Source organism: Saccopteryx leptura, chromosome 5 (genome assembly GCF_036850995.1).
Source record: "Saccopteryx leptura isolate mSacLep1 chromosome 5, mSacLep1_pri_phased_curated, whole genome shotgun sequence".
NCBI classification, from domain to species: domain Eukaryota; kingdom Metazoa; phylum Chordata; class Mammalia; order Chiroptera; family Emballonuridae; genus Saccopteryx; species Saccopteryx leptura.
The window spans coordinates 210,096,987-210,163,657 of record NC_089507.1 but is presented as its reverse complement, the minus strand read 5'-3'; the positions used below and the strand labels follow the sequence as shown (position 1 = coordinate 210,163,657).

The 66,671-nt window shown below is 51.7% G+C and overlaps 1 protein-coding gene across 1 annotated transcript; it reads right to left on the bottom strand.

Moving 5' to 3' along the window:
* Positions 1-11,742: 11,742 nt before the first annotated feature.
* On the bottom strand, positions 11,743-42,467 carry LOC136407159 (protein-glutamine gamma-glutamyltransferase 2-like). Its single transcript, XM_066387837.1, has 13 exons — positions 42,381-42,467; positions 39,365-39,544; positions 34,374-34,616; positions 30,870-30,988; positions 29,257-29,385; positions 28,066-28,243; positions 24,246-24,381; positions 23,436-23,539; positions 21,697-21,939; positions 19,694-19,981; positions 15,418-15,578; positions 14,227-14,363; positions 11,743-13,497 (listed from the first exon to the last, which is right to left on the bottom strand). Exons 1-13 carry the CDS (start codon positions 42,388-42,390, stop codon positions 13,335-13,337), a joined length of 2,091 nt encoding a protein of 696 aa, XP_066243934.1. The 5' UTR covers positions 42,391-42,467; the 3' UTR covers positions 11,743-13,334.
* Positions 42,468-66,671: the final 24,204 nt, after the last annotated feature.

The following is a 66,671-nucleotide window of genomic DNA, read 5'->3' as shown; positions in this document are numbered from 1 at the left end:
ACCTGGACAGAAAAATACATGCAGATACAAACATACAGTCAGAGACAGACAGATGTGACTACACAGAAAGACACACTCCCACAGGTACACAGACAAACCTGGACATACAGCGACATGGAAACAAAATCCGACGAGGGCGCCCACAGACAAGCAGAGATGCGGACACCCGGAGATAGCGCGCATGCGCACACACCCATGCCGCCATGCAGACGTGCCTACAAAGACAGGCACACCACACCTCTTCCTGGAGCTAACCCAGATCATCTGCCCGTCTCATCCAACCTTCAGTCCATCTATGATCTCTCTATCCCTGCACCCATTTATCTATCTATCATCTATCTATCATCTATCTATCTATCTATCTATCATCTATCTATCTATCTATCTATCTATCTATCATCTATCTATCTATCCACCCACCTACCCACTCATCCACTCACCCCTTCCATTACTCACCCTCCCTGCTCCCCATCTTGCCTCCCTTCCCTTTCCCTCTCTTCCTTGCAGACCCACTGTGTGCCAGTCAGGAACAAAGCCAACTTTCCAGGGACTCAACCTCTGACCCCTCCCTCCCACCATCCTGGCAGCGTGGTCCGCCAGACGCCTATGCTTCTTCCCTACTGTTCGGTCACCAAAGGAGGAATGTACAAGACCGGATGAGTCTTAGAAGAAGTTTATTCGTGCATCTGCACACAGACGGGCTGGGACCCTAGCGGCTTCAGCAGCGAGGGGAGGAGAAGCCTCATCCTATATAGGACTGACTCTGGCTGTATTTCTTGCAACCCGGAGTTGGGGGACTTCTGTTACCTGTAGTGGTGAAACCATGGAGCACGTAGTGACTAATGACCAAGCAACGGAATATCTAGATAAGTGAAAATGGTATGTGTGTGTGTGGGAGGGGCATAACTAACTGGCAGGATGTCCGACGGTCAGGCCAGGTTAGATATTAATCAGGATTGCTCAGGTGGAGAGTTACGGGAACTGCCCTCTGCTGGGTCACATCAAGTTCCACCTGGCTAGCTGAGGCTTTTGTTAGGGGGTCCTTTACGTGACCCTAACACCCACCATGAGTCCTGAGCAAGGAGGGTCCCCCGAGAGACAGGGGCTTGCGGGCCTCCCCCAGTCCCTTTTATGGAATAAGTTCCATAGATATTGATGGGCTTGGGCTCCAGAACTGGCCCTAGTTTCCATTCCTGGGTGACACAGTGCAGGGAACAGACCTGGCGAGAGCTCAGAGGAAAGAGCAGGGTGATGAACACAGTCAGGAAGCCTGGGTTTGAATTCCCACTCTGCCCCTGATCAGCTGTGCGGCCACGGGCAGGCATTTTGGTTCTCCAGGCCTCAGTTTCCCCCTCTGCCAAATGGGGGAAAGAATTTGTTCCTTACAGGTATGGGGTAAGAATCAATCAAAATGACTGAGGCTAGGGCCTGACCTCTAGTGGTGTAGTGGATAAAGCGTCAACGTGGAAGGAATGCTGAGGTCAGAGGTTCGAAATCCTTCACTTGTCTGGTCAAGACACATATGGAAGTTGATGCTTCTTGCTCCTCCTCCCTTTCTCTCTCTCTCTCTCTCTCTCTCTCTCTCTCTCTCTCTCTCTCTCTCCCTTGTCTAAACAATGAATAAATAAATAAATAAAAATTAAAAAATTTTAAAAAATGACTGAGGCTGGGCACCTAGTATAGAGTGAGCACTTGATAACTGGGGGTCCTTGAGTTTTGGAGCAAAAAATGCCCAGTGTCCCAGAATGTGGCCCCAAGGGACAAGGAACTCAAGGAGAAACAAGAGGCCTGGTGTCCATGAGGTTTTGCAGACTGTATGGTCTCCAAGGGTCAGCCCAGCCCTAAATGAAAGGATGGATTTTGCATTTGTTCATTCTTTTCCTTTGAAAATCACATGTTCTTCTCCACTGGGTGCTGATTTTCCTTTAATACGCCCCCCTCCCCGGAGCTCCCTGGGGGACAGGAATACAGTCAGCAGGTTGTTTCTGGTGCAGGCATGGGGTTTGACACGGAGCCCCGGCCTGTCCCTGACTCAGCTGCTGCCTTCTCTTCCTTCCTCCCCCCTTTCCAGAGAACCATGACAACCTGAGTGATGCAGTGTCTTGAGCAACCCCAGGACAGGACCTGCCGGGGTCAGGACTGGCTTCTGAGAAGTGGCAGGCAGAAGCCAGAGCCCAGGCTAGGCCCAAAGACCTGGATTTCAGGCTCGGTGACCCGGGGACCCTTGTCCCACTCTGTGTAAGGGAAGAGGGTTGCAATGGTTAGAGCAGGCAGTACCTGAGGTCATTCTTGGCTGTGTGACCCTGGGCAAATTATGAGACCTCTCTGAGCCTCAGTTTCCTCCACTATAAAGTGGGTATAATAAGATTCCTCGCCTCTGGGACTGAGAGATAATATCTGTTTTCAATGCTGAGCACATGATAAATGCTCAATAAATGGTACCTAACACTTTCTAACAAGGGTGTTAAATGTCAAGACTCCCTGCAAAAGGGAGGCTTCTATGTGTAGGTGAAGCAGGTTGCGAAAAATGTAAAATATTTGAGGAGTGCTCGGAAGAACTCTCTGCCTCCCAAATAAGGCTTCTACCCAGGGACAGGGAGGCCTGGACCCTGTCATTAGAGATATCAGTCCTTCACTTTTGTAAGGATTTCCAGGCCTCAAGGTAGAGACAAAGGTGAAATTTTTTCAGGTTACCCCATTACCAGGCAGATGTCCCATTGAAATCTCACAGTGTAATCTTTGTCATTTGTTAAATAAGGGAACGGGGCTCAGAGGGGGTAAAGTGACTGGCCCAAGGTCACGCAGTCGGGAAGTGGGGCATAGAGTCTAGCCTTGGTTCAAAAGCTTGCACGGACTCTTCCACGCTTCAGGGGTCAGTCTACACTCTGCCACACACACCCCTTCACCCCCCAGAGGTGCCGTTTCAGAGGCCTTCATCATGAGTCCTCCAGCCCTTGGCAAGGGAGGCTCCAGAGACAACGATCTATGTTTCTGACCCACGGTGTCTGGTTCCAGTGGACATTCCATAAATGTTTGTGACATGAGAGAGATACAGGGAGGGAGATGAGTCGGAGAGAGCTGAAGGGAGAATAGAAGGAAGGGAAGGAAAAATGATTAAGGTTCAGAGAGGTTGGGAAAACTGCCTGAGGTCACACAGCATAATTGGGCTCCCAGGCCCTGGCTCAGCTGAGCAGTTCCCCAAGGATGAGGGGCCTGTAGGCAAGAGATGGCTGAGCTGAGGGGAGAGAGAGGTCAGAACATCAGTGGGTGGGACTGTGATAGGGCATCTGAAGATTTTCTACCCACTGGTGACTAACGGCCGATGAGCAGTGTCTGGCATGAGCGTGTCTGAGGGAAGGACCCGGCTCCCCTGAGGTAGGATGGGCTGAGGTAGGCGTGAGAACAGGGGAGTGGAGAGAAGGTCAGGAAGTAGGTGTGACTTTGCACGTCCCTTGAGAGGGAGTGTGGCTGGTGGCCTGTAGGAAGCGGGATCTATGACCTCCAGGTTGTGGGGAGCAGAGAACGGTGCCCTTGATCAGGGTGGCCCTCCCAGTGTGTCCATTCTGCAGGTGGAAAAACTGACTTGCTCATGGTGCCCTCAGCTCCATCGTCAGAAATGCATCTCCCTCCCCAGTGTTTCTGTCCCCTGCACAGGCTCTCAGCTGCCACTCTGCACTGAAGCTCTGTAAGCTGTGAGCTCTGCAGTTCACCCCACTGAGGCGTCAGTTTCTTTTTTTGCAGAAGCCCAATCACAGCCCAGGCTGGTGGAAAGAGGAGGAGCCTTCGGACACATGGTCTGAGCTTGCCCCGCCCCTACTGAGACCCTGCAGAGAAAGTTAGGGCTCCTGGGCGTGGCTTCCGAGGTGCTGCAGGTCTGGCCCAACTCACCTCCTATCGCACCTCCCACGTTTGTCCCCTGTGGTCTGCAGACACTCTCCTAGCCCCCAAATGCAGGCTGCAATTTTATCCACCTTCAGGAGTTTCCTCAAGCTGTGGCCCCTACCTGGGATGTCCACCCCTCTTCACCCAGCAGAATTTCACTGGGGCTTTAAGCCCCACCCAAAAGGCACCTCCTCCTGGAGCCCACCTAGGGCAAGCACCATGGGACACTGTCAAAATCTGCTTGTCTGAGAACCAGGGTGTGTGCTTCAGTGGCTGCTCAATAAATGTTTGTTGAGTGAATAATAGAAAAAGAGAGAGGAGAGAGAGGTCTAATCCTGAGCCAACCTCTGGGGATTAGCCCGGCTAATTGAGAGCCTTGGCTATCAATTTGTGGTGCCATTGGCCTGGGGCAGGACCAGGAGCCAAGGTGTGGTGCTGGGGCCTCTCACAAGCCTTGTTTCCTCCATCAACAAGGTCTGAGGCGGCTTACTCTCCAGTCACACCTTTGACAACCCCAGGAGTAGGAAGACCCTCTGCTGAGCCTCAGAGACCTGGGCAAACAGTTTTCCCTAGGCCGCTCAGCAAGTCAGGGCAGAGCTGGGTGCTCCAAACTCTCTAGAAAAGTAAATACTGGCCCTATATATACGGCTGTCCTCCATTTCTAAATGTAGAAGGCTGCTCTTATTTAATTTGCAAATGGGAATTGCATTGTACCGGGCAGTGGGATGGAACACGAGGCTTGCGTGGTGTCCTCGGCGGTGAGTTGGTGGTGTATGGGCTGCCACGGAGTCCAATGGCTCGAGGTTCCAACTCTGGATCCCCTCTTATTGGCTGTGTGGACTCAAAGTCTCCAAAAGGAAGCTCCTTGCAAAGAGAATAAGTTGATTCCATTATTGTTGTCACTATTAAGTGCTTCCATTTCTTTTTTTATTTTTTTGTATTTTTCTGAATTTGGAAATGGGGAGGTAGTCAGACAAACTCCCTCACGCGCCCGACCGGGATCCACCCAGGATCCGACCGGGCACACCAGGGAGCGATGCTCTGCCCATCTGGGGCATTGCTCTGCCACAATGAGTGCCATTCTAGCACCTGAGGCAGAGGCCACAGAGCCATCCTCAGCACCCGGGCAAACTTGCTCCAATGGAGCCTCGGCTACGGGAGGGGAAGAGAGAGACAGAGAGGAAGGGGGGGGGGGTGGAGAAGCAGATGGGCGCTTCTCCTGTGTGCCCTGGCCAGGAATCGAACCCAGGACTCCTGCATGCTAGGCCGACACTCTACCACTGAGCCAATCGGCCAGGGCCAAGTGCTTCCATTTCTTAAGTGTCCAGACTTAACTCCCCAGGGAATGGGTAGTTTAGGATTTTTGGAGAGCAGAGTTCTGACTGTTTCAGGCAGTGAAATTTGCTTTACTCATAGATAAAGCTGCTTCAGACCCTTACTCACAACCAATTGTTACTAACTTGGCGTACAATATTAATCAAGATGTAACATCCTAACCTCTCGAGAGACGGCAGACACCGTTGCCTCCATTCTCGTTGAAAACATCATCCCGCGGTTTGGACTGTGGACTACCATCCAGTCAGACAACGGCCCGGCCTTCACTGCCCAAATAGCCCAGCAGGTTGCCACCTCTCTTAACATTACCCGGAGACTCCACATACCCTATCACCCTCAATCGTTGGGTGAGGTGGAGAGGGCCCATGGCATCCTGAAGAGTCAGCTAAATAAACTTTCCATCGAGACCAGACTCTCCTGGCCAAACCTCCTCCCCCTGGCACTCACCAGAATCAGAGCAACTTCTCCCGCCCGGGGGTGGGGGGTGGAAGGGTGGGGGTGGGTTGATATGTCATGGTAAAATTTCATTGGTTGACAGATTTTTTCAAAATGCTCCTGGGCCCTTTCTTTTGGCGGTCATGGGTGTGGGTAATTTCGGCCAAAAGTCCCTGGACCCGGTTCCTCCTGTGACCTCCCCCCATTGCCACCGACCTCACAGTCACCACTGTCAGACTTCTAACATCAGAGATGAGTTTGGCCTGGCGTTCAACTTCAGATGAATAAAACCATTCAGTGTGTACCTGTGTCTGGCATCTTTTGCTTAATGTGTTTGTGAGATTGAAGTAATTGTTGCACTTTTATTAAACTATGTGCTTTCCCCTTCTGATATTTCTTCTTCTGATACTGTTACTTCGAATGATTATACCTGTACCGCAATGTAAACATCCATCCTGCTCCTGTCTGACTTTTGGGCCTTGTTCAACTCTGGGGCACTATGAAAAAAAGCTGCTATAAACATTCTTGCACATGTCACAGGGGGACCCACCGACGGGGCATTTCTGTTGGGTGAACATCCACCAGAAGAATTTGCTGCCTCGTGGGAATCAATGAATGTTCTGCCTTGGAAGATACTAAGGATGGTTTTCCACGTCCGCGCCTCTCTCCACCGCACAGGAAAGTCTTCTTGTCTCGTGTCCTCAGTGTACTGTCAGTGTGTGTGTGTGTGTGTGTGTGTGTGTGTGTGTGTGTTGGGGGTGGAGGGGGCTTCTCAGTTTATTCGATCTGGTGAGCAGCCGTGTTAAAACACCATGGTTTTTATTTTCCTTTGGGGGCACCATCTTTAAGAAAAAGAATATGGCCCTGGCCGGTTGGCTCAGCGGTAGAGCATCGGCCTGGCGTGCGGGGGACCCCGGTTCGATTCCCGGCCAGGGCACATAAGAGAAGCGCCCATTTGCTTCTCCACCCCCCACCCCCTCCTTCCTCTCTGTCTCTCTCTTCCCCTCCCACAGCCAAGGCTCCATTGGAGCAAAGATGGCCTGGGCGCTGGGGATGGCTCCTTGGCCTCTGCCCCAGGCGCTAGAGTGGCTCTGGTCTCAACACAGCGACGCCCCGGAGGGGCAGAGCGTCGCCCCCTGGTGGGCGTGCCGGGTGGATCCCGGTCGGGCGCATGCGGGAGTCTGTCTGACTGTCTCTCCCCGTTTGCAGCTTCAGAAAAATACAAAAAAAAAAAAAAAAGAAAGAAAGAAAAAGGAAAAGAATATAAAATTGTGACTATGCAATCGGGTCCGAATCGCTGGAGATCCTCACACTTCGGATTCCTTTCTCCTGAGGTTTCTCAGAAACGCTTCCGTGGAAATGCTTGGCGATAGCAACCTGGCTCTCCCTGCTGGGAACAGTCAGCAGCTGGCTCTGTGCACAGGGGCCCATGGGAGGAGGGGCCCGGCTCCTCAGCTTCCTAGGAAACACCCCTGCCTGGTCCTTACCACCTCTGGCCCCATCCCCCGGCCTTCCCTGGCGGACTCCCCGTCCTTAGGCGCTCCCACATCAGCTTGCTGAAGGGGCTCCTTCGCTGACTTCCTTGTCCAAGCAGACCCTCCAAGTTCATAAATCCACGTCGGGGGACAGTCAACCACAGAGCAGGAGGCTAGGGGCAAATGCTGTGGGCCCAGCCCGCCGGCTTGGTGTCCTGGCTCCACTATTTTCTAGCTGTGGGACCTGGGAGCTGTCATGGAGCCTCTCTGGGCCTCAGTTTCCTCACCAAGGGCGTGGAGAAGGGAATGCCAGCTCCGGCCCCAGCACGAGGTGAGGGCCCAGCAAGGTAAGGCAGGTGAGGCGTCCAGAGGATGCCGGGCGCCCTGGCTCTCAGGACGGTCGTGTTGGCCGCACTGTCCGGCGCCCCAGGCCCTCCTGGCACGTGTCCCTTTGCACCGGCGACCTCCTGTCTCCATATATTTGCCTATTCTGGACATTTCGTATGAATGGAGGTATACAAGATGCGGTCTTTGGTGACTGGCTTCTCTCACGGAGTGTGATGTTTCCAGGTTCGTCCATGTTGTAGCCTGTGTTGGTACTCCACTCACTTTCATTGCTGGATAATATTTCATGTTATAGATATAACTACATTTTATTTAAACATTCATCAGTTGATGGACTTTGGGGTTGTTTCCACTTTTTGGCTGTTATGAGCAATGCTGCTATGAACATTCATGTACAACTTTTTTGCATGGTCACATGGTCATCTTCTCCTGGGTGTAATACTTGTAAGACCGGTGGCGGAGGCCAGGCAGGTTCACATTGGATTTGGGCGGACGGCAGAGGAACTGTGGAGCCAGAAAGCGTAGGGATAGGGAACACCGCCCCTCAAGGTGGTGGTGGTGGCGGTGGCTGAGGGAGTCAGGGAACCGCACCCCCGTGGTGGGGGGCGGGGAGGCGATCGGGGACAATCGCTACAGAGGGAGAGAGAAAACACCCCTAGCTTTCCTTTTTTTTTTTTTTTTTTACAGAGACAGAGAGAGTCAGAGAGAGGGACAGACAGAAATGGAGAGAGATGAGATGCAGTCATCAGTTTTTCATTGCAACACTTCAGTTCAGGGGTCCCCAAACTACGGCCCGCGGGCCACATGCAGCCCCCTAAGGCCATTTATCCGGCCCCTGCCGCACTTCTGGAAGGGGCACCTCTTTCATTGGTGGTCAGTGAGAGGAGCATAGTTCCCATTTAAATCAACAAACTGTATTTGTTCCTGTTTTGAATTTTTTTTTTTTTTTTTTTTGCATTTTTCTGAAGCTGGAAACAGGGAGAGACAGTCAGACAGACTCCCGCATGCGCCCGACCAGGATCCACCCGGCACGCCCACCATGGGGTGACGCTCTGCCCACCAGGGGGCGATGCTCTGCCCATCCTGGGCGTCGCCATGTTGCGACCAGAGCCACTCTAGCGCCTGAGGCAGAGGCCACAGAGCCATCCCCAGCGCCCGGGCCATCTTTGCTCCAATGGAGCCTTGGCTGCGGGAGGGGAAGAGAGAGACAGGGAGGAAGGCGCGGCGGAGGGGTGGAGAAGCAAATGGGCGCTTCTCCTGTGTGCCCTGGCCGGGAATTGAACCCGGGTCCTCCGCACGCTAGGCCGACGCTCTACCGCTGAGCCAACCGGCCAGGGCCCGTTTTGGTTTTTTTACTTTAAAATAAGATATGTGCGGTGTGCATAGGGATTTGTTCATAGTTTTTTTAATAGTCTGGCCCTCCAATGGTCTGAGGGACAGTGAACTGGCCCCCTGTGTAAAAAGTTTGGAGACCCCTGCTTTAGTTGTTCATTGATTGCTTTCTCATATGTGCCTTGACCATGGGGCTACAGCAGATGAAGTAACCCCTTGCTCGAGCCGGCGACCTTGGGTCTAAGCTGGTGAGCTTTTTGCTCAAACCAGATGAGCCCTCACTCAAGCTGGTGACCTCGGGGTCTTGAAAAAGGGTCCTCCACATCCCAGTCAGACGCTCTATCCACTGCACCACCGCCTGGTCAGGCACCCCTAGCTTTTCCTAGAGACACACTCGTGTCTTTCTTTCACGTGCTCACACACTAATCATGCAAAGTGCTTGCAGCCAGGAAACCAGTGAGTAAGCCTAACACAGCTGTGTATCCTTAAGAGTGGAATTGCTGGGTCACGTGATAACTATGTTAATGAGCCCAGCCTTCCAGCTCTGGCTTTCCCAGACCCCTGCAGTACTGACGCTGACAGGGAAACACTTGCCATTTCCATTGTCCAGGGTCCGAGGTCCAAGTCCTTCCTTCCGCTTTCCAGGCCTTTCTGTGGGACGCCATGGGAGAGAGCCAACTGGATTCTAATTCCTGCTCTGCCATCAACTTGCTGGGTGACGTCGAGTGAGCCGTGCAACATCTCTGAACTTCGGTTTCCCCTTTGGAAAGCGAGACGATCATCCCTACGGCCTGTTCTGAGGATCAGCTGGGAGCACGAAACCCAGCTTTACGTTCATCTGTTCAGCATATTCACTGCTGACTGATGCGCCACGCACTGTTCACAGCCAGTGAGACCCGAGTCTGGCCCTTACAGCCTTGTGTTTACATGCGCAGCGTCCTGTTTAGACTTCACCCATCCCTGGAGGCATAACCCCACTGGTGTCCCCTCTCGTGGAAGGAGAAATGGAGAGAACTCTGGAGCTGAGTCCACCTTCTTTGTGGCCCCTTTGGACTTAATTTTAGAAGCTTCGGGTACAGAATTTTATTGAAACTTTATTGAAGTAGAATATTCATACAAAAATAAGACATATATATATTGCAAATTTTTATAGGCTGAATGTGCCAGTCTACCCAGCATCCAGAGGAAGAAAATTAAAACCATTCCAGTCCGATCTATCCCGCCCTCCAGGGAAAAGTCCTGACTTCTGACACACAGATGAGATATGCCTGTTCGTGAACTTCGGGTGAGTAGCACTGTGTTGACAACAGTCTTTTGTGTCACCTCCCTTTGCTTAATTTTCAATCTGTGAGATGCATCGTGTTGCTTGTCTTTATAGATCCTGTGTTCTCAAGGCTGGGCGCACCACTTTTTGGGGGGTTTCTTTTTTTTCCATTGCTTGTGCTTTTAAAGGGACCCTTTGGACTTCGGCTCCTGAAAGAGAACATGGTTTCCCCGGTGTGTGTTTTGGTGTCTGTGCCCAGGCCTATGGCGGAGGGCACCGGGGAGGCCAGGAGAGTGAGCTGACCCGGCTTGGCCTCACGTTGCACGTGCTTCCCTGCCTGGCCCTCCCCCCTCAGCTCCTCCTCCTTAGATCCTATCAACATTCTGTTCTTCTGGGCTTAGCTGGAGGCCGAGGGATGAGCTGACCGGCATCCTAGGCAAGCAAGAGCAGCTGCAGCGCAGAGGAACCTGAAGGGTGGGGAGCTGGCCCCAATCAAACCTCCCCACTCCACGGCGGTCGTCAGGGCTTGTGTGGAGGCCTTTGCCCCGTGCATCCTGGGACAGATTGGGTGGAAATCGGGCCTCCTCTGGGCTAGGCTGTGCTCTGATGCAGGCAGGCAGGCAGGCGGGCTGCCTGGATTCAAGTCCCAGCTCTGCAGTGATCCCTGTAAAATGAGGGAAACAAGCTGAGAAGGTTGAGGAGTAAATAACAAAGCACATAAAGGTTTCTGACCTGGAGTGAAGTCGGCTATTAGGGTTGCAGTGTGCCAGGAGCAACTCAGTATTTTATATGCACTGTTTTCACTGAACTTACACATTGGTCCTGAGAGTAGACATTGTATCATCTGTTAGGAAAACAGCTGTGTTAGGCTTGCTGGCTGGTTTCCCGGCTGCAAGCAGGTTGCAGAATCAGTGTGTGTGCACGTGACACAAAGCCACATGGTGTCTCTGTGAAAAGCAATGGGTGCTTTCCCTCCGTGGCAGTTCTCCCAGATTGCTCCCCCACCACTGCGAGGTGTGGATCCCTGATTCCCTTAGCCACCACCAGTCACCACGACACCAGGGGCGGTGTTCCTGATCCCAGCCCTCCCCTGCGGAAAGTGTTTTTCTTTGCTTATTTGCTCATCTGACTCTGTGAGCCTCTGATAAATGGGGATGGCCCAGCGCTTTCTGGCTCCACTGTTCCTCTACCATCTGCCTGAATCCACTGTGAATCTGCCTGAATCCACTGTGAATCTGCCTGACCGTGGCCACAAGCATTACATCATCCTCACTCAACAGATAAGGATGTGGAGGCACAGAGAGGTTGAGAAACAGCCTGAAGCCACACTGTGAATCCGTGGCAGAGCCAGGCTTTGATCCTGGGTCAGTGTGACTCCATAGCCCGGGCCCCTGACAGCAGAGCTGAGAGCCGAGGGTGAACAGGGAGCCAGACTGTGTAAAGCCTTGAACGCCGGACAAGTTTAGACCTGGCAGGTCCTGGTAAGAATGAGGTCACCCACCCACCCACCCTCCTCAAAAGCCTGACAAGAAAACCAGACTAGACCTTGTTTGAATGTGAAAAATAAACTTTTATTTCAGTGTTTGCTCCCTGTAGTTCAAAAGTGTATCTACTGCCTGCTTGGAACCCAAAAGCATCTATAAAACTGTAGAGACATAGCAGTATTTATATAGAACATACATCCATTGGCTCATTTTGTGATGCTTTTCTGTGCAATGCAGCAAGTTCTAAGTGCATCAGCGTGACTGTCCCCAGGGTCCCCTCTGGGCTTTGGGGGGCCCTGGAGGCTATGACTGCACTGCAGTCAGGGAGTGCTCCCTTCCTCCCTCACCCAGCCTCAGGGAAGCCAGGTCGCAGGAGAGTGTGGGTGGTGAAGTCCGAGATGACAACCGCGGGCTCCCCGCGCTGTCTTTCAGAGCCCTGGTCCTGCAAAGAGGGGCCGGCCGAGCGGCTGCATCAGCAGCTGAGGCTCTTGCGAAGCCCAGGCATTGCAGGGGGAAGGCTCATGGGTAGGACAGGGGCCTCCGGGCCCTTTTCCCATAGAATTTGGGTCTGACGGGAGGTGCCTGGTGTAGGTGTGAGACCTGGGTAGGGCTGGGTGCAGAACGGCGGTCCTGGTCATGGTTCCACTCATAGAAACGCCCTGTGCAGGTGGCCTAAGGCTCTGTGCAGCCCAGGGTAGGACTTGCTGTCATTGGCAAGGCTGGGTCAGGGCATCGGAGTGCAGAGCTCAGAGGGTCTTGGAGATCAGTTGGTTCAGTCATTCCACTGACCGGTGGGGACGCCCGGCCCAGGGAGGAGAAGCCAGCGGCTGGCCGGGTTTGGATTGACCCTCTCTCATCCTTTCCCACTTTCTCACCCCAATGGGCTCCTCTTGGATCAGGTCCCCAATGGCCCCACCTGGCATTCTCAGGTCAGGGCTGGTGTCACAGACCGAGCACCGGACTCGGAGTCAGAGGCCTGGACTCTGTTCCCATGCCTTCACAGTGCCCAAGCTTTCAAATAGCCACAGGCCCTCCTGTGCAGAATTGGCCACCCCTGTGTCTGAGGCTCAGTCTCCTCACTGAGAAAGCAGCTCCCACTCTGCAATTTCCTGTGGCAATTATATGGGTTGGCAGCTCTGTGAGCACCAGCAAGGAGAGGAAGCACCTGGCACATAGTAGGTGCTTCACATTAGTGAGGAGGGTGGGACTGTGGGCCAGAGCTATTGGGATGTGGGAGGAGCTTAAGCCTAAGAACCCAACTGGGACCCTACGCCTGGGACCCCCCCCCCCAGCCCCACCAGTGCTGGCTATCCCGAGGGCTCCTGGGGCAGGACATAGTCCAGGAGGGGACAGGACACACAAGGATATTGAGTTCCTTGATCGGGCCAATGGGCAAACTTTTTTCTGTTCCAAGGGCTATGAATAGATCAGACAATACGGTGGGTGATCGGTGATCGGTTGCTTTCCAAGTGGCATCTGGGCTGGAGAGGGAGACCTGAGTCCCTTCTCCCCCATCCCCAGCCCAGTGCACCGGGGTCAGGGCGCCCCCTGCCGAGGCACGGGACATTGCTCACAAGTAGGGGGGTGGAGGACCAGGCTCAGGGGACAAGATGGGCCAGAAGTACATTCTATTCTAAACAGCACCCCCCCCCCCCCCGCGCCCAGGCAGCGCACACCTGCCCTGGGGTTTGAGGTCACGAAGGGGCTACTTTTCCTCATTAGCTTGGGATAAATATTGGGGGACAAGGTGAGGGCTCTTGGCTGGCTGAGGAGGGGCATGGCTCAGGAGCCCCTTAGGGGGGGGCCGATGATGATGTTCCGGTAACCCTTCACGGCCTTGAGCTTGTTACTCTCGAAGTTGACCACCAGCTGGTGGCGGCCCACGTGCAGAGGCAGCAGGTCTACCCTGACTGTGGCCTTCTTCCCCGCCTCCACAGGGTCCGGGCTGTGGAGAGAGAGGAGGGGTTAAGGACACACCCAGGCCTGGTCCCCATAATGTGGTCAGGCCAGGATGACACCCGACTACTCAGAACTTGGCACAGAGCCTCTGAACCCATGAATGTACCGCTTAATGCGGAAAATCACGACAGTAATAACTGGACCCACTCACTGCTCTCTGAGGGCCTGGGCAATCTTTCCTGCTTATATGGCAGGGCCTGTGTGTGTGTGTGTGTGTGTGTGTGTGTGTGTGTATACACTCAATGCACACATGGGAGTGGACGGTGTGCCTGGGGTAAGAGGTCAGAGTGTGTGTGATCGGGTGACATCGGTGAAAATGCATTGAACCGTACATGCGTGATTTGTGTTTTTTAGTGTATGTTGGTTACATTACAAGAATAAAGTAGAAAAGAAGAAGTGTACATAGATTTGTTCCTAGGACCCACGTAGGGACATTCAGGGTGTAGATGCTTGTGTTAGGTCAGGGCCTGTGCGTTGGGGGACAGGTGCTGCGTGGTGGAATGTGTAATTGTTCAGGTTTGTAAAGACACCAGGTGGTGTGGGTGTTAGAGGGGGAGCAGGTGGGAACTCGGCCCTGAGGTATTTAGGAGGGGACACGGGTGTATTAGCAGCCATGTGGGAGATGAGAGGACAGGTTATGGGCCAGAGTTTGGTGGCCTCCATCAGCCTCTGCTCTCTGCTCCCAGGTCCCCAGGCTGGAGCGACCCACACTTACAGCTCCACGGTCTTCTGACCCTTGGTCAGGCCAGCGCCCTCCACAGTGAAGGTGCAGGCTTCGAGGGCCACAGCGAGTGGGTTCCGCAGGGACACCTCGGCCACCAGCTTGCGGTTCTGCTTGGGCTCTCCCAGCACCTGGGACAGGGCACAGCACAGATGTAAGGGGCGGCACTGAGGGAGGGCGCCCAGAGCCCCTCGAGGGCAGGTGTGGTCCCAGCTGGGCCACCGCTGTATTTGCTACAGTTTGGTCCAATATTTGCTGAGCAAAGCTATGGCCACTCTCACTTCCTGCCTCTGTGCCTCAGTTTCCTCATCTGCAAAACACGGGTGATGATACCGGCCCAGGCCTCCTTCATGGACCTGCAGGGAGGCTCCATGCTACCCAGAGGGGGCATAGCAGCTCCTCTGTTCTAGGGTCTGAAGCCAGCTGATCTCTGCCTCTTCCTCACTGTGTGATGGCCGCAGACGTCACTACCCTCTCTGAGCCTTGGTTTCTTCATGGCAGGGAAATGCCTGGCTGCAGGGTTCTCATAAGCATTACTGAGCTAATAACGTGCACACTCCTAGCTACTCGGACACAGTGCTCCCTCCCTCCCCCCCCAACCTTTATCTGTTGCTGCTGCGCTTGGGGGTTTAGGGCTGTGGCTCCTTGAAGGGAATCACCATGATGCCCATGTGGACGGTGACAATGGTCAGCTTTTATTGAACCCTTATAATGCGATGGATGCAGTTCTACATGTTTGTGGATGCACATTTAACCCTTATGACACCGTCTTACATATGATTAAACTGAGGCAAAGAGGGGCAAAGTCACATGCTTAGGGCCACCCAGCCAGAGCCAGGCAGTCAGATGCCAAGGTCTGTGCCCTCAACTCCTCCGCCCTCCGGTCCCACTGGGGCCCCAGGCACTGGGGATCTAGTTTTAGGAGTTTAGCTCTGAAGAATCCGTGATTCTGAGATCCCTAAGTTCCGTGACCTTCCCACTCTGAGCTCTAGGAGTCATTTCTAGAAGCTACAGAGTTCCAAATCTTGTGACTTCACAAAGCTTTTATTTGATGAAGCCGGAATTTGAGGATCCCTGAGGTGTCAAAGATTTGAGGGTGCAGGGACACAGGTGCAGGAGGCCAGCCCACTCCCGCCCTGGGCAAGCCCTGTGCCCTGCCCCACCCATGCCCAGCGCGTCCCTTACCCGGATCTTGATTTCTGGATTCTCCAGATAGATGTCCCTCTCGGCCAGCAGGTAGCTGTTGGCAGCGGGCTCGATGAGGAGGCCCCGCACCTTGATGAGGTTCGACTCGGTCAGGTTGTCACAGTACTTCTCATAGAGGATGTTGAAGGGGACGCTCTTCTCTGCGGGGTGGGGGGGGCACGTTCAGGGACTGAGACCCAGCCCCCGCCTCTCCCCTTGCATTCCAGAGGGGCGAGGAATGTGTCCACGCTCACCTGGTTGGTGAATGGCAGGGCGCATTCCGGGCCTTTCCCCCACCTGCCCTGGCGCTGGGCTGCCAGGGAGGAGCTGGGCAGGGGAAAGCCCGACAGGCCTGGGTTCAAATCCTGTCTCCACCCTTTGTTCATGCTGATGCTGGGCAAGTCACTCCACCGTTCAGGACCTCACTTTCCCCCCACGAGGTTGGCAAGAGTGTGTGCCTTTTATAGATGAGGAAATACTTCTCAGATCAGGAGACCCAGCCCTGCTTGGCCACTGACTGGCTGCATGAGCCTGAGAGTATGACCACCCAGCCCTGTTCTTCCTGTTTCCCCAGACAACCAGCACCCTTAGCTCTGGCAGAGGTAAGACCAGAGGTCATTGCAGAGCAGAAGCCTCACAGTGGTGGGGGGAGGGGTAAGAAAAAAGGCAGCAGGATCAGCCCCTCCCACTGCAGAGAAAGGAAGTGTGAGTTTAGTGCATTTTTCTGACAAGAACACTGAGGCCTGGAGGCACCAGGGGGTCTGCCTGTAGGAGGCAGGAAGGAGCAATGAAAAGAACACAGGACTGAGACTCTGCTGGCCTGAGCCAGGCCCAGCTTGTCCCCTCGGTCACAGAGAAACTTGGCAGATCCTTGTGTCCCTCAGACTCCACTGTCAAACTGGAGGGTGGAGGGACAGTCCTTGGGCCCCCTACAGCCCTATCAACCTCTCGTCATGTCCCAGGGCCACGACAGAGGACGCTGTTGCCTCTTTTCTGCCATCTGCCCCCCCCCCAGTGACCAGCCATTCACATGATTTTTCACACATCTGAGTGTATCCTAATTATTCACTCTTATTCACTCATTATTTTTCTTTCAAATCCACTCACTTTGTATTTTCTAAACCAAGGAAAAATTTCATCATTATTTGCAACAAACCAGCTTCGTCTGCCATAAATAGATGGTAACTATTAAAGATAAACACAAGCTAAGTCATGCTTATTCAAATCCTGTGAGATGCGGAAGGTTTGCAGTTTGGGACCTGAGCTGACAGTTCACAGGGAAGGTTACTGAGAGCTGGGATGCTGAGACCCTGATCGCCGGCTGGGGGACGCCCCCCGGGAGGTCAGCTGAATGACTGTGAGGCCCGACAGAGCCACTCTGTCACCATGAGTCAAGGTCCGGGCTTGGCAGGCCCCCTGATGCCCCACCTACCACCCTTTGGGAAATGCTGCCTTGGGGTGCCCGGCCCTCTAGCCATTCACTCCCAGGATGGATCTGCCCGGCCTCTGATTGGATGATTACGTGGGCTGGGGGGGGGGGGCAAACCAAAGTCCTTCCAAATAGGACAAAAAGGAGTGAGAATTCCTGTGGAGCGAGTGGAAAGTCTGACCAGCTCACAGGAAAGAAAGAAAATATTGTCCCCCAGGAGCACGGAGGACATGGCTCCAACTATTGACTTTTCCGGAGGCTGAACCAGGGTGGGGCAGGACTTTTGAGAATTGCTTTCTGGTGGGACCACGGCCTGGCCTTGGGCCAGGTGCTAGCCGGGGGGAGGAGACGTGTGAGCTCATCTCGGTAATTCCTTAGATGATGTGCCCTGTTCTGGAAGGTGCCGTGGGCAGATGTGATCAGCAAGGCCACACTGGCTGCATTCCCGGTGACCCACCTGGAGGGGGGAGGGAGGGGAGGGAGAAGGGTGAGCAGGAAGGCGGGGAGAGAAGCAGCAGGGCAAGGAGGCAGGGATGGGGTGGGGCGGTGACTGGATTCGGTCCTACTGCCCGCGCCTTGGCTTCCTGGTCGTTCATTAGCACACGGAAACCCCCGTCTCATCATCTCAGAATAACGCGCGACTCGGCCAAAGTGTGAGGTCTTCCAGGGTGAAGTCTGTCGCAGGTTGAGCTTGGCTTTAGGGCACCCTGCCTAGCCCAGCCTTGCAGCCTGAGGTTCACACACAGGACCGCCACCCTCTTTGGCCCTGTCCCTGCAGCCTGTGCCTTTCCTGGGTCAGTGATGTTGCCAGAGGGACCCCTTGTGCGAACACATCGCCAGGATGGGAAGAAACAAGGACAGGCTTGGCTGAGGCTCGGAGGAACAAAGCCCCAGGGGCCCGGTGCTGTCTGGGAGGCAGTGAACACGGCAGAGGCCCAGGAGAAATCAGTGTGGCATCACCGGCCCAGGCTAAAGTTCACTTCATGCCACACATTCCAGGAAGGACACTTCCTCCCTTTGAGGTGGTTCTGAGCCCAAGAAGGAAATGACATGCATGCATTCTAACAAAGGGGTTAGAAGGGCTTTTCAAAGAGGAACCAGCCTGACCAGGCAGTGGCGCAGTGGATAGAGCGTCGGACTGGGATGTGGAGGACCCAGGTTCAAGACCGTGAGGTCGCCAGCTTGAACGTGGGCTCATCTGGTTTGAGCAAGGCTCACCAGCTTGGACCCAAGGTCGCTGGCTCAAGCAAAGGGTTACTCAGTCTGCTGTAGCCCCACGGTCAAGGCACATATGAGTAAGCAATCAATGAACAACTAAAGTGCCATAACAAGAAACTGATGATTGATGCTTCTCATCTCTCTCAATTCCTGTCTGTCTGTCCCTATCTATCCCTCTCTCTGACTCTTTCGCTGTCTCTAAAAAAATAAAAAGAGTAACGCGAGTTTGTACAAATGAGGAACCGGAGGCCTGGGATGGAGATGAGAAATACCCAGCAGCCCACAGCCCGTCTGCAGAATTGCTGGAACCAGAACTGAGATGTCCTGACCACCCCGCACACCTGACGCTTATGGCCTGGATGCCCAGGTCCTTCTCGGCCATCAAGGTTAGCAGGGACTCAGGCACTACTGAGCCCAGCGCTGAGACCACCATCTGGCACAGAAGGTGGTCAGGAAAGGTCCCTGGGACTTGGGGGAGGCACGCCTGTTTGCACTTCTGCTCAGCGAGGAGAGAAAGCCCCTCCATGTCCAGGCGTGGCCACAATCCTCTCAGGGTCTCGGGATGATTTTAAGGAGGATAACCAGGCACGGTGACAGAGATGGGCACCAAAACGGACCAACCGGGTCATCTACTGACCTCATTTCACCCCCAAGCAGGGCAGACCCGGAGCTAAGGAGCGAGGGGAAGGGGCTCTGCCTCACAGGGGGGCCGGCCCAGGCTCTGGGACATTTACAGGGAGACGACCAAGGCTCGGAGGAAACCCATCTCTCCACACAGGAGTAGACAGTCTCCCCTGTCACTGTGACGGCTACACTGTCCAGGATGGCGGATTCTGGCCACATTTCAAGTGCGCAGTAGCCACATGGAGCTAGCCACCACCGCTCTGCCAGCACAGTCACAACAACCCCAGGGTCTCGGAGAGTTCTGTGGGCAGCATTGGTCTAGCCAGGGGTCGGCAAACTCATTAGTCAACAGAGCCAAACGTCAACAGTACAATGATTGAAATGTCTTTTGAGAGCCAAATTTTTTAAACTTAAACTATATAGGTAGGTACATTGTTATTAACTTAATTAGGGTACTCCTAAGCTGGCCTTTGCTAAACAATCAAGGGGCCAAAGAGCCACATGCAGCTTACAAGCCACAGTTTGCCGACCCAGGGTATAGACCCTTTTCTCTTGGAGGCAAAGAACCACCAGAGGGGAGAGGCTCCCACGCTGGGCGTGAGATGGCCAGAGAGAGAGGAATTCGCTGGGAGAGCACTAGGGAATCTGGGGAAGCGGTCAGGAGTCTCAAGAGCATGAGATGGAAGAAAACAGCATATAGTTGCTGAGAGTGCAGGTTTGAGTCTCAGTCCTGTCACATCCTGACTGTGTGGCCTTGGGAAAGTTACTTAACCTCTCTGTGCTCAGTCTTCTCACCTGGAAAATGGGCGAGGCAATAAAAGACTCCAGCTCCCACTTCTGTTATAAGAATTAAATGGGTTGATATCTATAAAGTGCCTAGGACAGGGCCTATGAATAAGGGCGATGCAAGTGTCGCGGAGGTAAATTGTACACACTACGCACTCAGGGAGCGACCTGGCACGTCGATCTGTGATCAATAACTGGTCCAGGAACACAGGGCCTTACCGGAAAAGGGCTCCAGGGAGAGATCGAGCAGCTCCTGGGAGGCACACACGGGTCCTCGGAGCCCGGTGTAGCTGACAGTGCGGGCGCAGAGCAGGAGGCGGCAGGCGTGGTCCTCGGCAGTGTTGTTGGTGATGTGGGCAAAGACTTCAAAGTCACTGCCCATTTTCACGTTCTGGGCCACACGGATCCGCATGGCCACCCCTGTCTGCTCCTTTTGGGTCTGCTCCTTTTGGGTCAGCTTGTTCAGGTGGTTGGCCCTCTGGAAAGCCGCCCTCTCCTGTGGGGACCCTGTGGGAGGAGGCAAGAGAGCTTCATGGCTGGAACCTGTTCCAATGGGGAGGAGGCTGAGTTTGAGCATCCTGGCCTCTCGGAGTCCTGGTGACTCAGAGCAGCCCCAAAGGAACTCCTTCTCTGCATTTCTGTGCCAGGAAGAGACAAGAAGGTGTTCTTCATTTTCCAAAGTGAACTCCTATGCATCCCTCAAGTCCCAGCCCAAGAGGACCCCTTCTCCAGGAAGCCTTCTTAATCACTCCTTCCCCAGGATGAATCTGTCTTCTGGAGTCTCACAGCCACCTATGGCCAGTTACGGTGTTTTAGATCACCAAGTTGTTTCCTGTGTATGTGATTACCCTCTTGAGCTGCTTGAGGACTAAAGCTGTGTTTATGTATCTTTATGTCATACCGAATGCCTCCAATAGCATCTACACAGGGGTTACTTCTCCCAGAATTCCTTTCCCTCCCCCCTCCCTGAGGAGTGCTCCAGCAGGAATGACTGCCCTTCCTTTCTGATCAGTTACCTCTCTCCTATGCTCCTTTTATTTATCCCCCCCCCCCAAGTGTTGTGAAGTACATATCTCTTTCGTCTATCAAACTATCAGCTCTAGACCTTTGAGAGGCCTGGAGAAGCATCTTGTTCTTGTTTTATCCTTTCCACCGAGAGCACGGCCACTTAATAGCCCAACCCCCAGTCAGCCCTGGAAAGTCGGTGGGGGTCAGATTGGGCAGGGGCTGTGGTTTCTTCATCATCTCTGTGAGCCCCACTGTGCTCCAGCACACAGTAGGTGCTTAGAAAATACCTATTGTATTGGATTGGCGGCCAGTGGGCTCAAATCTGATTTTAAAAATAAGCCCCATCCCTTTGCCCCTACTGATTTAACATTAGTGGCAGAAAGAATCCTCGTCTTTGTATCTGGTTGAACCCATCTTATCTTCACATTTCTCTGGTCCATTTCCCTTTCTGGTATCCCCTAACTCGTATCCTTCATGCCCACTTCCTCAGCTGTACAGGAAATCCTGCAAAAATACATGTCACTACGTTCCAGGAACCTGTCTTCCGTGGCCGTTCTGGATTTCCAAGCCTCTCCCGTACACATACGTTGCAATGAGAAAGTGACATTGTCAGTGTACAGGTGTAGGTCCCCTATTGATAAGTGCTATTAATACACAACATGGGCATAACTGATGTTCTGTTCTGATGCAGGCTTCTCCTATATAGCAGTCATCTCCAAAAAAGCAAGGCTTAACGACCAACTGGAATCTTGTTGTGGAACATAGAATTCTTTTCCTAAACCAATAATCTTCCAGCACTGTCTTCCAGTGTGTTTGGTAAGATGCACTTGGAATTTTTTGGAACGAAAAGTCACCCACAGGTCATTTATGGTGGTATGCAGGCTGCCAGGTAACACAGACACACAGACACACACACACACACACAGACACACACAGACACACACACACACACACACAGGGCTGGTAAGACAGGCGGCTGCTCTGCAGGGCAGTGTGGAAGGCTCTGGACACACACACACACACACACACACACACACAGGGCTGGTAAGACAGGCGGCTGCTCTGCAGGGCAGTGTGGAAGGCTCTGGACACACACACACACACACACACACACACACAGACACACACACACACACACACACACACAGACACACACAGGGCTGGTAAGACAGGCGGCGGCTCTGCAGGGCAGTGTGGAAGGCTCGGGCACCTACCCTCCGGGTACTTGTAGGTGTGGGTGATGTCCTCCCGCTCGTCACGGCCCACACTCTTAGTGCTGATGTTGAGCCCCACGATCAGGGAGTGGTTGATGGACTTGTGCATAGAACCATCCTCCTGCCGGATCCAGTCCACCACGTCGGCGTTGACCTCAGCAAAGACAAAAGGTGCGTCGTACTTGGTGTTCAGGTCGCCCTCCTTGATGGCACGGACGGGAACCGGGCCACAGCAGTATGTCCCTGGTTGGGGGGAGGGAGGAGGAAGGACAGATGCGTCCGGGATGAGAATAAATGGTACCTTCCAAAACCTTCCACAGTTCAGCCTCACATGGTAAAAAGCTTTGAGACCATAAAGCCCTTTGAGGAATCCGCTGCTAGAAAAGCAGCGTAGGGTAGGAATTAAGCCTGGATGGAGACTCTGGAGCCGGGCTTTACGGGTCACATCCCAGCTCTCATTAGCTGTGTGATGTTGTGGTAGTTACTTAACTTCTCTGAGCCTTGGTTTCACGTGGGGAAGATATTTATACCTACTTGATGAGCATTTGCATACACTAGATACTAAGTAAGTGCTAAACAAAATAGAAGGCTATCGCAAAGCTCCCTAAGGAACTGAGGGAGCCAAGCAGCTGGCCTGTATTGGAGAAGGCAGGGCTTCTGTCTGGTGTTAACAACGTGTTTATCTCAGTGTGGTTCACAACTGCCTCCAACCGGCCACGTATTTGCAAGTTGAGGACTAGAGACTGGGTAACTCTATTACAGTGTCTCCATTTGCTGGAACTATGGTAACATGAAATTAAAATTCAATCACAGAACACTACCTGATGGAGAAATGCCATTGATGTACAGAGACGTGACCAAGCCAGCATAAAAGGCTACATACAGCCAGAGTTCTCAACCCCGGGGTCCACGGACCCCCTCAAGGCACAACAAATAGAATTCAGGGCTCTGTGAACTTGGATGGGAAAAAAATGACAACTTTATTTCGCATTGTACTTTGATAGCCCTTCCTTCCATTGTGAAAGTGGACACACCATAGTCTTCAGTGCCCTATGACTCACCGCCCATAAAAACCACAGATATTTTCATATCGTTCTGGCATTGTCACCAATCCCAGGAGTTAATTGTTTAGGCTCACCTCTGCCACGAAGTTATCAAGTTCATTAATTCTATCGTGAAATCTTGTTATGTGAAGTCTGTACTATTATTATATTACAAATTTATTTTTCAATTTTTTTTTGATAACTGTATTTGAATGTCATTGCTTAACTTTGTAAATGCTGGGTATTCTATGAGTTTAAAAATATTATGTTGAGAAAGGATTTATTCCCCAACTTTGCTTTGGTGCGCGCGCTCTCTCTCTCTCTCTGTCTCTCTCTCTCTCACCGACGCACACATATACAAACAAGTGTATAGTTGGAAACTACTGGAAGCTGCACAGGAATGTTAGTGATGCTTCTTTGAAGGGAGAAGACAGCGCTGCTATTTGATATTTTCTTTATGTTTGTCCTTATTTTCTGCTTTTCACAATGGACGAAAGTGACTTTTCAAATGGTAAAGGAGCGTATTGTAAAATATCAGTGAATTCCCCCCCCCCTCGGGTGGACCAGTCTGTGATTTTTGGAGTCAGCCAGACCGGGCTAGAAAGCCAGCCCCGTGCTTTCCAGCTGAGGGACGCACAGTGAGTGCTTTCTGAGCCTCAGTTTCTTCATCTGGGAAATGGGGACACACCGACCCACCTTCGCTCTTCTCCTGGGGCGTGGGGTCGAGGGCCTGCCACCCGTCATACCCCTGCTTCAGGTCCGGCCTGGTCATCCACGACTCCACCCAGCAGTGGAAGTTCCTGTTGGGAAACAAAGCCAGACGTTGGCCGGGACTCACACTCAGACTGTCAGTCTCTTCCCAGCCCCATAGTCCACACTCGCCGTGTCCTCCGTGGAGCCCAGCACGGCCCCTGACACTCTTCTGCGCTCTTCCCTCCTGGGCCTTCGCCAGGTGCTCACTCCTGCACTGAGAGTCATTCTAATGCCTCTCCCACTCCCTCCCCTCGCAGTGGCTCCTCAAGTTCAGCTGAGGGGACCTCCTAATCTCTTGACTTCACCCCTTCTTTTCCAGCCTCTGGAAACAGGTTCCACCTTGGTTCTGGACTCATCACTGGCCGCCTGGACCCCACCCCAGCTCCCACCTCCCATCTCTCCCTCCAGACCTTCTGCTCCCAGGTCATCATCATGTCCCTCTCCCAGTCTGAAGCCTTCGGTGTGGTGACAGCCACTGTCCTTGAAAGCCCAGCGCCCCACCCTGGTGTGCCACACTCCCTCTGACATTCTCCCCAACGCCCTTCACACATCAGTGTACGTCACCTTCCCTCCTCCTGGCCCTTGCTCATGCTGTCCCCTCAGCCTGCAGAGCCCTCCCCACCTGTTTCCCCCTGTCCAAATCCTGTTCAACCTTTACACCCAGCTCAAATGTGACCTCCTCTGAGAAGTCTTCCCAGGTTTCCTCTCCAGAAGACCTCTAAGCCCTACCTCCAACCCTGGGCCCCACCTCACCAGATGTCCTCATTCTCGTCACACTGGATCTCCCCAAACTCATTGTGGAAGCACTCAATGAGCAGGTTGCTGTTCTGGTCGTGGGCTGAGTTAAAGTTGGTCACGACTCGGGAGGGGATGCCCAGGCAGCGCAGCACTGAGGGGGAGGGAGGGGGACACAATGCAGAGAGGGATTAGGGACTGGGCTGAGGATCTGGAGACATCTTCCCTGCTTTGGGACTCCACATGCCTGTCTGTACCCCAGTGTACAACGTACCCACTGTCTAGGTGGTGAGGGTATGTGCCATCACCTTACCTGGACAATGGTACCCACCCTGCTAGTCGCCCCCTGTCCGCTCTGTCCCCTTCATATCACAGCTAACAGAAGACTAAAATGCAAATCTGACATCAACACTCCTCTGCTAAACCTTCAGTGGCTGCCCATGGACCTCAAGGTCAAAGGCAGACCTCAAGCTGGGTCCCTTGGCCTTGCAGGGTCTGGCCCCTGATTGTGCTCCAGCACATTTGCTCTAGCTACACCAGCCTCCTCACTGCTCCCCCAGCACGCCACGCTCCCACCAGCCACAGGGCATTGGCATATGCTGTTTCCTCCTCCAGAAACACTACCTTGCCAGATTTAAATTGCCCCATCATTTGCATTCATGCTAAGACTGGGGATTCATCATCATTCCCAGTGTATGAACCTGTGAGGGGTTCTTTAATTAGTCCTCCGAGGGTAGTGAGGGGTCTGTCCTATTTTGTATCCCTAGAGCCCAGCATGGGCCCGGCACAGACTATTTTGTCAAACAGGATGAAGGTGTGGATGAAGTGGAGAGAGGAGGAGGAAGGGGGAAGGGAAGGAATGACAGAGATTCAGAGCAGGCAGCAGTGAAACAGGCAGAAGAGCGAACAGCAGCCAGGAGACCTTCCATTTAAGCCCCAGCTGTTTCCAGTTGTGTGGCCTAGGGACAGTCCCTTCACCTCTCTGGGCCTTGTTTCCTCTTCTATAAAATGGGGCCAGCGTATAGGTGCTGTGTGGGAGGGTGTTGGGACACCACCGCGGTTGAGGAGGCCGTGCATTTATGCCAAAGCACAGAGAGAGGCCGTAGCAATGCATCCACAGGCCGAGGAGGAAACCCTGGGCATGAGTCTTGCCCCCCGGCGGTGCTGGGTGCTCCTGACAGATGGCATTATGGGAACTTCTACTCCGTCATTTTATATGGGCTTTTTAATGTATATTGTAAAAGTAACATATTCTCAGGGTAGGATAAACAAAGCAAATATCTAAAAAAAGAAACAAAACTGCTCTACTAAATGAAACCTATAGGATTTTTGTTTCACTTTTAGTTTTTATTTTTTCCCCCGAAAGAGACAGAGACAGAGAGAGAGAGAAGAGAGAGACAGGAAGGGAGAGAGATGAGAAGCATCAACTCATAGTTCTGGCACCTTCGTTGTTCACTGACTACTTTCTCAAATGTGCCTTGATTTGGGGCTCCAGCCGAGCCAGTGACCCCTTGCTCAAACCAGTGACCATGGGGTCACGTCTGTAATCCCATGCTCAAGCCGGTGACCGTGACCTCAGGGTTTTGAACCTGGGTCCTCAGGATCCCAGGCCGATGCTCTATTCTCTGCGCCACCGCCTGGTCAGGATCACTTTTAGTTTTGGTTGTGGTTGAGTCGCTGAGTCAGGGGGAACGGGCAGGGGTGTGACCTCTGCCCGCCATGAACCAGGGCAGCAGCCTCCCAGATGGCCCAGATTCTGGCCCGGAGTGTGGGAGCTGGGAGGAGGGCAAGGAGCAGTTTCGAATCTCCACCTCTTGCTTGGTTCCTGTGCCCTGAGGCTTGGGCAGAGGCCAGACTCACTGCTGCCCTTAGCGAAGGCTGGTAACCAACCCCAGGCCTAGCTCAGCCATGCCAGCAGACTCCTGTCCCCACTGCTCAAGGAGCAGGACATCACTCCTATCCCCAGGGACGGTGTCCCGGGAAGCCTCATCAGCACGGTCTAAGGCCAGGAGGCTGCCCCAGAGTCAAGCACACCTGCTTCCAAGCCTAGCTGTGTGACCTTGGGCAAGCCACTTCCCCTCTCTGAGCCTCCACTTCCTCCTCTTAAGAGGAGCTAATAATAGCAACTTGTCAGGATGTTGTGGTGATTCAGACAGGCGCTGGGTGTGGGCGGTCTCGTCTGCCCAGTGTCCAGGGTGGACAAGCAAAATGTGTCACAGCACCCATTACTGCCATCGTCTGTCGAGTCAGTGTTGGCCAACTCGCAGACATTGAGAAAATGCCCCAGAATTCGGCTGAAGGATCACAGCTTCCCCTGAAAACCTCTAACCCAAACCTGACCTGAGCCAGATGCTCAGGGACATCTTCAGGTCCCACAAGCTTCCCGTGAATTAGTCAGTCACCATTGTCTCCATTCTACAGGTGAGGAAACTGAGGCCTGAAGACAACAATTCTCTTCTCCAAGGCCACCCAGGGATTGGAGATAGAGCTGGGATCAAAGCAGGCAGTCAGACTCAGTGCCCATGGAATTAGGGTTCCCAAAGAAACCCTGGGATGATGGGAATAAGACAGCCCCCATCTGCCCAGCTTCTGGCTTTATCACATACCTCTCCTGGGAGGAGGCTGCAAGGACCCTGACTCAGCCTTGGCCATGGGGAGAGGATAGCCAAGGGCAAGGTCAGCAGCTAACCCTGCAGGCAAGGCTCCATTGGAGCAAAGATGGCCCAGACGCTGGGGATGGCTCCTTGGCCTCTGCCCCAGGCGCTAGAGTGGCTCTGGTCGCGGCAGAGCGAAGCCCTGGAGTGGCAGAGCATCGCCCCCTGGTGGGCAGAGCGTCGCCCCTGGTGGGTGTGCCGGATGGATCCCGGTCGGGCACATGCAGGAGTCTGTCTGACTGTCTCTCCCCATTTCCAGCTTCAGAAAAATACAAAAGAAAGAAAGAAAGAAAGGAGGGAGGGAGGGAGGGAGAGAGAGAGAGAGAGAGAGAGAGAGAGAGAGAGAAAGAAAGAAAGAAAAAAGAAAGAAAGAAAGGAAGAAGGGAAGGAAGGAGGGAAGGAAGGAAGGAAGGAAGGAAGGAAGGAAGGAGGGAAGGAAGGAGGGAGGGAGGGAGGGAAGGAAGGAGGGAGGGAGGGAGGGAAGGAAGGAAGGAAGGAAGGAAGGAAGGAAGGAAGGAAGAAAGAAAGAAAGAAAGAAAGAAAGAGAAAGAAAGAAAGAAAGAAAGAAAGAAAGAAAGAAAGAAGAAAGGAAAGAAAGAAAGAAAGAAAGAAAGAAAGAAAGAAAGAAAGAAAGAAAGAAAGAAAGAAAGAGAAAGAAAGAAAGAAAGAAAGAAAGAAAGAAAGGAAAGAAAAGAAAGAAAGAAAGAAAGAAAGAAAGAAAGAAAGAAAGAAAGAAAGGAAAGAAAGAAAGAAAGAAAGAAAGAAAGAAGAAAGAAAGAAAGAAAGAAAGAAAGAAAGAAAGAAAGAAAGAAAGAGAGAGAGAGAGAAAGAAAGAAAGAAAGAAAGAAAGAAGAAAGAAAAGAAAGAGTCCTTTCCTCAAGGTCTTGGAGCAGGGGAATGGAAAAGTAGGGATTTTCAACTCAGGCGTATCTGGCTCTAAAGTCAGTATTCTCAACCTGAGCCTGGGCTGCCTCCCAGATGATATTCCTTATTGTTGGAAAAAGGAACAGAGAGACACAGCCACTCGCTCCGGGCCACACAGTACATTGATAGCTTTGGTGGAAGAGGTAGGACAAGACCAGGGTCTCTTGATTCCCATTCCAGGGCTCTCTGTGCTCCCTTGTAAGGTTCACGGAGCCGAGGGAAGGTTCCAGGCCCTCCCCAGACCCCGGTGTGCAGCTCACCCGTGCAGGCCACAGCAGCGAAGACCCAGCACTGGCCGTACTTGACCTTCTGGCAGCCACTTCTCTTCCAGCGCCGCAGGATGTCCACACTGCCGGTCCAGGACTTGGGGCTGATGCCATCCACGTAGCTGCCTTTCCAGCGTCCCTGCAGCACACCCTGGTCGTCGTTGCAGTTGACCTGCAACAAGCAGGGAATCAGAGGGACCACGTCTGCGGAGAGGGCAGTGGCTGCGACAGGTTGTGCACAAGTTCAGCATTTAGTAAAAGGCAGGGAAGGGAGTGTCAGGCTGAGGGAACAGCAGGTACAGAGGGACCAAGGTGTGACAGACTGTGGTACATCGGGATAGTTGGGGCTGGAGCCTGGGATACAGGAAAAAGAAGGGGGAGGGAGGAGGTAGAGAGAGGTCAAGGTCATGAAGGCGATGCTGGAGATGTGAATTTGTCTACGGGCGGGCGACAGGAATGACACAGCGTGATCTGAGTTGTACAAAGACCAGTTCTGGCCCCTGCCCTGACTGTGTCATTCCCCCAACTCCCATTCCTTCAAGAACAAATCCAGGCTTCTGACCACCCCACAAAGCCTGTGTGGCCTGGCCCCCGCCCAGCTCTGAGGTCCTGCTTGCACCCCGCCCCTCCTACCCCACCCCTGCTCACTCTGTTCTGCCACACTGGCCTCCTTTCTGCTCCTCAAACCTGCCAAAGCTGGACCCTCCTCAGGGCCTTTGCACAGGCATACCCACTGTCTGAATACTCTCCCCCTAGTCATTATATCAACTCAGGGATCGTCACTTAGGGAGGTTCCCCTGACCCCTCACTGAGGTTAGGCCCTGCGGTCAGACACTCTCACATCTGGGTCCCTTCAGCGTCTACATCATTATTTATGACTACGCACTAATTCACATGACACGCTGTTTAATGTCCTTCTCCGCCCATCCTCCCACTAGAATATAAACTCTATAAAGTTACAGACCACACATGTCTTATACCCGGCTGTTTCCCCAGTGCTTAGGACATAGTGGCACTTGATAAATATTTATTGAATGAATTGCTTTGAGGAATCACATGGCATTACCGTCATGTGAGTAAATTTTGTCTTTTAAATATAAGGTCTCTTAGCTGAGACTCACCCATCTCCTGGGTACCCCCACAGCACCCTGTCATGGCCCGGGGTGGGCCATGCTGCTGACTCACCATGGCGCTCACCACCCGGCCCACATAGATGGGCCTGCTGCGGCGGGAGCAGTCACGCCCGCTGTTCTTCTGGAACTTGGGGTTGACATCCAGGAGCAATAGGCATATGTCTAGAATCTCATCTTCAAACTGTGTGAAAGGAAACAAAAGAGGGATGGGGGAAAAGGTGAGAAGTCACCTCCTCCAGGAAGTCTGCCTTGAAGCCTAGCAGCTGTAGGAGCTCTGTCTCACAGAGACTGGGAAGCTTGGGTGTGATCTGCCCCATCTCTGTGATGCCCTCTTCTGCTGGACCAGGAGGGAGGTGGCAGGTAGAACAAACATCGAGTTGTGAGAATGGGAAAGGGGGTGCCTGCATTTATGGCTTGATTGGAAGGTCCTGGGAATTTGGAGTAAGGACGACAGAGTGGGGAGCTTAGCATCCGCGGACTTCCGTACCCTCAAGGTCACCTCAGGCCCTAGTTCCCACTTTCACTAAAGCCTGACTCACCCTGCAGAGCAGATGAGTGTCCCCTCCTCCCCCACCATATCCCCTCATAGTGCTCTGATTGGAACTGATGTAGATTATACAGATATACATCTAATCTCATCACCCCTCTGTTTCTGCGACACTCAGAGTAAAATCTAGACTTTTCCTGTGGCCTGCAAGTCCTTTTGTGATCTCTGTCTGGGGAATCCCCCCACTTTGATCTCATCTCTCCCCACTCTCACCCTGACCTCAGGGCCTTTGCACTTGCTATTTCCTTTGCTTACAATGCTTGTCCATCCACTCTGTATGGCTCACACCTATACATCCTTACAAACACAAATGTTATCTTTATTAAGAGTAGGACGCCCTCCTTGTCACCTCCATTGGACCACCCATCTGTCATGTTCAAAGGATCTTTTGTCTGTTTCCTGTTCCCCATCTTTGTTGTCTTGTCCAGAACCAGGCCTCACCACAGGTTTCCCTCCATGGCTTCAGTCCTTCTGTGGCTCCCTATTGCCATCAGCCTGACAGGACAGCCAGTTTGTAGCCTGAACACGGCTGACTTCTCCCACTTCGCCTCCTGTGGCCCCTTCATAAATATGGTGCTGCCGTAGCTACAGCATCTCCAAGCTTTTGCTCGTGCGCTTCCCTTTGCCTAGTGGACTATGCGCCCAGGTCCGCCCAAGCCCCGCCCAAGTGGAGCCTATTTCAGGAACTGCTGCCCTGAGCCCCGTGGACAGTTATTCCCTCCCTTCACACCAGGACGTTGAGGGGACAGGGGTGAGGTGATTCCTGCTCATGACTCTTCTCAGCAGTATTTCAAGAATTTTTGTGGGAGGCTGGATGGTCGAGGCACAAAGCACTGGTTCGGAGAACCAGCCCAGGCTGGCCTGCTGGGGGGATGGGCAACCACATGGAACAGGAAGGAGCCGTCCAGCTGAGGTCAGACAAGACCAGCCTAGACAGCCATGCCCGGGCTGACCCAGAGGTTTATGAGAAAGAGTGAATGAGACCTTGAATCCTGACAGCATGGGGGCGGACGACTCTGAGACCCAGCCAATCACACCTTTGCAGTTTGACGGCCTCAGACCCACAGCCCAGCACCAGTGGGTCTGAGATGATTCGTGGGGACAGGGTATGGCCCTACCTGCCCAAAGTTCCAAGGTATACCATTGATGAACTTGGCAGAACCCTGGTAGATGAAGCCCTGTTGGGTGAGGACGTATTCCTGCCGCTTCTCCTCTGAGTCCAGGTACACAGCGTCCGCTGTGGGAGCGAAAGAAGGGGCCTCAGATTTGGTTTGGTGACCCCAGGGTCCCCACAGACATGGCAGCCGTGGCGCCAACTCTCCAGGGCCAGGTTGGCGTCTCAGAGACCTCTCTATCTTTTAATCTGAAAAACTAGTCATTAACGGATAATCCCACGTCAATAATATAAGGTGTTATCAATTAGTAACAACAGTAGCTGGCTGTCTTTTATCCAACATTTGTCAAGTGCCAGGAGTTGTGATAAGCATGTAGCATATATTAACTTGCTTATTCTCCACAAGAGCCCTCTGCAGAAGGGATCCATGAAAACCCCACTTTACAGATGGAAAAACTGAGGCTCACGACTATTTTACCAATGAGAGAACTGAGGCCAAAATAAGAGGACCAGGGACAGCAAAGTAGCGGCTCCTGGAAAAGGCGGAGCACTGAGCTCCCTGTGACGGGTGAGGACAGAAGAGGGGGCCGAGGGGGCCAGGGCTGATGGCAGGAGGTCTAATGTCAGGCTGGCCTTTGCCATCTTTAATTCACAGATGAGGAAACTGAGGCTGGCAAGAGCCACATTATGCCTTTAGTGGGTCAAAAGATATTTTATGACTGCCTTGGATTAATGATAAACATATTCATATTCTATATTAAGGCATATTCTCTGGCCTAAACATTGACTATTTTTTCTAATTGCAATGTTTAGAAAAGCAATGGACATATTTTTACAGGTCCCTGAAAGTATGGTGGCCCCAGGCCCTGTGCGTACCAAAGTCTGAAAAATCACATTCACACTCCGGCCAAGGCTGGGCCTCCAGTGCTGCTGCCCGGATCCCTCGAACCCCCAACCCCTCGGACCCCTGGGCTCCATTGACCACGTGCAGTGACCAGCACCCCACTCCTACTGCATGGAGGACGGCCAATGTAGAAATGGCTGAGTCTTATGTATCCTGCTCTTTGATTCCAGAAATGGGGCAATAAAAATTAGCCTTATGATAAGCCAACTATGTGGTTATAATCAGTTGGCAGTCTGAGAAAAGGAAAGAAAGAACTACCCACAGTGTGTTCCCATCCGAGTCAGGTTTCCATCTCATAAGGGAGGGGGCACTGGGGACAGAAGCCTCACATAGAATTGGCATGTGATCCTCTCCATGATGGAACGCGGGGACAGGAGGGTCCTATTTCATAGGCAGACCCTGCCCTTTGCCCCCAGAGGGAGCGCAGTGTCCTTGCCTATGGCCCCTCCCCCACAGAGCCCAACTTCCTGCCTCCCAATCACCAGCTCCACCACTTCCTTGAGGATCCCGCCCTGGGATGTGGGTCAGTATAGTCACTGTTCTGCTTGGCTGACCGCCATGCCAACCCGTTGGGCAGGGAGGGGACAGTTCAAGGGGAAGGAGGACATCCCTGGACTCTGAAATCCCACAGTATTGGGAAGGGGGGAGGGGGGGGAGACACCGCCTGTTCCTGCTCTGCGGGCTGGGCTGCCCACCAGCTGTAAGCGCTGTAGATGGTCCAAACTCAAAACCAGCATCCGGGGGCGTCCAGCAAGGTCGAGTCTGTCCTGAGAAGCCATTTCACGTGGTCATGGGAGCAAGGGTGCTCTTTGCAACACCCTCCCTGTAATGAGCCACTGGGAAGGGGAACCAACTGCATGGGCAAGATCCAAGCACTGCGGTCGCTTAAAAAGAATGAGCCGCTCCTGGCCGGTTGGCTCAGCGGTAGAGCGCCGGCCTGGCGTGCGGGGAACTCAGGTTTGATTCCCGGCCAGGGCACATAGGAGAAGCGCCCATTTGCTTCTCCACCCCCCCCCCCTCCTTCCTCTCTGTCTCTCTCTTCCCCTCCCGCAGCTAAGGCTCCACTGGAGCAAAGATGGCCCGGGCGCTGGGGATGGCTCCTTGGCCTCTGCTCCAGGCGCTAGAGTGGCTCTGGTCGCGGCAGAGCGATGCCCCGGAGGGGCAGAGCATCGCCCCCTGGAGGGGCAGAGCATCGCCCCATGGTGGGCGTGCCGGGTGGATCCTAGTCGGGCGCATGCGGTAGTCTGTCTGACTGTCTCTCCCTGTTTCCAGCTTCAGAAAAATACAAAAAAAAAAAAAAAAAAAAAAAAAAAAAAGAATGAGCCGCTGACTACGCAGATGAGTGTAGAAAGGTCCTTAAGACGGGTTGTAGAGCAAACACAGCCCAGCAGGCTGTTGTATACATGGGGTCCTTCTATGTGTAAGAGAGGCAGAGCCCCTCAGGAAGGCGGTGACGTGTCCAGGCACGTGCACCCTAATCTGAGGGGATGAGCCCTCCACCATGGCTAATAATGGGGCTCCCCGGGGAGGGCAGTCCAGGGCTTGCTGTTTCTCTGTAGTGCTTGAGGCTTTTATAGTGGGGACGTTCTCCTGTCTCACGGTTATAATAAGAAATAAAAGCCCAAGTATGTAAAGGAGAAAATTAAAAAAAAATCTTTCTGCTCAAATAGGTGACAAAAATGCCCCAAAATGGAGAAGAAAATAAAATGAAGCAGTGTCCCTGTGAGAAGCTGGCTCTCTGGTGCTGCAGAGGCCAGACTGTCTGCCCTGGGCCCTGGCTTTGAGGGGGACACCCAATGCCTAGGCGGAGGCCCGCCCGCAGGCATCTCCCTCTGCCTTGCTGTGTAGGAGCAGGAAGGAGACAGCTCTGGCTGCCTCGTTAGTCAGATGGGGAAACTGAGGCCCAGGAAGTGCCGTGGCGGCCCCGTGCCTTCTCCCATCTGCTCGAGTCGGCCCCAGTCCTTCCCCTCTCTTCCCTCTGACTCTAGTTCTGTCCAGTGTGGTCCTCGTGCTTACTCAAGGAGCTGCCAAAAAAGCCACTCAACTTCCCTGAGCTTCGTGTCCTGTCCGTGACACGAGGACGCCGACCTGTCCCCTCGGGATGGAGGGGGGAATGATGGCGAGCGTGGGATGAGGAGACACTCAGATAACACAACTGCTCCCACCCACCTCTCCTGGCTACCCCACCCCTCCACCTGCCTCAGTTTCCCCCTCCCCAAGCCAGCCTGGTGAGATGTAAAACAGAGCCCCGTGGCGGGGAGCCGTGGCCCTGGGCACCCCATTCCTGAACCGGGATTCTGAGCCCAGGCCTCCTCCATGCTCAGCTCAGAGTGCCATGGGAACATATGGGCCTAGACGTGGGGTGAGGTCACATGGTAGCCCTGAGGCTGTGGGCAAGTCATTTTGCTTCTGCAAGTCCGTCTCCTTTGTAAATGGTAAAAAGTGTCGTAATCTAGGGTTTGGGAGGCTGTGCATGGTGCTGCACAGAGTGGGCCTCACTCATCCACACTCATGTCTCTTCTGCTCCGTTCCCCCACCCGTGGCCCCCATGGGTGGGTCTAGCCCTGCCCATCCCCACCCTCCCATGGGCACAGTGCGACTCACCTGGGCACCAGGTGTTGAAGAGCAGGGTGAAGTGGCCCAGCATGTAGCTAGAGCCCTGGTAGCCGGTGGAGGCCTCCAGGCTGAGGCGGTAGAGGCCGATGGGGGCGTGGGCCGGGGCCCTGAGCAGCAGCGACAGGACACAGTCCTGCTGGTCCACCACAGAGGCCGTCCAGGTGCCCTCGTCCACAGCGTCGGAGAGCGGGAAGCGGGCCTTGGTCCCAGCCTCCTCGCTGGGGGCTGGGCCTGCAGAAGGAGAAAGCAGGGACCATGAGCCAGGGGTGGGCAGGCAGGGAGGGAGGGAGCCGCGGGTCCTTGGGCCTGGATTCAAGGCCTAGTTCTGCCACTAACCATTGAGAGAACTGCGGCGAGAGATTTCATCTCCCTGAGCCTCCGTGTGCCCATCTGTAAAGTGGGGATCGAACCCCAACCTTGCAGGGTGGTTTTGTGGCAATGCATGGAAACCTGCAGGTCCTCAAGCAGGGCCATCCCTCCCGGGAGGGGCTCAGAGCTGCCGGGGGCAGGGTCTCCGTCACACTGCTCTGGGCTGGCATGACACTGGACACGCCCACTGTTGGGCAGATAAAATGTATTATGCTCACTTTGTTAAAGAGGCCGTTGCCCAGGTGATATTAATGTGTGTTGGGGTGGGCTAAAGGCAGGCAGAATCCTTGTAGCCTGGGGCTTGGTTTTGGGATTAAGCCTTTCCTACCCTTTTTGGTGTAAGGTGGTACAATCCTATCATGCCTCAGAGAAGTGACTTTGTATTAAGAGACTTCCCTATTATGTATATTGGATTAAGGGTTTGGATTTCTACACTATAAAATGGGAACGGAGCGGGAGTTTGGCTCTTGGTTCCTGAGATTAGCATGAGAGAGCAGAGAAAGTAGAGCCAGCAGCGGAAGGCGGCCACGTGGAGGAGGCCAGGAAAAGCAGCCAAGATGGTGGAGTGCTGAGTGAGATGCCAGTTTGTACAGAGTTTGTATCTGGGATAAGGCAGGAGATGGGGAACTGAGGAGAAGAAGGCTGGTGAGCTAGAAACCTTTGATTCTAGGAAACCCGGATAAGTCAGTGGCTTTGTGAGCACTGAGTATGACTGGGTTTTGGAGCCCAGTGTATGTTTTTACTTGCCCGCCGGGTGCAAGGTAGGATTAAAGACTATGGCCCACCAGTTTTTGGCTCCATTGTTTCTTTACCGACTGTCCGAATCCAATGCGAACCTGCATGGGCCAGGCTGCTGTGATAGTAGTAGTGGCCGTGGCTTCTGGCTTTACATTTGGTGTAGTCTGTGGCAGGATTCGATACAGATCGGCAAGGAGCCTTTGAGTGGTGGAGTAGAGGACTGGCTAGTGTTAGGGTTCCCCATGGCTGTCCTTTTGGGGATCGTAGGCTGGCTGACTTTTACAGCCATGCGTGAGGAAACCGAGAGCTCTGTGGGAGAGGCTGCCTGGGACCTGCAAACCGAGCAGCGGAAGGAGATGGAGCAAACGCAGGAGAAACCAATGCTGACCCTGGAGCTGGAGGAAATGCTGGAGGAGGAGGCCGACCAGGTGTTCGAGATTCGCCTGGAAATGGAGCAAACACTGGAGGAGGATTCAGAGGTTCGTGAGTTGCAGCTTGCCCTGGATGTTGCGGAGAGCCAGCAGTGGCAGGAGGCCGGGGCTGAGGCTGAGGCTGAGGCTGAGGCTGAGGCTGAAGCTGAAGCTGAGGCCGGGTCCGGAGCTGCAAGGTCTGCGGAGCAGAAGGCGGCAGCAGACGGAGGCTCGAGCCCGGCAGCCGGAGCTGGTGTTTTCAGTCCCTCTTTGGAGGATGAGGAGAATCGGACTGGAGTTGCAATCCGCAGTCTCCAGAAGGTGAAAGCACAGCTGGAAGGAGCACCTACTTTGGCCCTGGTAGGTCTGCGATTTTGGGAAATAGGGCTGGACATGCTTTCCGGAGCAGAGATGGAAATGCTGACTGCCATTGCCACGTGCCCCTCTTTGGGACAGTGTAAGACCTGCCAGGACGGCAGGGATGAAGGGGGTGGCTGATGCCCCATGTGCGTGGACTGGTTTCCTGGACTACGACCGGAGTGGGCATTGGCTCCTTTGTTGGATGGATTTACGGATTACGGATTTTGGACAATGTGAAATACCCTGATGGGGGTGGGGGGTGGCTTTGCTGGAAGCACTCCCCTGCCCCGGGAAGCTTTTCCCATAGGCCGAGGACATTTTGCGCTTTGGGCAAAGTGCTCAGAGACTGGTGAAGTGTACCTTTGTAATTGTTGAAACTGTATGATTTTTGCTGTTGTAATTTGTGTAATGTTCTAATTTCCTTGCACAGGGATGCCGGTGGTATAAATTGTGGGTAGTAAAGTGAGCATAGGGGTGGATTGTTGGGCAGATAAAATGTATTATGCTCACTTTGTTAAAGAGGCCGTTGCCCAGGTGATATTAATGTGTGTTGGGGTGGGCTAAAGGCAGGCAGAATCCTTGTAGCCTGGGGCTTGGTTTTGGGATTAAGCCTTTCCTACCCTTTTTGGTGTAAGGTGGTACAATCCTATCATGCCTCAAAGAAGTGACTTTGTATTAAGAGACTTCCCTATTATGTATATTGGATTAAGGGTTTGGATTTCTACACTATAAAATGGGAACGGAGCGGGAGTTTGGCTCTTGGTTCCTGAGATTAGCATGAGAGAGCAGAGAAAGTAGAGCCAGCAGCGGAAGGCGGCCACGTGGAGGAGGCCAGGAAAAGCAGCCAAGATGGTGGAGTGCTGAGTGAGATGCCAGTTTGTACAGAGTTTGTATCTGGGATAAGGCAGGAGATGGGGAACTGAGGAGAAGAAGGCTGGTGAGCTAGAAACCTTTGATTCTAGGAAACCCGGATAAGTCAGTGGCTTTGTGAGCACTGAGTATGACTGGGTTTTGGAGCCCAGTGTATGTTTTTACTTGCCCGCCGGGTGCAAGGTAGGATTAAAGGCTATGGCCCACCAGTTTTTGGCTCCATGGTTTCTTTACCGACTGTCCGAATCCAATGCGAACCTGCATGGGCCGGGCTGCTGTGATGGTGGCCCTGGCCGTGGCTCCTGGCCTTACACCCACCCCTCGCAGTTTGCCCACTGGGAGCATGAACAGGAATCAGGTGGGTGCTCCCCATGGACCCTCCTTTCCTGCCTGGTTCCTCCACCTGCTAGCGTCCTTCTTCCCGTTCAGAAAAAGAAACCCAGGCTCTAAACAGGATGTGACCCTGGTCCTCTGCCATCCCCACGGAGCCCGTCTGAAGCCCCCTTGCTATTGGACCCACAGACCTCTAAGTGTCTGTCTCCCCAGCTCCCCTCCAGCCTCTGGCCGCTGGACCTCCATGGGCAGCTCTAGGAGTGGTCACAGCCGTCCCTCACTCCCCGCATCTCCTAGGCCCCCTTGGAATGGGGAAACTGAGGCTGAGAAAGAAGGGGCTCCCCAGGCTGCCCCAGGGGCCTGTGGCAGAGTTAGCACCCAAACTCAGGTTTCTAGTCTCCGGGTTGTCCCCAATGGCACCTCTCATTCCCAGAGGATGCTCCCCAGTGGGGGTCTCCAGGCTCAGGAGGCAGGGAAAAATGAAAGCAGGAAATCAGGGGCTGCCCAGGCTGGTAGCTCCTCCACCATCCCATTCACAGAAGAAGAAACTGAGGCCCCCTCCTGTGGGGTCACAGTCATGAAAAACTTCAACTCTAGGGTCGGCTTTGGATTCTATTTTGCCCCTACTCACTGGGTGACTTGAGCAAGTAACTTGACCTTTCTGAGCCCCAGTGTTCCCATCTGTAAAATGGGAACTCCTTAGGCTTCCAAGATGGGCACATTTAGAATGAGCACACAAAGAGTAGGTGCTCCATAGATGAGATTTTCATCATTTTACGCCTGACTCTTCACAAAGCACCACTGTCCTATACTCTGAACTGCCCCTTTACAGAAGGGGAACTGAGGCTGGGAAGATCAGATACTAGCTGGAGGCCCCTCCATTTAAAGGGGTCCACTGGGTGCTGGTGTGTGTGGGTGTGGGTTCCCTTAGGCGGTGGGTGTGTCCCTGCCCGGAGGGAAGGGGGAAGGAGGGAGGAAAGGGATGAAGGGACATCCCTGCCAGTCTGCGAGCACCAGATAAGCCTTATCAAACGGCTTCCCAGGTAAATGCAGACCCCAGCCAGGTGCTGCAGGTCCTGTTTGCTGCTCCAGCTGCCCTCAGGGACCTCAGATCAAGCTGGCCTTTTCACCCTTGGGCTGGAGTTCCAGCCAATTGGCCTTTCACTGAACTCAAGGGAGTGGTTCCCACCAGAAACCAAAGCAAGTGATTTGGCATTCAAGGCCACTTTCCCAGGATTGGGAACTGCGCATCTGGGGACAGGGTGGCTGGGGCTTCAATGTCCCTTTGCTCATTGCTGAAGCCCCTGGACCAAGATCAGCAACAGCTGCTAACGTCTATAGGGCACCCCCCTAAGTCAGGTCCTTCTTATTTCACCATGACTGCTTTTCACATGATAAAACTAAGGCTCAGAGAGGGTAAGTAACTTGCCTCAGGTCACACAGCAGGTAGGTAGCCCAGTCTATACCAGAACCCAGGGATGTTCATGCAGCCCCGGAGCCAGAGGCAGCCTCCCAAGGGCTGGAGTGAGCTGAGTTCTCTCCAACATCCAGACCTGATCTGGGCTTGATCCCAGAGGCCATGGATTTTGGGAAGCAGCTAGTGATAAAAGCTGGAAAGTTGTTTTGATGTGGGAAAGAAAACGTAAGATCTTGATCCCAACCCTGATGACAACAGGTTTTTAGGATTCCAGGTGTCCAAGAGCACAGACTTATCTAACAAAGCTGGGTGACATCTCGCAACTTTCCAGATATCAGTGCCCTCATCCCTGAAATGGTACTGGTGACCACTGGGAGGTTTTCAGGGGACAAAGAGGAATGGACCCCGCACTTCTGTCATCTCTCAGGGAATAATGAAAACAGAGAACAGGACAAGCTCAGGGTGGAGGGGTGTGTACTTACCAGTCACAACACTGAAGGTGAGGCTGTCCACGCCAGCCTCGTAGTTTCTGCCCTTAAGGTACAACTTGAGCCAAAAGTGCTGGCCCCGCCGCACCACCAGCCTCTCCCGGCACAGGTCAGCCGTGTGGTGGTCACGGCCGTTGGCTTCCAGCTCCAGGTCCCATCTCTCCACAAGCAGATCTACGGAGACAGGGAAGGGCATGAGCCTGGGTGGCCTCCTTCAGCCGCTGTGACTCCCAGCATGCACCTTGGCTTAGCGCAGTGCCAGGTGAATAATAAATGATTAGTACACGCGAGCTACACTGCTGTGACTAGTGGTGGTGGTGATGGAGGTGGTGGGGGGTTCTTTTGATTAAAGCAGGGGTGGTATTTGGTACAATCACCCAGGTATTGCCTTTCAGTTTCAATTTCCCATTGATGGGAAATACAGAGGACCCTAGCCAAGGACCATGGTAAACAACCAACACAATCAACACTTACACTCAGCAAACTAAACTGCAAGAAAAAAATGGGAAAGAAAGTTGAAGGGAGAACCTGTAGATTAAGAGGAACTTAAGGGACATTCTAACCCCTTGTGCTGCATGAGTCTTATTTAGATGAAAAAAAAAACAATCCTATTTAAAAATATTTATTACATACATGAGACCACTGGAAATTTAAATACCGAGGCAGTAATGGTAATACTGAGGAATTTTTGTTAATTTGTTTATGTCTAAAAAAGAGTCCTTATCCTTTAGAGACATATACTGAGATATGTACGATGAAGTAATAATGCTTCCCAAATACGTAATGGGGAGGGCGTCATAGGGGGGGTGCAGGAGGTCAGTGCTGGTGGAGACTGATGAGAATATACACATTTATTACACCATTCTCTCTACTTTATGTATGTTCAGTATTCTCCATTCAAAAAGTGTTGAAAATGGCAGGGATTCTGGAGTCTTCTGGACCTAGGTTTCAGTTCTGCTGTCCCGCTGTGTGACCCTAGACGGGTGTCTTTCCCTCTCTGTGCCTCCTTTGCTGAAGCCTCAAGGACTGCCGTGAGTTCGAGCTGAGGATGTGGGGTCACTCTTTCCCCAGGGTCTAACCCAGGGCAGGAGCTTGATATGTGAAAGTTCTACTTATATTTTCAGAGGGCGCTGAAGACAAGGGCAGGGGTCGGGGTGATCAGGTGGGTAGGGGTCTCAGGCAAGCACAAACCTCATAAACCTAGGCAAGCTCAAGGTCAAGATTGGGGACGTGGCCAAGGCAGACTCTCAGAGTTGTGGGGCCCTTGGGGAGTATGTGGGCCAACTGAGGCCCAAGAGTAGGGATCACCCAAAGTCACCCTGTAAGTCAATCCTGCCACTGGGCCATTGATTCAAGTCGCCTGCCTCCTGCCACAGAATGTCCCAATGGTGAGGGGCACAGTGCCCAGTGGCTACAGAGAGAGACACCACGGGGCCCAGGGTCCACGGCAAATGGCCGCTTTGGGAAGCAAAGCCAGGGTGGTAGATTCCGGAGCCTGCACTGGTAACCACGCCACTCAAAGCTCAGGGTTCCTTCCCATCCTCCCCGCTCCTCCCTTCCTCTCTCTCACAAAGTCTTGGGTTATTCTCCAGCTGGGGAAGGGCATCCAGAAGCTGACCACTAGCAATGACAGCAGGAGGGACGTCCACAAGGAAGAAAGAACTTTGGTGGCTGCTTAAGCAGGAAAGAGAACCCTGCTGTGTCCCTGGGAGACCTCAGATAGATGGGCAACCCCTGCTCTCAGGCTATTGTCTGAAGAAGGCTTTCTGAACATCCCGCCCAGCTACAAAGGTGCAGGAACACGAGGCTCTGTGATCATGGATTGTCTGCACTGAGGAAGGAGCTGAAGTCTTCCCACCGGGGGCACTCTTGTAGGAAGTAGCCCCCCTAGCAATGGGGCAGGAGGCTCATCACAACGGGCGTCTCCAAGCTCTAGGTCCCACGGAGCCCCACCACTGGGGACAGTGATAAGAAGCTGCACTAGGGAAAAGTGGCCACATCGGCAATATGTCCCAGCCAGCCTTGAGTTGGTTTTTGATCCCAAACATTGGGAATTGGGTCTCAGAGAGGGACAAAGGAAGCCTGAGATGACAGTGCAGGTCAGGCAGGTGCATAGTTCCTCCCACTCATCCCTGCTCCGGATGCCCCATGTCCCTCTCCACCTTCCTTCTCCCCGAAGCTCCTTCCTGGGGACTGCAGTGGCACAGAGGTCATTTGCAAATGGCCTTGACCCAAGAGCCAGCCGGGATGCTGGGTCCAGGAGCATCACTGCAGGGACATCCTTCATTGTAGAAATTCACTCTCCTAGGATGGTGGTGCTGCCTGTGTGTGTCGGGGGTGGGTGGGGATGGCAGGTAGAGAAATAATCGAGCCCCTTCTCCACTCCTCCTCATCCTCACAGATGTGCCAAGGGCTGGCACCAGCACCCATGTTTTACAGAAGGGGAAGCTGAAACTCAACAAGTGCCCAAGGACTAGGGTTGCAGAGCTTGGGAGCCGGAAGGGACCTGACAGAACATGCCTGCTCTCAGCCACAACCCCACTGGATGCTGGAAGCTTCTCTCTGGCCCCTGGGTCCAAGTAGTGAGCCCGGTTTGGCATGGCACTACCAGGGGCAGAGTGCACACCTCACAGCCGGCGGGGACACACAATGCTAAGTGTTCTGAGGCCAGGCCAGCCACCCCTGCACAGCTTATGGCACGTGACACACAGCAGGGACCCAGCCGATTAACTAAGGACACCAGCAATGGACCCGCTGGCACAGTACTTTACAGTTTACAACACACCTTTATGTTCCATTGCCTCATCTGACCCAGGGAGGCAGGGGTTAATGATTCTGTCCTGGGGATGGGGAAACCGGGGCCCCAAGCCCAGCCAGGACTCACATTGCTCTCCAAGATGGAGCCCCAGCCTGTCCTGACCCCCACTGCACTGGCATACCACGGCAACCAGGGAGGGACAGCCAGGCACAGGGGCCCCTGAGTGGCAGCATCTCTGACCCTAATACTCACCCACAGCCATGATCGGATGGTGGCGCTGTCTCCTCAGACTGGTGACCGGACTGGTGGTGGGACCTTCAAATGCAGACCACAGGCAGCAGGCTATGTTGAGGAGGCTGAGAGCAAAGAACTTATAGCCCGCTTTGGGGCGGGCCCGGGGTGGGGAGGGCGGGGCGGGGAGGGGCGGAGCGAAGGCGGGGACCAGGTGAGGCCGCTATGGCCGGGTCTGAGCCCACTCTCTGGGCGGGCTGGCCTGCTGGTGCAGGAACCCTAAGGAGGGAGGGAAGAAGCGGTGTCCAGGCAGAGCTGGGGCAGCAAGGACAGGGACACATGATTAGATCAAGACACACAGACACATTTCGATCCACAGCGTCAGACCTTGGGACACAGAGACACCTGGACAGAAAAATACATGCGGATACAGACATACAATCAGAGACAGACAGATGTGTCTACACAGACAGACACACTTCCACAGGTACACAGACAAACCTGGACATACAGTGACATGGACACAAAATCCAACCAGGGCGCCCACAGACACGCAGAGATGCGGACACTCGGAGATGGCGCGCATGCACACACACCCATGCCGCCATGCAGTCGTGCCTACAAAGACAGGCACACCACACCTCTTCCTGGAGCTAACCCAGATCATCTACCCATCTCATCCATCCTCAGTCAATCTATCATCTCTCCATCCATGCACTCATTTATCCATCTATCTATCCATTTACCCACTCACCCCTTCCATTACTCACCCTCCCTGCTCCCCATCTTGCCTCCCTTCCCCTTTCCTCTCTTCGTTACAGACCCACTTGTGCCAGAAAGGAACAAAGCCAACTTTCCAGAGACTCAACCTCTGACCCCTCCCTCCCACCATCCTGGCAGCGTGGTCCGCCAGACGCCTATGCTTCTTCCCTACTGTTCGGTCACCAAAGGAGGAATGTACAAGACCGGATGAGTCTTAGAAGAAGTTTATTCGTGCATCTGCACACAGACGGGCTGGGACCCTAGCAGCTTCAGCAGCGAGGGGAGAAGAAGCCTCATCCTATATAGTACTGAGTCTGGCTGTATTTCTTGCCCCCGGAGCTGGGGGACTTCTGTTACCTGTAGTGGTGAAACCATGGAGCATGTAGTGACTAATGACCAAGCAACAGAATGTCTAGATAAGGGAAAACTGTGTGTGTGTGTGTGGGGGGGGGGGGGGGCGTAACTAACTTGCAGGATGTCCGACGGTCAGGCCAGGTTAGATATTAATCAGGATTGCTCAGGTGGAGAGTTACGGTAACTGCCCTCTGCTGGGTCACATCAAGTTCCACCTGGCTAGCTGAGGCTTTTGTTAGGGGGTCCTGGACATGACCCTAACACCCACCATGAGGCCTGAGCGAGGAGGGTCCCCAGAGAGACAGGGGCCTGCAGGCCTCCCCCAGCCCCTTTTATGGAATAAGTTCCATAGATATTGATGGGCTTGGGCTCCAGAACTGGCCCCAGTTTCCATTCCTGGGTGACACACTGCAGGGAAGAGACCTGGCGGGAGCTCAGAGGAAGGAGCAGGGTGATGAACACAGTCAGGAAGCCTGGGTTTGAATTCCCACTCTGCCCCTGATCAGCTGTGCGGCCACGGGCAGGCATTTTGGTTCTCCAGGCCTCAGTTTCCCCCTCTGCCAAATGGGGGAAAGAATTTGTCCCTAACAGGCCTGGGGTAAGAATCAATCAAAATGACTGAGGCTGGGGCCTGACCTATCGTGGCGCAGTGGATAGAGCGTCAACCTGGAACGAAACTTGGAACGAATGCTGAGGTCGCCGGCCATAACCCTGCACTTGTCTGGTCAAGACACATATGGAAGTTGATGCTTTTTGCTCCTCCCCCCCTCACTCTCTCTCTTCTCTAAAAAGTGAATGAATGAATAAATAAATAAATAATAATTTAAAAAGTAAAAAAAAAATGACTGAGGCTGGTCACCTAGTATATAGTGAGCACTTGGTAACTGGGGGTCCTTGAATTTTGGAGCAAAAAATGCCAAGTGTCCCAGAATGTGGCCCCAAGGGACAAGGAAGTCAAGGAGAAACAGGAGGCCTGGGGACCGTGAGGCTTTGCAGACTGTATGGTCCCCAAGGGTCAGCCCAGCCCTAAATGAAAGGATGGATTTTGCATTTGTTCATTCTTTTCCTTTGAAAATTACATGTTCTTCTCCACTGGGTGCTGATTTTCATTTAATACGCCCCCCTCCCCGGAGCTTCCTGTGGGACAGGAATACAGTCAGCAGGTTGTTTCTGGTGCAGGCATGGGGTTTGACACGAAGCCTCGGCCTGTCCCTGACTCAGCTGCTGCCTTCTCTTCCTTCCTCCCTCCTTTCCAGAGAACCATGACAACCTGAGTGGTGCAGTGTCTTGAGCAACCTCAGGACAGCACCAGCCGGGGTCAGGACTGGCTTCTGAGAAGTGGCAGGCAGAAGCCAGAGCCCAAGCCAGGCCCAAAGACCTGGATTTCAGGCTCGGTGACCCGGGGACCCTTGTCCCACTCTGTGTAAGGGAAGAGGGTTGCAATGGTTAGAGCAGGCAGTACCTGAGGTCACTCTTGGCTGTGTGACCCTGGGCAAATTATGTGACCTCTCTGAGCCTCAGTTTCCTCCACTATAAAGTGGGTATAATAAGAGTCCCTGCCTCTGGGACTGAGAGATAATCTCTGTTTTCAATGCTGGGCACATGGTAAGTGTTCAATAAATGGTACCTAACACTTTCTAACGAGGATGCTAAGCGACGGGACTCCCTGCAAAAGGGAGGCTTCTATGTGTAGGTGAAGCAGGTTGCGAACAATGTAAAATATTTGAGGAGTGCTCAGAAGAAGTCTCTGCCTCCCAAATAAGGCTTCTACCCAAGGACATGGAGGCCTGGACCCTGTCATTAGAGAAATCAGTCCTTCATTTTTGTAAGGATTTCCAGGCCATGAGGTAGAGACAAAGGTGAAAATTTTTTAGAACTTTTCAGTACCCCATTACCAGGCAGATGTCCCATTGAAATCTCATAGTGTAATCTTTGTCATTTGTTAAATAAGGGAACAGGACTCCGATGTCGCATTGAAATCTCACAGTGTAATCTTTGTCATTTGTTAAATAAGGGAACGGGGCTCAGAGGGGGTAAAGTGACTGGCTCAAGGTCACGCAGTCGGGAAGTGGGCATAGAGTCTAGCCTTGGTTCAAAAGCTTGCACGGACTCATCCACGGTTCAGGGGTCAGTCTACACTCTGCCACACACACCCCTTCACCCCCCAGAGGTGCCGTTTCAGAGGCCTTCATCATGAGTCCTCCAGCCCTTGGCAAGGGAGGCTCCAAGGACAGCGATCTATGTTTCTGACCCACGGTGTCTGGTTCCAGTGGGTATTCAATAAATGTTTGTGACATGAAGGAGAGAGGGAGGAAGATGAGTCAGGGAGAGCTGAAGGGAGAATAGAAGGAAGGGAAGGAAAAATGATTAAGGTTCAGAGAGGTTGGGAAAACTGCCTGAGGTCACACAGCATAATTGGGCTCCCAGGCCCTGGCTCAGCTGAGCAGTTCCCGAAGGATGAGGGGCCTGTAGGCTAGAGATGGCCCCGGACAGCTGAGCTGAGGGGAGAGAGAGGCCAGAACATCAGTGGGTGGGACTGTGATAGGGCATCTGAAGATTTTCTACCCACTGGTGACTAACGGCCGATGAGCAGTGTCTGGCATGAGCAGGTCCAAGGGAAGGACCAGGCTCCCCTGAGGTAGGATGGGCTGAGGTAGGCGTGAGAACAGGGGAGTGGAGAGAAGGTCAGGAAGTAGGTGTGACTTTGCACGTCCCTTGAGAGGGAGTGTGGCTGGTGGCCTGTCGGAAGCGGGATCTATGACCTCCAGGTTGTGGGGAGCAGAGAACGGTGCCCTTGATCAGGGTGGCCCTCCCAGTGTGTCCATTCTGCAGGTGGAAAAACTGACTTGCTCATGGTGCCCTCAGCTCCATCGTCAGAAATGCATCTCCCTCCCCAGTGTTTCTGTCCCCTGCACAGGCTCTCAGCTGCCACTCTGCACTGAAGCTCTGTAAGCTGTGAGCTCTGCAGTTCACCCCACTGAGGGGTCAGTTTCTTTTCTGCAGAAGCCCAATCACAGCCCAGGCTGGTGGAAAGAGGAGGAGCCTTCGGACACATGGTCCGAGCTTGCCCCGCCCCTACTGAGACCCTGCAGAGAAAGTTAGGGCTCCTGGGCGTGGCTTCCGAGGTGCTGCAGGTCTGGGCCAACTCACCTCCTATCGCACCTCCCACGTTTGTCCCCTGTGGTCTGCAGACACTCTCCTAGCCCCCAAATGCAGGCTGCAATTTTATCCACCTTCAGGAGTTTCCTCAAGCTGTGGTCCCTACCTGGGATGTCCACCCCTCTTCACCCAGCAGAATTTCACTGGGGCTTTAAGCCCCACCCAAAAGGCACCTCCTCCTGGAGCCCACCTAGGGCAAGACTTTCCCCTTGCCCCAGAACCATGGGACACTGTCACAATCTGCTTGTCTGAGAACCAGGGTGTGTGCTTCAGTGGCTGCTCAATAAATGTTTGTTGAGTGAATAATAGAAAAAGAGAGAGGAGAGAGAGGTCCAATCCTGGGCCAACCTCTGGGGATTAGCCCGGCTCAGAGCCTTGGCGATCAATTTGCGGTGCCATTGGCCTGGGGCAGGACCAGGAGCCAAGGTGTGGCGCTGGGGCCTCTCACAAGCCTGTTTCCTCCATCAACAAGGTCTGAGGCGGCTTACTCTCCAGTCACACCTTTGACAACCCCAGGAGTAGGAAGACCCTCTGCTGAGCCTCAGAGACCTGGGCAAACAGTTTTCTCTAGGCCGCTCAGCAAGTCAGGGCAGAGCTGGGTGCTCCAAACTCTCTAGAAAAGTAAATACTGGACCTATATATACGGCTGTCCTCCATTTCTAAATGTAGAAGGCTGCTCTTATTTAATTTGCAAATGGGAATTGCATTGTACCGGGCAGTGGGATGGAACACGAGGCTTGCGTGGTGTCCTCGGCGGTGAGTTGGTGGTGTATGGGCTGCCACGGAGTCCAATGGCTTGAGGTTCCAACTCTGGATCCCCTCTTATTGGCTGTGTGGACTCAAAGTCTCCGAAAAGAAGCTCCTTGCAAAGAGAATAAGTTGATTCTATTGTTGTCACTATTAAGTGCTTCCATTTCTTTTCTTTTCTTTTTTTTTTTTTTTTTTTTTGTGGCAGAGAGAGAGAGAGTCAGAGAGAGGGACAGATAGGGACAGACAGACAGGAACGAAGAGAGATGAGAAACATCAATTTTTGTTGCAATTCTTTAGTTGTCCATTGATTGATGTCTTTTATGTGTCTTGACCGGGGGGCTACAGCAGACTGAGTGACCCCTTGCTTGAGCCAGCGACCTTGGGCTCAAGCTGGTGAACCTTGCTCAAACCCTATGATCCCGCGCTCAAGCTGGTGACCTCAGGGTCTCGAACCCAGGCCCTCCGTGTCCCAATCTGACACTCTATTCACTGTGCCACCACCTGGTCAGGCAAGTGCTTCCATTTCTTAAGTGTTCAGACTTAACTCCCCATGGAATGGGTAGTTTAGGATTTTTTAGAGCGGGGTCCTGACCGTTTCAGGTAGTGAAATTTGCTTTACTCATAGAAAAAGCTGCTTCAGACCCTTACAACCAATTGTTACTAACTTGGCATACAATATTAATCAAGATGTAACATTCTAACCTGACATAACAGCCCCCAAAGATGAGAAGTTAAGGTATTAGGGCAGAGGTAGGAACTCCAATACGATTATGCTGAGTGAAAGAAGCCAGTCACGGAAGACCACATATGATACGATTCCATCTATATGAAACGTCCAGGATAGATAATGCCATAGAGACAGAAAGTAGACTAGCCGATGTCAGGAACACCAGTGAGGGGGCATGAGGAGTGAGTGTTCATGGGTAGCGGGTTTCTTTTGGGGGTAAAGAAAATGTTCTAAAATTAGATTGTGGTGATGGTTGCACCAATCTGTGAGTATACTAAACCACTGAATTGTACACTTTCAATGAATGAATTTTATGGAGTAAGAATCACATGTTAATAACATGATTTTGTAAAAGGCTGGTTAAAAAAAAAACCCCAAACACGCCAGCAATAAAACTCTGGAAGCCTTTGCCACTAGTGTCCCATTCTCTAATCAAATACTTAAGCGAGCCTGACCAGGCAGTAGCGCAGTGGATAGAGCATCGGACTGGGATGCGGAGAACCCAGGTTCGAGACCCCGAGGTTGCCAGCTTGAGCACGGGCTCATCCGGTTTGAGCAAAGCTCACCAGCTTGGACTCAAGGTCACTGGTTCGAGCAAGGGGTTACTCAGTCTACTGAAGGCTCGCGGTCAAGGCACATATGAGAAAGCAATCAATGAACAACTAAGGTGTTGCAACAAAAAACTAATGATTGATGCTTCTCATCTCTCCGTTCCTGTCTGTCTGTCCCTGTCTATCCCTCTCTCTGAACTCTATCTCTGTCTCTGTAAAAAAAAAAAAAAAAGAAAGAAAAGAAAAAAAAGCAAGCAAACAAAAAGTATGTAATTAAAACAAAAAACAACAACAACAAAAACCTAAGGGAAATACTTATCATGTGCCCACGAGGTGTGTACAGGGGGGGAGTCTTTACAGCATTATTTGTTATGGTAAAAATTGGCCATAACTGAAGTGCCCAACAAAGGTGGAGGGATAAATAAATCATGCCTGGGAATATTACGCAGCAAATAACAAACGGAAGAGCTAAGCCTCTGCCTATGGATGCAGAAAGCATCTCGAGTCATCATTCTAAGCAAACAAAGCAAATGAATGGAAAGACATTATGTCCGGGATGATTCCACGAGACTGTTTATTTTCTTTAAGAACAGAAAAAGCAAATACATGTAAAATATATAAATGTAACGAAGAAAGTTTGGAAAAAACCCTCCGGATGGCTGACAGTGGTGGGAAGGGTTTTAGGGGCCACGGCGGGGGGGCAAGTCGTGGTGATTAAAGCTGGTCTCAGTCTGCCCTGGGAGGTGAGACACATTTTAAGCGGGAAAACTGTTTTTATGTACCTCTTTGGTCATTCAAGATGAATTTTTCAAAAGAAAAGAATAACCTGTTTTACACTTAGAATTGAGCTTTGATAAAAATAAATGGAAAGACTTCAAAAGAAAGAAATGCTAGCAAAGTCAGGAGAAAAAGTGCACGCATGATAAAAGAGAAAATTAATGTGTCAAAAAAAAAAAACAAAAAACAGGAGAAGAAAGAAAACCACCATCAGCCCATTAAAGAAAACTTTGTCAATGTTGGCACAGTCTTACAAAACCAAACCCACAAGCACAGCGCATGAATTAAGAGGAAATTCACCACTCCCCCACTCCTTGGCTGGGGACAGTTCCTACATCTGAAGTTCAGAATTTCAAAGAACGTACAGCGAGTTCTTACTTCACAACCCTATTTATGTTTTAATATGTTTCTGAGGCACCCCTACACACACACACACACACACACACACACACACACACACACACACAATCCAAGAAAGTGCTTGAAAAATCTTTTACTTTGTTAAAAGGAGGATCAGAGAGGTGAGATGACTTGCCCAGGGTCACTCAGCTTGAAAGGGGCAGAGTAAGTGCTCCCAAGTGTGTGCTTATCACTGGCACTGCTAGAGTGTTGAGCAAGGCTAGGTAAGCCTTGGGGTGGGTGGCTGGCCAAGCTTCCATGCCATTTCAGGCTGCCGGAGGGAGACAGAGGGAATGAACCAACCCAGTTGTGTAAAGCCTTCTCCTGCCCCTCCCCGCCTTGAGCTGCGTCATTGGTTGCATCTGCCTGGCACACCCATTTTAGTCAATAAGCCTCGAACACACTTTCTTTCATGGAAATAAATGACTCGCTAAGCCGCTGAGCATGTTTAGATTAAACTGACCACTGGTTTCTCCTATCCAGTTTGACGAGTTCAGTGAGTGTCTGCCTAAACTGAATGCCGAGAAGGTCTGAAGTCACACTTCGAGGGACCCAGTTAATCTGAAACCTAAATTTCACATCCGGGGAAGGGGGATCCTTCGTGTCAGCACATCCAGACACAGAAACGGGAAGTGCAAGCTCATTGCTGGAAGGGGCAGCCGTCAGTTTCCAGGAAAACAAAGCCCAACGTCTACAGGCCTCCTCGATGGATGGAGCCCGCTTTGGGGAAACAGCTCCTCCACCACTTTGCTTCTGGAGAATGACATTTTTCTGCAGGCTTGGTGGCGTTATCCATCAAGCAAGCGGCCCTGCACAAGTCTAGTTAGAGGCAAGCCTGGGACCCAAACTCAGCCAATCCGATTCTCTCCTGGGACTTTAAATCTTTTTTTTTTTTAATTTTTTACAGAGACAGAGAGTCAGAGAGAGGGATAGACAGGGACAGACAGACAGGAACAGAGAGAGAGATGAGAAGCATCAATCATCAGTTTTTTGTTGTTCATAGATTGCTTTCCCATATGTGCCTTGACTGGAGCGCTACAGCAGATGGAGTAACCCCTTGCTCGAGCCAGCGACTTGGGTCCAAGCTGGTGAGCTTTTCTCAAACCAGGTGAGCCCATGCTCAAGCTGGAGACCTTGGGGTCTCGAACCTGGGTCCTCCGCATCCCAGTCTGATGCTCTGTCCACTGCGCCACCGCCTGGTCAGGCCTGGGCCTTTAAATCTTATGGCTCCGACACAAGTTCTATAATACAGACATACTTCATTTTATTGCATTTCACTTATGCTGGGCAGATACTGCATTTTTTACAAACGAAAGGTTTGTGGCTTGATACCTGCATTGAGCAAGTTGTATTCCTGCAGAGTGCCATTTTCCATCAGGTTCAGATGATGGTTGGCATTTCTTAGCAATAAAGTATTTTAAATCAAGGTACATACATTTTTTTTCTTTAGACACAATACTATTGCACACTTACTAGACTACTATAGTGTAAACGTAACTTTTATATATATATATATATATATGCACTGGGAAAACCCTAAGTTGGGGTGACTCACTTTCTTGTGACGTTCACTTTATTGTCATAGACTGGAACCCAACCTGCAGTGTCTCCGAGGTCTGCCTGTAGTGGTTCAAGTTCACTGGCTCATTCCCAGAATGCTTTCATTCCCTGTCCTTTCCAAAGCGGGGCTTATTAGCTTTTGGTCTTGATTTTTTTCAAGTTGGATTTATTGAGTTAAGTTACAGTTTACGCATGCTCCTCCCTTTTCAGGTGTTTAGTTCTGTGAGTTGACAAATATACCCAGTCGTGTTACTGAACCAAAACCATGACATAGAACATTCTCATTACTCCCAAAAGTTTCCTTCTGCACGTTGGCAGACGATACTCTCCTGCCCTCCCTTGGTCTCTGGCAACCGTTGACCCGGTGACAGTTCTTATTGTTTTATCTTTTCCAGAATGTCATAAAAATGATATCCTATAGTATATAGCCTTTTGAGTCTGGATTCCTTTACTTAGCATAATGCATTTGATATTCATTCATCCATGTTGTTGTGTAACAGCAGTTTGGTCCCTTCTTTACAGCTGAGTGGAATTCCACTGAATGGATGTACCACTGTTTATTTACGCATTAACCGGTTAAAGGCCATTTGGGTTGTCCTGGGCATTTATGAATAGAGCTGCTGTGAACACACACCTGTGTGGACATATGTTTTTGAGTTTTTTCAGATACATACATGTGAACCATCTCTGTGTCCTTCTGATTGATTTGGAGGGGGGGGGGTGTTGTTGAGCTGTCCTGAGTCTGTGCCTGTTCACGTCACCAAAGAGCTGAATAGAGACCCTTACATTTCCCTAATTTGAGTTTTCCAGCGACTCTGTGGAGTTTATAGTTATTCTCCTCATTTTCCAGGGGAATGAATCTGAGGCTCAGAGAGCCCAAGTAACCTTCCCCGGACCGCAGAGATGAAAGTCATAAAGATCTCCCGGCTGCCTTTCTAAATCCCTGGTCACCTTGGTAGGAAGCGAGCAGCTTCATCATGTGGGTTCCAACCAAAGTTTCTTGACTGACAGTTGATAAATGAGGGCTTCGCTCCTTTTCTCTGGGCCTCAGTTTGCCCATTTGAGAAATGACAAGGTTAAACCAGATAATGAATTTCTGATGCCCTAGAGCAGGGGTCCCCAAACTACGGCCCGCGGAGGCCATTTATCCGGCCCCCACTGCACTTCCAGAAGGGGCACCTCTTTCATTGATGGTCAGTGAGAGCACATTGACCATCTCATTAGCCAAAAGTAGGCCCATAGTTCCCATTGAAATACTGGTCAGTTTGTTGATTTAAATTTACTTGTTCTTTATTTTAAATATTGTATTTGTTCCCGTTTTTTTTGTTGTTGTTTTTTTGTTTTTTTTTTACTTTAAAATAAGATATGTGCAGTGTGCATAGGGATTTGTTCATAGTCTTTTTAATAGTCCGGCCCTCCAACGGTCTGAGGGACAGTGAACTGGCCCCATGTGTAAAAAGTTTGGGGACCCCTGTCCTAGAGCCTGTGATTTCCACATGCTGAGACCATTAGATTGCGTGGCCTTATCTTCTGATAAACAATCTCAGGAAATGGAGCGACTCGGGCGTGGGAGCCCAACCCACAGCCCACAGCCCGAAGCCCACAGATGACTTCCTGAGCTTGCACCCCAGCTGGCTGACCCCCAGAAGAGCAATTTTCAGTCTCTGTCTTTCTGGCCTAAGAAAAAAATCCCCTTGTCACATTGGATTAGCATCACGCCTCGGCCAAGAATCTTCGCGGGGCGGCAGGCCCCCTCTGTCTTCCTCAATGTTTTCAGAATGTTCAGGTTTCTAAACAAGACTTGACAGGTGAGATCCTCCTTTTTCTTTGTTTTTAGGGTTTAAAAAACAAACTAACTAAAATGAGCCACTCTATGTGCATCCTGGAGGCTCAGATTAGGTTAACCCTGTTCTTTCCTACCCAACAGTGGGGCTGTTGACATGCTGAGGGGGTGGCGAGGTGGGGAGCGGAGAGTGACTGATACCTCATCTCGGAGCAGGACAAGTCCTACATCAGGACCTCCCTTCTCCTCGGGCCACTGCCCTCCCTGGGTGCTCAGGGTAGTCTCCACGGCTACCAGGAAGTCCGGAAGCAGAACTGATGGAAGGCTTTAGGATTGATAGCTCCGAGCCGCTCACCCTGATGCAAACACCTTCATGTCTCTGCTCCTCAATTTTCTCACCCAAATAATGGGGATAATGAAGGTACCGACCTCCCAGGCTCAAGGCTAAGTGAGCATGGCCGAGCATTGGGTGCAAGGAAAGGCTCCACAAATGCCGGCTGTTGTCCTGACTCTTAGTATTTCCAAGGGCTTCCGGGCCCTCGGTTCCATTTGCTCCCTCGAGTCAGCTCTGGGTGCGGGCGAGGGGGGGAGGGGTGTGCTGGTGCTGTCGTGCACCAGCTGCAAGCCAGCTCCGTGTGAAAAAGACTGATGCACGTTATGGCTTTTTCTCAACTTCTTTCAGCCTCCACTGGCCCCACAAGACCTTGAGTTGTTTTCGCAAGGAGTTCTCTGTTCGCATGATGAATAATAGCTCTGTCCCCTTATTTCCGAGTGAGGGTCAGGGAGAGCCAGAGTTTGTCCGAGGTGACTGGTGCCTCTTTTGGAGTTGAGACAGCTGCTGGGGTCGGTCAAAGTGGGTTCATTCTCAGTCTGTTCCTCCTTCCCGTAGGCTCCCAGCCCCATGCTCTAACGCATGCGGCCAGCGGAACCCGACAGGCCACTTCCGTTCCCCACCTCCCTCCTGCTGCCTGCTGCCCCTTCTTCACTGTCGTCAACTAGCCTCGGGGATGGTGCATAGACCAACAGCTCCGAGACACCCCTTGGGGGCCTTGTTAGAGCTCAGAGTGTAGATCTACCGGGGCTCCCCAGGGGCGTCCCCCAAGGGGCCGAGGTCAGCAGGACTCTGGCCTGCATTAATCCCCTGTTCCAGGTTCACAAGGGGCAGCAAACCCCAGGTCAGCCACTTCCGACGGCTTTTATGAAACTGACGGACTTGCATAGGACCTGCCCGCCTAGCTCCAAAACCGTGCGTTTTGCAAAATGCCTTTTTCCTGTAAGGGGCCAGCTGTTACATGGGTGGTAGGAAGGACATGGGAAGAGGAGAGAGGAGGCTGGTGTCAGCGTCCCAGCGGGAGAGGTTGGAGGCTTGGGCTCGGGAGGCCGTGGGTCTGGTTCACGCCTCTGTGTCTCTGCCCCTGCTGTTCCTTGTGCTTGTCTATCCTTCATCGCGCCACCCCAGAGTCACATGTCCCGATGACAGCCGCCGCATTAACAGCTACTTGGCCATGATTCGCTAAGCACTGACTGTGTGCCGAGACCCGTGTTTTCCATCCATCATCTCCTTCGATTCCCGTGCCATTCCCAGGAGGAGCTCAGCCAGCCCTGTGACCTTAGACACTGTCTCTATGTGGGTGACTCACACACTTACATCTTCAGCTCTGTCCTTACTCCTGAATCCCAGACCCAGCTTTCTGGTCGCCTCCTCCACGCTCTGGTTTCTCTTGCCCCCACCCTGGTTTTCCCAGTCTCCCTCTCTCAGTGGATGACAACGCCACCGTTCCATCTGCTCAGGCCCGAGACCTTGGAGTCACCCCTAACTCTTTATCCCCAGCCCCCAACTCAGGCCCCACCCCCAATATGTCCTGATAGCTCTGCCTTTAAAATACCTCCAGAATCCAACCCTTTTCGCAACCTCGACCACCACCATGCTGGTCCAAGCCACTGGTGTCTTTCACCTGGAGTAGGTTCCCTGCTTCTTCCCTTGCCCTGCCCTCTCCTCCACCCCAGCCACACAGCGGCCAGAGGGAGCCCTCTAAAATGTAAGTCAGATCACGCCACTACTCTGCTCAAGAACTTGCAGTGGCTCCCCATGTCACTCCGATTAAAGCTCAGATTCTCATCAGACCCCCAATAATGCCATGGCCTGGCGGTGTTGGTCTTTGACCGTCTGTCCTGCCGTTCTTTCCCTGCTCACTCGGCTCTCACCGCTCCGGCCTCCTCTCCATTCCCTGGGCACACCGGCAGGCCGTGCTCCCGTCTCAGAGCTTCTGTGCTGGCTGTTCCCCCTGCCTGAGATGCTCTTCCCTGCTGAGGGGAACTGGAAAAGGCGTGGGTGCCTGAGAAGTGCGTGTTTCATCGACAGAAGTGTGTGAGCTTAAAAGACACTCATTAATGATGGGTGAAGATTTGACTTGCACACATTACATGCTGTGTGACCTTAAAGATTGCTTAACGTTTCTGTGTCGCAACTTCCTCTTTCGCTGAACTAGCTTTATCAATAAGCTGATTGCCTCACTGGGGTCTCTGATTTGTCACAGATTGTGGGCACAGAGACATCGTGCTTTCAGAGGCCAACTGCTTCATTCTTGCCATTCTATAGCTAGGGACACTTAGGCCCAGAGAATGCTCCCATGGTCTAGGGATCCATAAAGAGTTAAAGACAGAGCTGTGAGGGTGTTCTTTTTTAAAGATATTACTTTATTTATTGGATAATTTATTTATAGAATATTTATTGAGCACCACTGTGGGCCGAGTCATGAATAAGACACATCTCCTATGGTCAAGGAACTAACTCTCAGATCAGTTGAGGAAGTAGATGCTCACTCTACAGATATACAGTAATTCCCATAAATGATGTTTGAAGTTTTGTTGTGAGAAAGTTTGAGGCCCGAGGAAACCGAGATGGGAGAGAAACCTTGTGTGGCGGATCAGGGCAGGCTTCATACAATATATGGTTTTTTTGTGATTGTCTTCTTTCAACTGGCATAATGCTTTCAAGGTTTGTCCATGTTGGTGCATGTGTCAGGATTTCATTTCTTTATATTGCTGGATAAAATTCCATTATGCAGATAGACCTCATTTCATTTCCCCATTCACTGCTTAATAGACATTTGGGTTGTTGCTACATTGACGCCGCTGTGAATAATGTCACTCTGAACATTTGTGCACATGTTTTCTCTACGAATGTATGTCTTAATTTCTCTTGGGTATATACCGAGAAGTGGAATTGCTAGATTATATATATGGTAACTCTATGTTAGTTTCTTGAGACGCTGCCAAACTGTTTTCCAAAGCTGTTGTACTATTTTACATGCTCGTTAGCTATGTATACATTTCTGTTTTCTCCAACATGATGACCGATCATCAGAAAAAGAGAGAGAATCGCCTCCCTCGATCTAGTTACACTATTCCTCGACCTAGTTACGCTATTCCTACTCATGCAATTTAAGGCAGACCTCCTGGCTCTATGGTGACTGTAATTATGAAGGAGATTCCAAAATTAGTGTTTTTTTTTCTCATCTTGTCAGTTCAAACACACACACCCTCCCCCACCCCTCGTGGCTCCCAACAACTTTTTTTTTTTTTTTTTTTTTTTACAGAGACAGAGAGAGATCAGAGAGAGGGATAGATAGGGACAGACAGACAGGAACGAAGAGATGAGAAGCATCAATCATTAGTTTCTTGTTGCGCATTAGTTAGACTGACACCTTAGTTTAGGGGTCGGGAAACTTTCTGGCTAAGAGAGCCACGAATGCCATATGTTTTAAAATGTAATTCCGTGAGAGCCATACAACGACCCATGTACATTACACATTATCCAATAAAAATTTGGTGTTGTCCCGGAGGACAGCTGTGATTGGCTCCAGCCACCCACAACCATGAACACGAGCGGTAGGAAATGAATGGGTTGTAATACATGAGAATGTTTTATATTTTTAACATTATTTTTTTATATAATTTGGTTTTTTTTTAAAGACTTTATTTATTCATTTTAAAGAGGAGAGAGAAAGAGAGAGAGAGAGAGAGAGAGAGAGAGAGAGAAGGGAAGAGCAGGAAGCATCAACTCCCATATGTGCCTTGACCAGGCAAGCCCAGGGTTTTGAACCAGCGACCTCAGCATTCCAGGTCGATGCTTTATGCACTGTGCCACCACAGGTCAGGCCAACGTTATTATTTTTTTATTAAAGATTTGTCTGCAAGCCAGATGCAGCTATCAAAAGAGCCATATCTGGCTCCCGAGCCATAGGTTTCCGACCCCTGCTTTAGCTGTTCATTGATTGCTTTCTCATATGTGCCTTGACCACGGGCCTTCAGCAGACCGAGTGACCCCTTGCTCAAGCCAGCAACCTTGGGTCCAAGCTGGTAAGCTTTTGCTCAAACCAGATGAGCCTGTGCTCAAGCTGGTGACCCCGGGGTCTTGAACCTGGGTCCTCAGCATCCCAGTCTGACGCTCTATCTACTGCGCCACCGCCTGGTCAGGCCCAACAACTTTTTATTGAGGTAAAACATTGTTACGTGTCAACTTGCCAGGGCCACAGCAGGATGGTTTTTTAGATGGGATTAACATTCAAATTCCCACTGAAGACTGAGAAAAGCAGATTACTCTCTGGAATAGGACTGGGACTTTATTTTTTTATTTTAATTTTTTTTGTGTATGAGAGTAGGAGAGATACAGAGACAGACTCCTGCATGTGCCCCAATTGGGATCCACCTGACAACCCCACCACCCCCACCGTCTGGGGCCGAGGCTGACATGCTCGCATCAACTATCAACTGAGACATGGCTGTGGGATAGAAAGAGAGAGAAGGGGGAAGGGGAAGGGTGGAAAAGCAGATGGTCACTTCTCCTGTGTGCCCTGACCAGGAATGGAACCCAGGACTTCCACATGCCGGGTCAATGCTCTACCTCTAAGCCAACCAGCCAAGGCCAGGGCTGGGCCTTTAATCAGTTGAAGGCCTTCACAGACAACTGACCTCTCCTGAGGAAGAATTCTACCAGCAGACTGCCTTCAGACTCAAACTGTAACATTAGCTCAGCTCAGGGTCTCCAGCCTACTGGTCTACCCGCAGGTTTCTCTCCACAATTGCATGAACCAACTCCTGAAAATACTCCGCCATACACATAGACAGGCAGCCAGATCTTTCTTTCGCTATGAATATGTATGTATCTCCTGTCAGTTCTGTTTCTCTGGAGAGCTCTAATCCAAGCATGTATGGAAAAAAAGGTGCACGTGAGTGTACAGTGTGACGATTTTTCACCAAACTGAACATGACAGATCAAGGAACAGGACGTGACCATCATTCCCAGAAGTCCTCCTTCTGCTTCCCTCTAATCGTGAACCCCGCAAAGGTAACCGCTACCCCGACTTCCAACAGCCTAGATCGGTTGTGCTGGCTTTAGAAAATTGTAGAAATGGCGTCACTGAGAACGTACCCTTTTTTATGTCTGGCTTCTTTCACTCGACCGCACGGTCAGGTGAGGCTCACCTGCACGGGAGCCTGTGATTGCAAACATGCCGTCCTCCTCCCTGGGAGAATTCCGTCGCGTGGCTCACCCCAGTTTACGGATCCATTGAGCTTGGTGGCCATCCCACTGTTTCCAGCGTGGGACTCCTGCAAACCTACTTGCACATGTCTTTCAGTGAACACGTGAAACGTTCAAGTTGGGTACCAACCCCAAAGTGTCATTGCCACAGCCCCCATTTTTTTATAGCAAATATTCTATGCTTGCTCTCATTTTAATTGTCTGAAATGACATTCATAGACGATAATCTACCCACACACATCTATGTCATTATGTGGCTCAGCCTGTAATATAAGGGAGTTAGAAACAGGAACTCATTTATAATAAAAACCTTGTCGATTTCAATATGTTCTTGGGCACAACGACTCAAGAAGCTATAATAAACCGGTATCTACCCGTAATGAATAAATTTGAATTCCAGAGACGTAAGCAGATCAGACATTATTATACACAAGAAGTGCAGGAAACCGACAGGGAGAAGGTGCAGGTGGAGATTAAAATAAAAACTGCTGTTAGGGCAAGACATGGCAGACCTGACTTATTTGTGCGTGATAGCAGGGAGAGAGACAAGACTCATTGCAACCTGCCCGGAGCAGAGAAGAAGGAAGGTGGGCCCCCAAGTGTGATGATAATTCTCACTTTATGACACCAGACAGGGCAGTGCTGATGTCTCACAGGAAAACACGTCTTCCTTAGAGCCCCACTCCCCAACAGAGGGCTGCCTTTCGTCTTCAGACCTTTAAAAATAAAAAGCCTTTTGTGATCACATCCCTTATTGCATACAGGTGACAAACGGATGAATCACAAAAGGAAGCCTTCCATCTATGCCATCTATGGGGACAGTTTCTGAGTAAGGCTGAAAAATAATAGACTACTGACCTGTGGTGGCGCAGTGGATAAAGCGCTGACCTGGACCACTGAGGTCGCCGGTTCGAAACCCTGGGCTTACCCGGTCAAGGCACATATGGGAGTTAATGTTGCCTGCTCCTCCCACCTTTCTCTCTCTCTCTCTCTCTCTCTCTCTCTCTCTTTCTCTCCTCTCTAAAATGAATAAATGAAGTCTTAAAAAATGTTTTAAAAAAGAAAAACAGCCTGACCTGTGGTGGTGCAGTGGATAAAGTGTCAACCTGGAAACGCTGAGGTTGCCGGTTCAAAACCCTGGGCTTGCCTGGTCAAGGCACATATGGGAGTTGATGCTTCCTGCTCCCCGCCCCCACCCCCGTCTCTCTCTCTCCTCTCTAAAATGAATAAATAAAATCTGTAAAAAAATTTTTTTTTAAAAAAAAGAAAGAAAAACAGCAGGCAACCCCCAAATAAATCATCTCAACATGTGATTTTCCAAACATAGATTCAAAAACTATTATTTTTAAGAAAATACAATGAGATTTCTCGCATCTCTAATTTACTAGTATTTGACTCTAAGCCTGCAAAAATTGAGTTGCGTGTCTCCTCTATTGAATGTTTGTCATTGGTGTCACTGTTTTCAGTGACTGCATTGATACCCTGGGACCCTTTCCCTCTAAATACGCAGTTGGTGATGTTCTAAGGCCATGGTTGGCAAACTCATTAGTCAACAGAGCCAAATATCAACAGTACAATGATTGAAGTTTCTTTTGAGAGCCAAAGTTTTTAAACTTAAACTCTATAGGTAGATACATTCCTTATCGAGGTAGCGCCTGCATGTAGTATTTTGTGGAAGAGCCGCGCTCAAGGGGCCAAAGAGCCGCATGTGGCTCGCGAGCCACGGTTTGCCGACCACTGGTCTAAGGCATTGACTAGACAGGCTGGGCAGAAAGAGACCTATTCAATAATTGCGTTACTATCCTTACTGCATTTATGCTTCCCCATCAGTAACAACCTTTTCCTAAGTTAGGTTTTTCATGTCCCTTCTTATAAAAACAAACAAACAAAAACTTTGAGTTTTGTGACATGCTAAAGCCCAACCTGCATGTATATATTTGTTGTGAGTTTTTGCCTGGTGGACACTTGGAAGTTGTGAGGGTTGTAGGACAATTTTTAAAAGCATCAGACTATTCTCTCCATTGTGGAATGCTCAGCATGCTTGGTCCTTGCCCCCCTAAATGTCATGAGAACCCCCCAATTATAGTGGCAACCAAGAATGACCCCATAACTTTGTAAAATGCCCCCTAGAGAACTCCTACTTTAAACCTACTTCATCTCAACACTGCCCTCATCGTCCCAAACTCAGTCGGTGGTGTTTGGGTTCAAGTACAGAGGTTCTCAGTCATTCAATATATTTCATCTTCTTCTGTTTGGCCCATTGGCCCGGCTCCTCAAGGTCTTTGGACATTCCAGTTCTGATATCCAATGTCTTATCGCCCCTCTAGGCCACACTGTGTTGAACAGGGCGGGGCTGGGGACAGAATCCCATGACATTCCACCCGAGACCTTTCCTCGAGCCAGCAGTGAGCTGCTATCTGGCATCTTCTGGCTTCTTGTTATTTTTTGACATTATAGGAAGCAGCTGGGGTTTCATCAGCTTGTTCTTAAAATGCTTAAACGTTAGACCTCCATAGGCGTGGGACGCGTACAACCCCGAACAGAGAAGTTGCCTGGGAAAGTTGGCCAATAAGAAGGGCCGTGGTACAGCAGGCTGCCCTCGGGCTGACCCACTCCGGCCATTCCTCTGATGGCTACTCAGAAGCCCAAAGCGGGCTGTGTACTGCTCTGAGTTGGCCTAAAAAGGGGTGGAATCCGAGGGGCCAGTCCCAGCCAAGTTCACAGTGTCCGCAAGAAGCCTATTCCAGCATCTGGCTTGGCTCTGGAGAACGGGCGGGGAGCCAGGGCTCTGGGGTGGCGTGGGCCGAGAGGTCTCATCAGCTGAGACCCACCAGCAGCTGTCTGCGCAGGCGTCTGGGACAGAGCGGTGCACGGAGCCCCGCATGGCTGGCCTGTTCTCCGGCCCCACGCACAGACTCTCCACGTTCCAGCCCTCCGTTCCCCCACCTGCAAAGCAACAGCGATCCCGCCTCCCTTGCTTACTTCTCAGAGGCACGCTAAGGAGCCAACAAGGAGAACCAGACTGTTTAGGCCTTCTAGAACATTCCAAAGGCGTTGTTTGTCTTTTACTCTAAGATGGGAGCCACGGAAGGAGTTCGAGCAGAAGAGACGAGGCAGCTCCCTTAGGTTGTAGCCGGAGGCTCTGGGTGCGGCGTAGGGGATAGGTTAGACTGGGGGGGGGGGGGTACTTCACGCCGCTTGGTGAGCGTGAGGGCCACTGCATGGACCCAGGCAGGAGATGACGGAGGTGGCGAGACAGGGTCAGATTCCAGACGTATCTCGAAGGTAGCAGCACCAGGCAGATTTGCCAGTTGAACGTGCGAGAGAAACGCATGCGAGATGATTGCGAGGCGCTGACCCTAAGGAAGGAGAGGCCTGTCCTTTTCTGGGGTGGGATGGCTGTGGGAGGAGCTGGTTTGCTGAGTAAGAAGGGAAGTTTATTTAGTTCAGGACTTCTGAAGTTCGGGTCGTCTCGAAGGTCCGCGTGGGAATGTCCAGCTGAACAGCATTACATAAATAAATCCCGTTGCTTCTCTCTGACTTCCGCAGCTTGCCCTGGACTGTCGGGTGGTTTGGTCAAACATCGGGGTCTGCCTCCACAGCACCTGCCCCTCCGCCCCTCCCTCCGCCCCCTCCTGCCCCTCCTGGCGCCCCAGTTTCAGCCACGCTCAACGGTAGGCGCTTTCTCCCTGAGATGCTCTGGGTAGATCTGGAAACCCCAAAGTAAGTTCTGAGTTCTCAAGGTGGCCTGTGTTTAAAATCAGATTATTCCTAGCATGTAAAAATCCATTCAGATGTGTTTTTTTTTTTGTGGGATTTGGTAACAAATACAGAGAGCTTATTTTCTTTAAGCGGATTCTTGTGCTTACAGAAGGGTTCTGAAACCCATCCCTACCACTGCAAGGGGAGGAATTATTACTGAGTCCCTCTCTGATCCTGACTCCTGATCTGTGAAATGGGCGTAAGGTCTTTGTCTGGGCCGAAGGGAAGACACAGTCCGAGTGACGTTCAGAGCTGTGTCTTCCTGCCCAGACTCAGAGTCTGACAGGCTCTGGGCAAGTTGTCCCAGGTCCAGCCCTACCCACTGATTGTGTAAAAGCAACCCCTCAAGAACAGACGGCCCTGGCTCCCGGCCACCCCGAAATCAAGGGCGTAGAAATGGGCAGTGGCTTTCTGGGTCACATAGCAATGCATGTCTGAGCTGAGCCTGGGACCCGGGCTTCCCTGACCCCAGATCAGGGCATTGCCTTGACCCCCGTCCAACCCCAATCATATGTTCATACTCTCAGAGGCTCTTTTAAAAAAAAATTTTTTATTTATTGATTTTAGTGAGAGAGAGAGAGAGAGAGAGAGAAGAGAAGAGAAGAGAAGAGAAGAGAAGAGAAGAGAAGAGAAGAGAAGAGAAGAGAAGAGAAGAGAAGAGAAGACGGGGAGTGGAAAGCATCCACTCATATGTGCCTTGACTGGGCAATTCTGGGGTTTTGAACTGGCAACCTCAGTGTTCCAGATCAACGGCGCCACCACAGGTCATGCCTCAGAGGTTCTTACCGTAAAACAGTCCACACTCCCAGTCAAAGAAACAACCTGTCCACCTACCTTGCCCCGAGCCTCCCTCTCCCCTCCTTCCTCCCGCCCTGGACACTCTCCCTCTCTGTCCTGCCGCCCTGGTGTTTGGCATTACTCAGGCCCCATGAACTGGGCTTTCAGAGAAGGGTGTGGACTTCTGGTCTCCCACAGGTCCATGTACCTATGTGAAAACTTATTATTATTATTATTTTTAATTTTTCCAAAGCTGGAAACGGGGAGAGACAGTCAGACAGACTCCCGCATGCGCCCGACCGGGATCCACCCGGCACGCCCACCAGGGGGCGATGCTCTGCCCCTCCTGGGCGTCGCTCTGTTGCGACCAGAGCCACTCTAGCGCCTGGGGCAGAGGCCAAGGAGCCATCCCCAGTGCCCGGGCCATCTTTGCTCCAATGGAGCCTCGGCTGCGGGAGGGGAAGAGAGGGACAGAGAGGAAGGAGGGGGGGTGGTGGAGAAGCAGATGGGCGCTTCTCCTGTGTGCCCTGGCCGGGAATTGAACCCGGGACCCCTTGCACGTCAGGCCGACGCTCTACTACTGAGCCAACCGGCCAGGGCCATGTGAAAACTTATTAAAGAGTACAGGCTGTGTGCCAAATGCTGTTACAAGTGGACAATCACTTATCCAGTCCTCTTAGCAACCCTACAAGGTAGATGCTACAATTAACCCCATTGTACAGATGAGTAAACTGAGGCCCAGAAAAGCTAACAGGCAGAACTGGGATTCAAAAACATGGCCATCAGGCCCTGAACCACCATATGGTGTTATCCAGAAATCTCACCCTGGTCAATTCCTGTGGTCACTGTTACAGGCAACCCCTTAGGCTCTAGCCCCTGCTAGTCCCTGGTCTGAGAGAGCCAGGCCTCTGGAGGTGGCCGGCAGGGAAAATACGTTCCTGCATTTTAAAGCAGGGAAGGCCAAAATGGGGCCAGGTCAGCATCAGGACAGGAGACTGGAGCCAGGATGGAGTCGTCCCAAATACCCCAGGCTGAGGCCTGGCAGTGCAATGGGCTGGGCTGGCTCTGTAGGCCAAGCAGGAGTGGCCCCCAGGGAAGGGCAGGCCCTGCAAAACAAGTCCCCTCCCTCTGCCAGCTCAGCCTGCCCAGCCCTGTTGGGGGCCTCAATAGCAAAGCCACCCTCCCTGGGCCCAGGCTAGGCTTGTTCCCAAGCGTGTGATCTCCAGCCTTGGCTGGGTAGCTCCATTGGTTACAGCATCGTCCTGCTACGCCAAGGTTGCAGGTTTGATCCCCGGTCAGGGCACACACAAGAATCAACCAATGAATGCATAGATAAGTGGAACAACAAATTGATGTTTCTCTCTCTCTCTCCCTTCCTAGCTCTCTAAAAATTAATTAATTTAAAAATAAAGTGTGAGGCCCCCAGATCTGCACCCCCAGCTTCAACCTTCTCTCCTAAAAAGATACCCCTGTTCTCTCCTGACACATATTTTGGCCTTTTATTCTTTCCAGGGCAAGAGATAGAGAGAGGGGCCCCAGAATGCCTGCAAGGACTTTAAATTGTCCACTTAACAACTGGGGAAACTGAGGCAGCCATCAGGGAAATGACCTACCCAAGGTCAATTATTAGCTAGTAAAGTGACAGGCCTGAGACTCCAACTCAGACCTGCCTGACTGTGAGTCCAGGCTCCACAACCCGGCAGGGCATCACAGAGAGGGTGGGCGGAAGCTGGGAGGGTGTCAGCAGCTGCCCCAGCCTCTGCCAGATGTTTCCATGATGTCAGGGCCCACACAATTCTGGTAATGAGAGAATTAAGACATGGTTCTTCAGTACTCAATCATTTCCTTAGGAAAAAAAAACAAAAACCAAACAAACCACAAATGAAACAAAACCAAAAATCAGACAAACCATGAACTTAAGTTGAACTTATTTATTTCCACCCTTCCCCTTAAAATGAAAGCTACAAACTTAGATGGGAAATCTGGGGTGTCTCCATCCATCCATCCATCTATTTATTCATTTATCCATCCATTTATTCATTTACCCATTCATTCATTCATTCATCAAACATTTACAGACCTACCTACTTTGTTCTAGGCTGTGTGCTGGGTGTTTGGGATTTAGTCATGAACAAACCAGTCCCGGTTCTTCTGGAGACAGACAAGTCAAGAGACAAACACAAAAATGCACAGATGCAGCCAGGTCTGTGTTGGCACAGGAACAGGAATTGTGGGTGCCCAGAGAAGGCACTATATCCAACCCGAGGAGGAACATGGTCTAGGAAGGCTTCCAGGAGGAGGTGTGATGGTGGAACTGTGCTTTGAAGGATGTGTAGGAATCAGCCAGGCAGGCAAATGAGAACAACGGGTGCAAAGGTCTAGAGGATCAGGAAAGAGCAACTTCTCTAAGGAACGGCCAGATGGCCAGTCCTCTCAAAGTAAGGCTTAGGGAAAGGTGAATGAAGCCAACCCACGAAGACCTTCTAGGACCACTGAGCCCTGATGCTCATGTTTCTGAGTCCCTCAGACAGGCGTCAGGAAGATGCTAGGGGGTGCTGGGGACTGGGCCAAGGACACTCAGCAGAGATGGGAAAGCTGAAGGCCAGGGAGTTTCTCTGGAACTTTCTAGAACAGACCCCTGAGCTTCTGACACAGTCACAGCTCAGGGCCAGGTTGGCTACTTTTCTGAATTTGTATTTTCTATTTGAGGCTTCAGCAGGCAGTGGGATCCAGAATGTTTAGAGTTCGAAAATGCTGAGGAAATGATAAACATTAACCCTCACTGAGACCCACCACGGGCCTGGCCTGAATCAGACCTTCACAAGTACCATTTCTTTTTCTTTTAAGTGGAAGGTATTGCGGTGACACTGGTGAACGTCGCTATGTAGGTTTCAGGAGCCCAATTCTGCTACACATCACTGTGCACCGTCTTGTGTCTTCACCTCCACAACCACAGTCTCCTTTCACCCCCATGTACCCCCACACCTTTCTCCACTCCCCCAACCCCCAACAGTCACTACACTGTCATCCTTCCTTGTCCAAGACTTTTTCTTTCTGTCCTTTTGGCTCTATCCCACTGCCCCTCACACCCTTGACAGCTGTCAGCCAGCTCCCTGTGTATAAGTCTGTCTCTATTGTGCTTATTAATTAATTTCATTCATTAAGTTTCACATCTGACTGAAACAAGACAGTACTTGTCTTTCTCTGATGGGCTTATGTCACTTAGTATAAATATCACTGGGGAACAATTTTTTTTTTTCATTTTCTGTTGCATGAGGTTTTAGAACTGTTTCTATATATTTCTGCATCACTGATTCCAAATCTGAAATCCGTTTTTGCTGCATCTCTAGTTTTTATGCAATTTTAATTTCTTTTTGTTACAGTTAATGCATTGGTTTTTAAATTG

Coding starts and splice junctions, on each gene's coding strand:
- LOC136407159 (XM_066387837.1), bottom strand. Junction 30,989..34,373: donor CTTCAACACCTGGTGCCCAG/GTGAGTCGCACT, acceptor TCGCTCCCACAG/CGGACGCTGTGTACCTGGAC. Junction 14,364..15,417: donor ATCCAGAAATCAAGATCCGG/GTAAGGGACGCG, acceptor GCCCTGTCCCAG/GTGCTGGGAGAGCCCAAGCA.